Genomic DNA, 72,089 nt, shown 5'->3' with positions numbered 1-72,089 from the left:
GTGGATCTGCTATTTTCTGGTGTATGCTTATCCTTCTGTTTAGTGGGCATACTTTACACAGGGGCAAAGATCTAGCTCCGTGTTTATAAGAGCATTTGAGTACTGCATCTGCATGTTTATTTACACATCTTCATTCGATTTAATGTGACTTTCTTTTTGTTGAATGCAGCGTTTTTCAATGTTATACTGCCATCTAGGGACTTTTGGGAATAGTGTGTGTAATTTATTTTTCTGCTTGTTATCTTTAAATATGGGCTTCAATGTTTTCAAATCGATATGTGACTGCATTTTCAATGCCTTCTGTTTAGTATCAATATGCCTATTTTGAAAAGTTTATTTTTTTTACAGTTTACAGGGATTTATTCCGTTTACAGGTTACGCTGTTTCATCCTGTTCTACAATGCACAATATTCAATTCTATTTTCAAGTTACATGAATGTGTTTTATTTTTATTATCAACGTGCATGCATGTGTGCAGTTTTCCTGTTTTGGGAACGTGCACGTCAATCTATATCGATGTAAATGCATGCATGCAATATTCCATCTTTGGAGATGTGTATCAATTTCTAATTATCAATGTACATGCATACCAATAGTATTCCCAGGTTGAGATTATATCGTGTTGTACTTATCGACGTACTCACGTAATTTTCAAATAGTCACGTTCAAGAGATTATCTAATGTTTCAATGTGTGACTTTCAAGATTTTCAAATAGTCACGTTCATGAGAGTATCTAATGTTTTCAATGTGTGACTTTTAAAGTTTTCAATTTTTTTTGCTGCCTATCAATATTTCAATGTTTGACCTTCAGAGGTTATCGACATGGAGGATTCTCCATTTTCAATGTTTTTGAGGATGTAATTTCCATTACAACCTTTCAATGTTTTAACGTTATTCATTAATCGATTCAACTTATTAATTATTCATGCTGTTGAACAAGGTAGTATGAAAGACCTTTATTTGTTCTTTCCTCTACTTCTGTTTGATATTTCCATCTTTTACTCAATGTCTCACCTTTTCATACTTTCCTTAACTGTGAGTATGTCTCGAGTGATTGTTGGGTAGTTCTATCCATTCTTTTTCTCATTATTTTGTGTTGAGGAGAATAGAAACTCTTACTTTTCTTGTGTTCCACTCTTACTACCTGCATGTTCCATGTTTATGTATTCGTTGGAAAGACAGGGAAGTACAGTTCCTATTTATGTTCTTCTACTCTATCTCACTCCTCTAATCTGGGTATTCTTTCGCTTTTGCTTTGTCTCGTATTTACAGAGTGAGAATGTATCTGATCTATTTTCATTCATATCTTCTCTGTAATTTCTATGCTTCTTGCTATTCATTCCTTCCTGTCACATCTGTCTGGCCAGTGGGTGTGTCAGCTCGTAATGATTGGTACGCTTTTTCTTCTTTTAGTTTCTATGCTATTTTGTTCGTTGTTTTGTTTTGGAAGAAAATGAGGTATGTTATATTCTACCTATTGCATATTCCTTTGCATGCCTTTACCAACTTCATGCATTCAAGTGGAATGCCTCTGCACTGTTATGCACCATAGAATGTTGGGTGATGATTGAAGATAAACCACAGTTATGATGGGGCTGAGCTACCTGCTGGCTGCTCCTGGTGGGTCCTTATTCTTGACTTAATCTTGACAACTTAACATCTCAATAAATCTACTTGAAATACCTCAACTCGGCTGGACTAAGTTACTACAGATTTGTCAACCAAATCAACCATTTCAAAAGAACAATAACAACATTTTTTGGAGAAATAGCAAATAGATAGACAACTATTCCACGGGATCTATCTCATGTGGTATACTACGTTATTCGTATTGCCTGATTTGCGGACCGTTGACTTAGAAAGTTCCTATGTAACTCAATAAACAGACTACTAAAGAGGTTTGCCTAGGCCTGGCACTGCAGGCAGCAGTCCGCAGCACGCGAAGTGACAGACAAAGTCCATCCTGCTTGCAGATCAGTGAATACTCAAACTATCAATCCACCCACCACCACTACTATTTCTTCTTATAGCCATGTGTCTAAAGGAAGGACTGGACTTCAGTCTGTTGGGGCTGATTTAGAAGTCCCTTGCGGCTCATTTTCCTCCATTGTTGCGTGACTTTTGTGACGCAGCGGCAGAACAAAAGACTCGCCATGGTGTTGGTGCGGCGTATATATTAAAAAAAAAAATATGGGCGATGCATCATGTTGTAAAGCCCTGCGCCATCAGGGGGCGTTCCGGCGCAAGGGAGGGCGTACCTGCGCAGGGACAAATCCTAAAAGTGGCTGAGGGAAATCTACAAGATGTCAATCAGTCACTTTTAAGACAATGATGCATGAGTCAAACCCTGCGCGCTTGAAGCCGACGTACGGCTTGATGCAGCATTGGGGAGATAGGGTACCCCAGAGCATTGCTGGAGCTGCGCCATCGTTGGCACGCAACTCCAGCAATGCGCCGCCTTTACGGCACAGATGCGTAAGGCTTCTGTGATGTTTTGGGCCAATGGGTGGTGGTGGCATGGCACACAATTACTGCCGCATCCGTGCTACTTTGCAGGGATGCGCCGGTAATTGAAAATATGACCCTTAGTGTCTAGCATTACGCAGTTCTTATCTTTACACTACACTCATACATAATTTCTCAGGCCAATGAAATGAACACAATTTACAAAACAAATAAGCATAGTAGCAAGCAAGGCTACTGAGAAGGAGAGCAGTGCACCTGAAATGCATAGAAGATTTTGAAATATAATTTACCTACAATGTAATCGGCAGCATTATTGCTCTTGGTAAAGAACAAAGATTTGCAAATAACAGAGCCGGATAAAACAGAGTAGTGATGAATAGCTACTACTACTCACCAAGCCCGGGGACCTCTACGCCGAGCGCGTCCAGCAAGTCCCGTTCCCGGTCCATGACATCGGTCCAGCGGTGGGTGGCCTGGTTATATGTGCGCCGGACCCCAGAGAGCTTATACATGGCCCGGCACACCTTCTCCCACCGCTTCCGGCGCTCCCGGATGCCATAGCCAGTTGCGATCTTGCCGCCTCCCAGGATCGTCTTGGGGAGGCGGCGCTGGACGTGGAAGATGAGCGCGGCCACCTCCTCCGCGCTGAAGATCTCCCGTGGCACCACTTGCTCCCCCCTCAAACGCCCGCACGGGAGCCGGGCACGGGGTGCGGGACCCTTCCCCTTCTCAGGGTGCTTCCCGGCTCCCTTTACCATGGTCTGGGCAGAAATAAACTTAAATGATAAAGAAGAAATAGAATAGTGAAGAAGAAAAGAAAAGAGTTTAAAAAAGTAGTTTAAAAGTAACTAAAAGTAGCAGAAAACACAAAAATATACAGCTAGAAAAATAGAGGGATAGATAATAAGTAAAATAGATTAAATAAACTTCAAACAAGCAAAGGATGGCAGAGATTCAGAGAGGATACAGAAAGCATGCCCAGAACCATAGCAATGAATGAGAAACAAGATGGCCGCGCCCGTTCTTGACCGCGTGGGTAAGTTCGCGCGAGATTTTCCTCGCGAGCACGCGCGAAATTGTACTAGCGAGCAGCACAGTTTGCGAGATTACACATAGCGGCCGGAAACTGAATTACGTCGCGCAAACAAGATGGCCGCGCCCGTGTACGACCGCTAGGGTAACTTGGCAAATATATAGCTACAAGCGCCTCGCGAACACGCGCAAAAGCACGCGAACATACACGTCGCAAAAAAAATTTAGTGTATTCGCAAGCATTCGCGGCTTCCGAAATCGATCTCGCACGGATTCGCGCCCCAAAAAACGCGCGAAATTGCAGAAAAAACGATTTTTGCTAAACTGAAAGCAATGAGCAGGTGCAAAAGTTCAAACTTAACATTTGTAACATTCACTGTAGTGCTTCCTGAGGGGCCCCTCCAGAGTTTGCAACTATTCTATGACCCTGCTATGACCCAAACAGCAGGCTCATAGAATAGCTACAAGTAGACCATAAAGGTCCTGTGAAAAAAAAATTCACTGCAACAGAAAGCAATTTAGAGATAAGGAAGGAAGCAGGTGCCAGCCAGACTGGAACTTTCTAAATAACTGACACATTAATCAACCCCAAATTAATTCATGGCAGTTGAAGTAGGGGAGGTGTGCTTGCTTTTTTCACCCCCCATAAACTACAGTGATAAACAAACCTAAAGGGTGGCAGTGACGATGTACCAGAGGGTGGCATGGGTGTCCCAGAGGGTGGCAGTGGTGAAACAGAGGGTGCTGTGAACCTGTGAGATAAACCAGACGTAGAAACAACATAGTTGCGGCCGTTGCGTGCCGAAAAGTAAGTTCGCAATTGCGAAATTGTCCCAAAATCGGCGCGAACGCTCGCCAACACAAAAAACGGGAAAATCCGCAAATCCGCCAGAGTTCGCGTATCTTCGCGGATTGCGAATCCGTAAATCCGCAATTTCGCGTACGCGAGATCCGCTAGATCCGCCCATGCTTACCGAAAATATCAGGTATCAGATCGCTTTACAAGAGCACCAGTTTCGTTACAGATAGACACATTCAAGCAGCTACCTATGTTATGCCATCTATTAATGTAATAACTGCACTTTCACAATTGTTTTATTAACCTTCCTGCTTTCTCAAATTTGCTTGAAAATGCACGATTTTTCTTTTTTTTCAAAATTTTCTTGGGGGGGATAACCCCCCCAAACCTCCCTTTTGGGGTTCGGGCGCGCTCGCTGCGCTCGCACGCTACGGTGCTGTATGCTAATTAGTTTGCGCCTCACCACTTTAAAATCTCACCCACCGCCCCTGTGAATATTACATGGGCAAATACACATATGTCACAAAATTAGAAGATTGCCTTTTAGAAAAGAACATGCACGGCTTTTTGGCTATAGACATTGGTGTATCAAGTGTATGAAATCCATGCTAATATGTGCATGCTTTAAAGATGATGCGAAACACAGGTTATTATACAAATGGAACAAGGTATAGGGGCGTAACAAGGGCCTAGGAGCCTCCGTGGTGCGGGGGGTCTCACGCTTCACCAAGCAATGGAGGCTCCTAAGACCTCTGCGTGCGATTGCTTGAAAAAGTACCACTCATGGAAGCCTGTTTTTAATAGTATCGTAGCCAGTGTCTCATGGCCCTTGGTCCAAGGAATTGCTGTTGTAATTATGAAATATAGCAATAAAAATGGTTCACTGGGCCCCGGTGCTACTGCACCTGCTGCAAAAATGAAAGTTATTCCCCTTGATTTCCACGAGCTGAAAGTAGAAATCTATCTATCTATCTATCTATCTATCTATCATATATATATATATATATATATATATATATATATCACCTACTGGCGGTCGCCAGTAGGTAGATATAGTTAGGACCTAGTTTCCATAGGAAATCCACAACATTCTATTTGAATAACTTTGGCACCGGTTGATGAATCTTCGCGAATTTCTCAAAGAAGATGGCCCGCTCCGCTCCGCTCCTTCCCTTAAAGTTTTGGGGGGATTTGTCAAGTGGGGCTGAGAAAAAAGGGGGGGTCCCATAACATGTTTTCCCCATGTTATTTTCCATAGGACGTTTAGACACGGCTACAGACCGAACGGCTGAATGGAATTACAAGAAATTTGGCAAAATGGTAGAGTCTGATTCGCAGATCACACGTTTGCTTAAATGGTGTAAATCCCTCCAGTAGTACCTGAGAAAATCAAAAGAGGAAAAAATATATATATATACGAGTACAGTACGCGTACCCCGCGATTTAAAAAAAAAAATGTGGGGCCTTGGGGGTCCTGGTGGGACCCCCTGAGCAGGCCTAGGGGGTCAGGGTGCTTCTACCCTGCCCCCTTTTTGAGTTCTACACATTTGTTTTTCTGCTTTCTTGTGCCTCAGTCTACCGAGGCACAAGACGGCTGCCAACAATTTCTGTTTTGAAGTGTTGACAGACAGTGGCAGCCAATCAGCACGAGCTGCATGCTCATTGGCTTTCAACACTTCAAACCAGGAAGTGTTGGCAGCCATCTTGTGCTCGGTAGACCGAGGCACAAGAAATCAGAAAAACAAACGTGTAGAACACAAAAAGGGGGCAGGGTAGAAACACCCTGACCCCCTAGGCCTGCCCAGGTGGTCCCACAAGGACCCCCAAGGCCCCAAAAATGTTTTTTAAAAACCCAGTCTTTTTTTTTTTTAAATTACCCCCCGGGGGGACCAAATCGCGGGGGCATAGTGATAAAGAAGTGTGGGGGGGCCTCAATCCCTCCCCACACTGCCCCGGGGACCGCTGTCCCCCGGGGCAAAGCAACGCAGCCCCCTGGCACATACTGGAGGCTCCTGGTGGGCTAGTTGGCCCCCAGGGACCCCCAGTATGTCATTTGAGATGTCATCAGTGATGTCACTGACCATGTCATGAATGATGTAATATGTGACATCGTCAGCAGTGGATTGCGGGCGCGCGAGATATAGTTGGTACAACTAACTATATCGGAGGAATTTCAATGGTTTTGTATGAGTGAAATGTCCAGCTAAATATAACACCCCCAAAACTACAGTTTTTTCAGTGAATTTCTAAGGTTTTTTAAATGCTAATTCCTAACTATATCAGGCCTGAAACCTATGTTTATTTTCAGTGAATATATATATATATATGACTTGCAACATTATTGCTTTAATATTGTTACTTTGCAACCTATGTGACTTTAACAAACACCACAGGAGCTGAACGGGTCACTGGTCCCAGGATCCTCGGATTGGGTTTCAAGCTACTTCTAGAACCTACAATGTTATCTGTGACCTCCTAGGGAAAAGCATTGGGTTGTCAGAGATGGGCTTGTACCCAATAGCTCCATTCCCCAGAGACGTTTTAAGGCTTGGGCAAAGTGGGCAATTGTCCGTGTCCCCAGGAGAAAGTGAACTTTCTCTCTAGCTCACTTCTGTGCATTTTGTTTCTTAATCTTTAACATTGAATTTAATATTGGTAGGCAACATTGGATGTGGATTGGCAAAAATGGGTAATACAATTCAAAGCTGTTCCAAACAGGGGCCCCAAAATATTTTTTGCCCAGGGCCTCCAAAATCCTTGGGATGATGCTGTTTCCCTCTGCTTCACAAGGCTGCACAAGAGCTGGGAAACCAGAGTGCCACAGAAGGTCTCTGTGATGGTTTGCCTGGGTTCATGGCGCTGGACTGGCAGAGTACTACATTGCCAATGAAAACTGATACAGTGGGCAGCCACATTATGATGCTAACTGCACACAAAAAGTTTTCTTAAAGATACACACATTAGATCCTTCAGTTAGCCCTGAAACTTACCTAGAACTGCGAGAACCACAGTGGACATTCATTTTAAGAATTCATTTTAAAGAGCATAATCAAATGCACCTGTTGCCAATCTGACATTAACTATGGATGGTGCTGCAGTTTAATCTCCCATTTCAGCATCAGCACCTGAGGCTTAGAGCTGTAAAGTGACCCCCTATGTCATATATAGCCGGTTCTCACTTTTTAGCCTTCATAACTGCATTGTGGGACTTGTACTTTGGTTTTCACTTTCTAGAAATGGGAGTGTGAAATTAGAAATCATTGTTTTCGTTGTGTATTTGAGCAGCCCTATACTCTGTGAGCAAGAGATGTGCCAGCTGTTGACCATGCTGTCTGGATTATGTGAGGGCTTGCTGTTAGGTCTGAGCACTGACATTTTAGGGGGGGTGGTCCTGTTCGAGTGCAGTGGATTTGCAGAAGCAGGCTCCCAAGGCCTCTGTGAAACTGCCACTCCCACAAAACCTTGACAGCACTTGGATTAATCACTTAAATGATAGTAGCCTAAGTTATGATGTTCGGGTCTCTTGCTTAGGGTGGAATTCTAGAAGAGAAACAACAGATTATCTCCACTATACCAAACCACAACCATCCCTTCCCCTGTGTATTACCTATGGATACCTGTCCTCTTTCCTCTCCTGGGACTTCTCACGAGCTCACTTTCAAGAACTCTTGCCCAGAAGTGGTTTTAGAACACTTCACAAAACACAACCATAGAATATTTTACCCAAATTGTTATTAACTTGTTTTCTTCTTTAAGTTCTAAATTCAATTGTTCACAATAAGTCATTAAAGAGCCTTTTATTCAATGTCCAACATTAGTTTCTTTTCTTTTACCAGGAGTCCCTGGACTCAGCCAGTGTGAGCCCTTTTAATGAAATCCATGGACGGTAAGTACATCTTCTCTACTGAGCAGCGCGTGCGCGCGGTAAAGACTTTCCTCCAGTGCAGGTGTCTTTTGTCAACTTGTTCTTAAAGCTGTACTCTTTTTCTTGTCTTGCAGGTGCGGAAGTTGCAGAGCTCCTTGGAAGACAGATAGACATCGTTGAGCACCAGGTGGAGAATCAGAGGCTTGAAGATTACCGGCGCGCGGAATAGAACAGGGAGGGAGGATAATTCATCTGAGCACAGGTAAGTATAACAAGCATGAATCGCTGGGTGGGTGCGGCTTATATAACTGGGCTGCCCAAAATAGCTGCCGTGCTCGCAAGATTTGGAAATATTGAAAGAACATGGGGGCATATGTATGAAAGTTTGGTTTTGCGATTCTCAAATATTCGATTTTTAGAGATTCGCTATTTGAGAATCGCAAAACGAGATGTATGTAGGATTTGCAAAAAGATTTGCAAATCCTACATATTCCTTAATTGCGAATCGCAAAGTGTGATTCGCAATTAAGGAAACCCTCCCCATTCATTCCTATGGGCCTAGAGGCCCATAGGAATGAATGGGAAGACATTATCAATTTGCGATTAGCAATTTGAGAAAATTGCAAATTGAGAATGCAATTTCAAGGTTGCAAGGGTGTCAAAAGGACACCCTTTTGCACCCCTGAAATAAGCATGGGTGCACATGTGGCGCACATACATGCCCTAAGGGCATGTGTGTGCTCCACATTGCGCTTTGGAAATGCAAAAAAAATCATTTTTCAAAGAAATCGCAAATTACCACCAACTTGAAGTTGGTGGTAATTTGCGGTTCTTTAAAGCCAAATTGCACTTTTTCGGTGCTTCTTACATTGCATTTAAGGAATCTCAATTTGCGATTCCTTAAACGCTATTGCAAAATAGGGAATCACAATTTTTGATATTCCTTATTTTGTGAGTCAGTTTCTCATGAATACATACCACTGAGCCCAATTGCGATGGCAAACGCCGAAATTCTGCGAATTTCGGCGTTTGCGATTTGGAATGATACATATGGCCCATGGTCTCTGGTGGTTTCCAGAACAGCTAGGCAGGCTTGGTAAGGTTTTCTGGGCGCCGATGGCACTTCCAATGATACTTGCTTACTGTAGAGCTAATTTTATGAGCGAGGCTGGTACAGATTTTGCTTATATGAAGGAGGCTTGCTCTGGTCCTGCGTCCTGTGGCTGCATCTGCTGAGCTCTATGATGGTTAGTTGGATAACTCTTTGCATGTTTCGTTTATTTTCTGATAACTTGCAATGCTCTTCCACCAATGCCTATTTTTTATTTATTTATTGTGAGGGAGGCTTGCTTTGCTCCTTGCTTTACGTGCTGCGTCTGTTTTGTAATCAAGTCATAAGTAATACAAAAAACAGTGGGGGACTAACCAAGTTAGGCAGTATGCAAATGACATCATGGGGTGTGACATCACAATGCGTGACATCACAGCACATGACATAGCACAAGGCATCACAGGACGTGGCATCGCAACCCATGACCTCACAAGAAGTGACATAAGATCTTAAGACCTCACACATAAGTTTAGTTAGTTGTGCTAGAATAGTGATGCAACCCCAATGCAAAATCTGGACCGATGACCTCACAAGAAGTGACATAAGATCTTAAGACCTCACACATAAGTTTAGTTAGTTGTGCTAGAATAGTGATGCAACCCCAACGCAAAATCTGGACCTCAACTTTTACATTTCTGTGTTTTAAACCCTGCCACAAACAAATTGGCAACAAGGAGAAATATGTCAGTAAATCTGTTCTGCTTAATTGGTTGCAAAGTCTGCATTTTAAAGTATCTTATGGGGTTGAGGCACCTGCTGTAGAGATCTTTGTATGGCCAGTAAATCTCTGGGGATAATAATAATGGTAAAATAACTATTTGCTGGGGAGGTCTGTGTTTTGTCTAGTCCCAATTTTGATTTAAAGTAATATAGAGGGTTAATATGTCTCCTGCAAGATTTCTATTTTTTGTAAATGGGAAAGTGGGTTACTGCTTTTAACACAAAGACCCTATTGTTACTTGCAGTTCCTAATTTGTAACCCTTCTAATAAAGAACAGTAAGCTACCAAGGACACCTTGGAACCCTCACTGTCTTATGTAACATACCCTGTACGTTGATTTACACATATTGATTATCAATGTATAATGTGTACGTGTGATGTAAAGTGCTCTGACACCCTTCAGTGGGATGAGTAGTGTTATAAAAGAAACAAAATAAAATAGTGGTATTTAAATTGTTATTGCTGTAAATACTGGGGTGATCAACACACCTGACATTCTAACAATGCATGCATATCTCATATACAGGGACTGAACAAAATCAAAAGCATGCCTCTCTTAAGCATTTAGGTATGAGTCTCCTCATAGCTCCCAGCCAGGATACGCCAGCAAAAAGAGGCCCGGTGGCTCCTTAACGTCAGCCTTTTTTTAAGGGCCTAGATGGAATCTGATAAGCCCCCACCTCGCCTGCACATATCTTACCACCGGCGGCAGATCATACTCCCACCTCGCAGCTAAGATGTGGAACACCCTACCCATCAGCCTACGGCAGACCAAAAACCTCCTAACCTTCAGGAGACTCCTCAAGACTTGGCTCTTCGAACAGTAGCAGTGTCCCCCCCCCCGCGCCTTGAGACCCTCACGGGTATGTAGTGCTCTTTACAAATGCTATGATTGATTGATTGATTGATTGATTGATTGATTGATTGCTCCGAACGAAAGCATACAACACACAGGCACTGCTTTAAGTATCTGGGTGTCTGAAAAGTACTCCAGGACAAGTTTAGCATATTTCTGTGGGGCCCAACCTAGACGGCGTCCACCCTGTGAAAAGATGGGTAGACGCCATCAACCTGTGTGTACCCTCGACTTGTGCCCTGTTTGTAATGAAGGTCTTCACTTCTCATTGCTTCCCATACAATGTCTGTTTTGTGAGGGAAGTTTGCACTGAACAATTATGAATTATGATAATTTACAATGAGGCTTGCCTTCTGGTTTTCTTTCTTGCATTTCTCAGCTTCTAGCTTCTTGATGTTCTGGTTTCTTATGTGGCGTTTTGTGACAGTGTTGGTTCTTGAACTGGTAGTGTGGTCTTGAAAGGGGAATCACAATGACGATCTATGATAGTGGTGGGATGTTACCTGGCCCTGTGACCTTCACTTTGTGGGTATGACCACGAGACCCACAAAAACAAGAATGATGGAACACCGGAGCAATATACCCTGTAAAACGCAGCACCACCAAAATGTGTGCCCATTTCTGTGACTCCAATCACACACCAGAAGATCTGAGATGGACGATCTTGGAGCCAGGTCTTGTGGCTCAGTGGACTAATGCATCCATTGCAGGGGCCTGTGTTTGACCTCGTGGTCACAGGTTCAAATCACTGTGGGTCCACTCAGCCTTTCATCCATCTGAGGTCGATAAAATGGCTACCATTGAGTTTGGTAACAATAAACATCTGTTATTCAGCGCAAAGAGATCTATGGGTGAACGTGCGCTTTACAAATACACATGTTATGTTATGACATCTAAGGAGCAACATTACATTCTTCAAGAGAGAGAAACTATGAATTTTATGCCTCTCCACGAATACAAAAGGTCTAAATTATGACATTCTGTTGTGCGAGGTGTGATTACTTACTTGTGATTTAACTGTGCTACATTAATTACACCTGTGATGGAGGAAAAAGCTACTGCCCATCATTATCTATTGTTCAGGGTCACACTCTGGCCGAATATTGACGGGTTTTCCCTCCTCACACTCACTGTGAGACTCGTTGTTCAGTCATACCTAGATTAACCCTGGGCAAAGCTCTACGCTACGCTCGCGTAGTTTGCGAATTTTGCGCTACTTCACACTACGCGAATTGCACGTAGCACAGTGCAAACACGCGTAGCATAGCGTAGCGGTCATTTTATGTTTGCTCGTGGTCCTCAACGTCAAGTTGGCGACTGCGAGCAAGCAAAATTACATCTTGGCGAGACTTTTTCCTTGTTCGCGATCAGCAACATCAAGTTGCCGATCGCGAGCGTGGAAAATAAACCTCCCGGCGAGATTCTCAACGCGGGGAGGTCAGGTTTCTCATTGCGAATGGTCGCGTATGCTTGCGACCGCTCGCGATGAGAAACTACCAGTCTGCGTTGAGAAAGCTGCCGCTCGAGTAAAAATCTACTCGAGCGGCAGTAAAAGACAGCTTGCACTGTGCAAGATGCCGTTTTCAATGATTGCACAGTGCGGACAAGCATCCGGCACTGTGCAATTATCCCGAACAGCGCACTACTCAGTTCGCGTAGTGCTACGCGTAGCTCGCTTAGTGCGAAGTGCTCTTCGCGTAGCTACGCCCAAGCTTAACCTAGACCCTAATTGAGATATGTCCCTTTCTTACACCCCAAATTTATGTGGAAAAAGCATGACAATAGGATCAGCCCTGTGACTTTCATGTCTCATCATCATACTCTGAGCTACTTACGACCATCAATACTATGATAATATGATGAGACTTGTCACTTTCCCTGCTCACCGTTCTACTCTGAGCAATATATGGCCCCAGTATCCATCACCTGCAAGTGTTTCCACAAATCAGGTTACCGCTCTGTAGTATATTTCCCCGTGTTTGAACACCTCGCAGCAGCTCCAACAGGCCATTAGTTGTTGTAGACGCTGCCCTGAAAAGTAATGGTGTTGGCTCTACAATTAACTACTGCTCCAGAGCGCATGTCTTCACACCTGTATCACCTCACACTAGCTGGCCCCACATGGACTGTTGTTCTGTGAAAAAGTACAATGCAACCGAGATAGAAGGAATTCGTTTTTTTTAGCCTAGAAGTGATGGTAGTTCGAGTTACACGTTATTCTTCCTTTATTTTTTAAGGAATTTTCACTTGAATCCACACATGCCTCACAAAAGAATTCCTTGAAGACCCTTTTATTAAGGGCTGCATTGATTTATATTTTTGTGAGGCCAGGCACACACAATGTAAGCCCCTCAACCCCAACTTTGTAAATTACAATTTGGTATGCCCTGCTGTCACCAAAGCATTTGCATTATGAGACTCCTGGCTATATCTCCGGTATGAGTTGCATGTTTTGAGGTACTTGAACACAGTGGGTTCAGGGTGATTGTATGAGGGGAGCCCTTTTATTGTACCCCACACTGCCCCCTAATAATTTGTTACACCACTGGCAGAGCAGCAGCAAGATCAACTTACTTGGGACCCTCGATTTTTCCCTTGACCTCTTCCTTCACAAGTTCCAACAAGAGTAACTTTTATATGAAGTAGCTTAGCAGACATAATCTTTCTATATTTAGATATAAATGTTATAAAAAATAAACATTGTGTAATAGTGTCATTCTAACCATCAAATTTCTTGGGAATTGTCTTCAGATGTACTGGTCTCGTGGGAAAACATCCTTTACAACGCGGTGTTTACAACGCGGGGCCTTCACGACGCAGCCATCAGAACGCAAGCCATTACTACGACTTGCGCTGGATGGCGCTCTTGCTCAAGGAATAGTTTCATTTTCTATTCCAACACCTTCCCTTCCGGTGCGTGGGCTGGAGTTGGAATAGAAAATTAAAATAATCCACAATCCAGCGCGCTCCAACGCAAGTCGTTGTAACGACTTGCGTTGTGATTTCTGCATTGTAATGGTAGCGCGGTGTAAACACCGCGTCGTAATGACATACATCCATCTCGTGCCATTACCTTTATACTTTTTTCCTACAGGAACCAGTAAATAGATGTATTTTACTTCCAACTGGTGCCGTTCACACACTTTCACACCTTGACGACCTTACGGCATTTCATTTCTTACAGTCCTTCACGTTTGCAGTTATAGAAAAAACCTTGATCTCCCTATCCGGTTGAGGACACTATATGCACCCCTTCCTGTATCCTAGATTCCTTCCCTAAGAAGTACCAACATAGAACCTAGAAAGTGCACAGAATAAATTCATAATGCAGCAGTGTAATGCACTGAGTCACACCAAGCCCATCATAAATGGGCATGGCCACTTGCCTCTGCCTGCTGGTACCCTTGCCTTGGCTAATTTGCTACACCGTGATCCCAGAACAAATGTACCTCCTTGAGTAAACATTCTTCAACCCCCATTGACTATTATTACTACTACCTTAACCCTCGGTACATGGTTCAACATGGCACTGAGATGAATGAGCTAATTCTGTAAAACACTGTCAATGCTCTAATGATCACTGAACGCTGTCTTAGTAAACATCTTGAATTCTCCTTAGTTTTCTCTTACTCCTGGGCATAAAGTCTTAGTAGAAAGACATAGTGAAGGGTTTTGAATCTGGGGAAGTTGCAATCAATTTAGTGAACAATCTTACTTTATCGCCCACCTGCCCGCTGTTTACTTGCTACAAATCTGAATGATTCACTTGATTATTTAGCCCCAACCACTGTTTCATTCCTCTGTTCTAGAAATGTTTTTTTACCTAATAATGGCATGTGTCAACATGCTCTAAAATCTTAACTCTTTCTAGCCACATTCTTTTTGTTGTTGTTCTGGTGTGACCATTTTCTGGTCAATTTTACTTTCCAGTTAAAATTGTTACAGGGCTGCTTCAACTACCTCCATTATTACAGGATCAAGAATAATTCTTGAGTCAACTCCACTCAACCTTTGCAGTCGCTGCTAGGGCATTTTATTACTATTTATTGCCTAGAGAACGTAAGTCTTTTTTACAGCCTATTAATCATTTTCTCAATGGTGCTGTTCCCATATGCAAGTCCCAGATTTGAACTCATGATACCCCTTAGTGCAGTCTTGAGCTTCCTGTCTTGTAGGACCGTAATCGGGTTAATATCATTGACCCAAAGATAAAGTGAGTTATTGCAGGCTTATACTTGTACGCTGGCCAGTACCACAACTATGCTATTGACACATTAGTAACAAGTGCAGTAACTACTGATGGTCTCTTCTACCTCTTCCTGAAGCCTCTGCCCCTCAGCTGTAGATCCTATTAAGTCACTTTGAAACAGCTTTGGTTGGTTCTTTAGGGATACAATTTCTAAGAGAAGGCCTATATTACACAAAACTGATGAAGCAGTCTTTGTAATTGCATTAACTGTTGATGTAACCCATTTATTGTGCAACAATAGGATATTTGTTCAGTTTCATTATTAGATCATTACAGGGACCTTCCATACTCCTCCTTCTCTCTGAAACTGACCGATTCTGTTTTGAACTCAGTCTAAGCAAACACAAGGAGATGATGGACGGAGCACTGAAACTTTTCAGACACTCACCCCCAGTCACAGATCTGAGTTGAATCCATCTCCGTTCTTTAGCTCACTTTACCACCCTAGTTCAAACCCAGCCATATGCAAATTAGTCTTGAGCCTGTTCCTCATGGGAACAGTCCAGCCGAAACTGCCAAGCCAGGTCTTCCCTGGACTGGAAACAAGCATCCTGGTACCGATTTGAGAGTAATATCCCTCATCAGCCAGGCTAGCTTGATTCCAGTGGCAAAGTGAACAAGGGACCCACGTCTGGCATACCCTGCCAACTTAGGGCGAACAAGCAAACACAAGAAGGTGATGGACAGAGTGCTGAAACCTTTCAGACACTCACCCCCAGTCACAGATCTGAGTTGAATCCATCATCTTTCTTTGGCTCACTTCGCCACCCCAGTTCAGACCCAGCCATATGCAAATCAGTCCTGACCATGTTCCTCATTGGAACAGTCCAGGCCGAACTAACAAGCTAGTCTAAGCCTATATGTTGGAAGACCATGCTGACATATTATCTCTCCTAGTTCAATCTATTATCCTAAAATTCTGTGAGAGATTTGTTCTAATGTTTTGAGGACAGTTTTGCCACCCGGTAAATGAGAAAAATCTACCTTGGGTCCTGCATATATTTATAATTTCAGAGCTATTGCAGCACTTCTGGCCGTATTCAAAACTTCTTTGCACCAATCTAATCTGAGTTCAGTCTAGTTTCAGTATTGAAACTGCTCTGCTGGAGTTTTGGGATCTGGCTCATAAATTAATTGACAAGGCCCATAAAGCATTTGCGATTCTATCCAGCCTTTCTCACTTCCACTGACACTGTGGATCACTTGGTGTTACTTGATTAGCTGTCCTTAGTGCCAAATGACTCATGAGTAACTCTGGCCTTGTGCCAGTCCTGTCTCTGGCAGCATTTTCTTGGATGCTAACGTCACCCTTGAACCTAAAATTGGCACCTTAGTTAAAGTTATAGTTTGTTCTTGACACTGCTACTGCTTTAACCTAGCGCTTGAATTACTGCAATTTGCTCTCTTCCAGACCTTCTCCATGTCTAGTTCACCACCTCAAGTTGGCATGGAAGGCAGCAGTCGGGCTTGTGATCAAAGTCAGGAAGATTGATCATTTGTCCCACTCGTGAAAGGTTCTATACTGACTCTGCTACCAGGGGGGCAATTGCCTTCACTATAGGTCTTACTTACCTTTTTTAGTGCTCTTCCCCTATGGGTTCCATATAGGTTCATAGAGGCTTCTTTCAGCTGTTTCTTTCTATTCCTTTCTTTAGACTCAGTTCCAAATTTGGAAGTTATTTCGTTGTCCGGGCTCCTTGGATCCATAGAAACTACATCGCAGAACCATTTTGTTATAGATTGTGGTTTCCCATAGTCTGTGGTGTGCTGTTGGTTGTTATGTGTGCCACGCATTGACATCTGGTGAATGTATAAGGCACTAAGCAAGAAAGTACAATTATGTAGGACACTCATTGACAATTTGTCTCTAGGAACCATTGTGCTATATTGTCTGATGCGGAACTTCCAGTACAGGGTGGTGATCTCCCACAATTTCATTATGGACACTGTTTGCAGTTTTCCATTTTCATTAAACTCCACCCATCCTAAACCCTTTCTACCCCTCACTGTGCCTGTGCTGCCCACACATCCCTGACCCTTAAACTCCACCCATTCTTTAGCTCTAAAAACCCTTTCTATCCCTAAACCCCACTTGTCTATGAACCTGAAAACCCCATCACCACCCCAAAACTCCAACCATCCCTGAACCCTAAAAACCGCCCCACCACCCCTAAACACCACCCATCCTGGACCTATTATCACCCCTCACCGACCCTAAACAACGCCCATACTAGATCCCTAAAAATATCTCACCACAAATAAACAGCAACCATCCCAGACTCCTACTAATCTCTTACCTCCCCAAAATTGTATCTGCGGCGGGGGGATTGGACGTAGAGTTTGGAATTGATGGATGCAGGCTGGGATGGAAGTGGAGACTGAGACAGAATTCAGTTGGAGAGATGTAGAGCAAGGAGGAAGGTTGCATGGTTATCGCAGCACTTATGGCCGTATTCAAAACTTTCTTGCACCATGCACCAATCCAATCTGAGTCCAGCCTAGTTTCAGTATTGAAACTGCTCTGCTGGAGTTTTGGGATCTGGCTCATAAATTAATTGACAAGGCCCACAAAGCATTTGCGATTCTATCCAGCCTTTCTCACTTCCACTGACACTGTGGATCACTTGGTGTAACTTGATTAGCTGTCCTTAGTGTCAAATGACTCATGAGTAACTCTGGCCTTGTGCCAGTCCTGTCTCTGGCAGCATTTTCTTGGATGCTAACGTCACCCTTGAACCTAAAATTGGCACCTTAGTTAAAGGTATTGTTTGTTCTTGACACTGCTACTGCTTTAAGCTAGCTCTTGAATTACTGCAATTTGCTCTCTTCCAGACCTTCTCCATGTCTAGTTCACCACCTCAAGTTGGCATGGAAGGCAGCAGTCGGGAATGTGATCAAAGTCAGGAAGATTGATCATTAGTCCCACTCGTGAAAGGTTCTATACTGACTCCATGTTCGGAATTCAGAGGGATTTAAATTCTGCTACCAGGGGGGCAATTGCCTTCACTATAGGTCTTGCTTATATTTTTTAGTGCTCTTCCCCTATGGGTTCCATCTAGGCTCATAGAGGCTTCATTCAGCAGCTTCTTTCTGTTCCTTTCTTTAGACTCAGTTCCAAATTTGGAAGTTATTTCGCTGTCCGGGCTCCTTGGATCCATAGAAACTACATCGCAGAACCATTTTGTTCTAGATTGTGGTTTCCCATAGTCTGTGGTGTGCTGTTGGTTGTTCTGTGTGCCACACATTGAAATCTGGTGAATGTATAAGGCACTAAGCAAGAAAGTACAATTATGTAGGACACTCATTGACAATTTGTCTCTAGGCACCATTGTGCTATATTGTCTGATGCGGAAATTCCAGGACAGGGTGATGATCTCCCACAATTTCATTATGGACACTGTTTGCAGTTTTCCATTTTCATTAAACTCCACCCATCCTAAACCCTTTCTACCCCTCACTGTGCCTGTGCTGCCCACACATCCCTGACCCTTAAACTCCACCCATTCTTTAGCTCTAAAAACCCTTTCTATCCCTAAACCCCACTTGTCTATGAACCTGAAAACCCCATCACCACCCCAAAACTCCAACCATCCCTGAACCCTAAAAACCGCCTCACCACCCCTAAACACCACCCATCCTGGACCTATTATCACCCCTCACCAACCCTAAACAACACCCAAACAACATCCATCTCAGACTCCTACTAATCTCTTAGCACCCCAAAATTTCATCTGCGGCGGGGGTGTTGGACGTAGAGTTTGGACTTGATGGATTCAGGCTGGGATGGAAGTGGAGACTGAGACAGAATTCAGTTGGAGAGATGTAGAGCAAGGAGGAAGGTTGCATGGTTGGAAGGAATAGGACAGGGTTTGTAGAAATTGTGGTTGAATAGATGGGTGTAGGTTTCAAGGCAAGGGTGACAGATAAAGATTATTTTGTATGAGGGGTGTATGGTTTTAGATGAGATGGAGGTAGCTGGTAAATTTGGGGATGGGGTGGAGGGACAAAACAGACGGAGAATGTTTTTTTAGGGGGTTGGCTAAGTTTAAATGGAGTGTAGACATGAACAGAAAAGGTTGAAGCTATCGATGAGAAGTTAAATGGGGTAAAGCGGTTAGGGTGTTTGGCTGTAGCTTAGAAGCGAATGGAAAATGAACGGATGGAGGTGTAAATAGGAGGATGGATTGGAGGCAGTCAAAAAATCAGAGAGAACATAGTTCCACGTTGTTCAGTGATTTTCTTTTATTTGTGCACAAACTCTGGTTTTCCATGTCCATAATGATAACAAGCACCGAAGGCCTGAGTCGGCGGGCCTATTTCTACTTCTTACCCCTCTCAGCAACACACCTGAAGTCAAACAGTCAAAGAATGTCCTGACCAGATTACACCAGCAGTAGAGATTGTCAGATGAGACTGTACCAGACTGGACAATTAGAGACATCTAATTGCCCGCTCCGTGAGAGAACGAGAGCTGTGGTAAGATCTGGAGCGTGAGGAGTGAGTGATCACAGATACAGCAAAGAAAACACACTAGTATAGGTCTTTGGACCCCATATTACCCAATTAAAGATTTTAACTCTCTGTGTGTCCCAGAGAGCAGACAGATTTTAAGCAGTTGGCATTGGTGAGATCTGTCCTATTGCTTCAATACATTATTTTCATGCAAAAAGCTTGGAAGACATCTGTAAACCTGCAGCCGACTGAATGTTAAAATCAGTTCCAAGTTTGGGAAGGTGCCATGTCCAGAAAAATATGGGTACGCCATACTTTTATTTTCCAAAGACTGAAGGAAAGCATGAAAGAACAGACACAGAAATTGCATATTCAGCCTACAATCACTAAATAAATTCTGAAAATTGAAGATTTCGCTATTGCAGTGTTAGTGACTAGGTTTCAACCTCTACAGGAGGACTTCCATCAAAAAGCATGTCTTCAAAATTCTGAATGTCCTCAGTGACTGAGAGTGCTGCGCTCTGATGCTTGCATGAAGTGTACAGAGAATATCCTGAGCTATCAGCGTGTGTTATGTTTATGTGGCAGCTCAGAACTGGACGTAGGACAAGACGACATCACCGTCAATCTCTATTGTGTCGATGCGTTGAAACTCCCTGAAGCGGTGGTCAAAGTTGAAGAGGTGCTGTCCATTCACGTACACCTTGAATCGGTAGTTGCCACAACGTACAGAGATCTGAAAAAAGAATGGAAAGTTCTCTGAGTTTAACTGAAGCAGCTTCTTAAGACCACTTATTTAACATGCTCTGCCTATGCTAATTCTCCTATTGGTAGGCCTAATAGACTTGGAGATCCGTCTCATACTTCCCATTAGACTTTGTCTTTAGTAACTCTTCAACCCCCTTAACTAGCCGACAGACCGCCTAACCCTCAGCACTGAGTGAAGGGTGACATCACAATCCTATTCCTATAATATTACAACCTTTGGGCCCATTACATAGAAGGACCATCCAGTGATCTACTCCAGAACCTCAGGTCAATGAATTGGATAAAAAGAGATGCAGATCTTTCAGACTTCATATAATCATACAATATTCTTCTTCACTCATCTTTAGTGCTACATTCAAAAGATGAAGCAAATCCTCCCCTTTCCAAACCATCTGAACCCATGGTGTACAGAATAGATAAAGTTATTTTTAATCTGTTCAACAAACCCCAAGAATAGGGACAGACTAATTCCTTTACCATAATATTACCAATTTTAAGGGTTCCAGAAAAGTATTTAATCTCTACGGCATCATTTTTATTCACACCAAGCCCGTGGCAGAAGTGTGTCCTGGGGACATGTCTGTCCATTCCATACTTTCAGCCTGATTAGAGTGGACTGTCTGCTCTATTAGCTGTGAATTCCTATATTGGTTAAAGTTTGCCACCTATATTAGCTATCAATTTACTACCTCCCTACCAACCACAAATCCTCAATGGAAAAAAGCCATGCACAGTGCACACCCACTATGCGTTGACACACCCCATCTGCCAAGCTGTGTCTTCCTACTATCCCTCATTTTTTTGCACTGTTGTTTTTGGTCAGCAGTTTTTACCTCCTCAATCCAATCATATTGTTATGTCATGTTTTTGTTAAGTTATGTTATAGGGAACTTCTAGAGCGCACGTTCACCAAAAGGTCTCATGGCGCTAGAGGTAGGGCAGAGATGTGGCTCAGTCGTAAGCTTGTCTGAAGAGCCATTTTGCTTTGCAAAGTTCTGAATTGCTCATAGCAGGTTGCTGCTCTTATGTTGCCCGGAAAAGAGTTCCAAGATATTCTATCATTCCTAGGCTGGCCCACAGTCTAGTTGAAACACTGTGTTCAGGAATGGCTTCCACACTGTGACAATTCAGCTGCTTTACTTGATTTGATCTGTAGGGGTCACTGTGAGACAAACCATTTCTACCTACCCTGTCAAGAGGTACTTAGAGTGTTGACCAGCAGATGTCACTTTAGCTAATATTTAGCACTGTAGTTTTTCTAAAGATTACAGATAATACTGCCTATATTATCCCAGCTAAGAGGGAGAACTTTGTCACCATTCCACGTGGAGCATGATCACAAAGTACTGCAACATTATGGTTTTCTATTTTTTTTATACTGTACCAAGCATCCATGTTTTATACTTACATCAAAGTACTGTCCCGCTGAGAAGGGGTTAAAGGAGCACTCTCGCTCCTCGTTTCCCCAACCTCCATTCAGGAAACTGTTTCTCACCACGCAGTTCTCATTAATTCGTGGGTTGATGTGCAGGACAATGTCCTTGGAGTATCCCACCAGGAAGTTTACGGCAAACCTGAAAAATAGTCGATATATCAAGCGGAATATCAATATCTCAGCAAGAACATTACAATTCCAAGTGACCTGTAATCCACTAGATTACAGAAGGCATACATTGCTAACAGAGGGTTTTGAGGAATTTTCGACAATTTGTGAAGCCTGAATAGGGGCCTTTGAACTGGGCAATATCGTAACTTGTGTGCATCACTCCCATCACTATCAGGATGTGGAAAAACATCCCCGTATCCATCAGGACCGCCTCAACGCTGCTCCAATTTAGGAAAAGGAGGAAGACCTACCTCTTTAAAGAAAAATATGTCCCAATATATTAACAGTCCACAAACCAGCTACCTTCCCTATCACGTTTTACCTTTAGGATTGTCAGTGACTCTCAACAGGGCTCCACTGCCTTTTGGTCTAGTTTGTCCTATAGAAATACCACATAGCATGTACCACATTCCATACCACTATCTATAATACTGGTAACAAAAAACATATTTTTGTGGAATTCTTGTGCACATTAAAGTAGAGATAAAGTTCCTAGCAATCCTAAGGATGCAAATATGTTTATTTGCGTGCTTGTGTGGCTCAGGTATGTATATATGTATATATATATATATGTATATATATATATATATATATATATATATATATATATATATATATATAGATAGATGATGATAGTCTTCGTCGACAAGGTTCACACAGATCTCTTATATTGCGATTCCTTAATATCGATTTTTAAGAAATCGCTATTTAGGAGTCGCAATTCCTTATGCATGTAGAAATTAGAAAATAAACAGCGGTTCCTACATATTCCCTAATAGCTATTTGGGAATGCATTCCCATTCATTCCTATGGGCCTGGAGGCTTATAGGAATGAATGGGAAAGCATTTGAATTTGCGATTACCACATAGGTAATCGTAAAATGCAATTGCAAGGGTGCTAGGGAGCCTAAGGCCCCCCTGATGCACCCACAAAAATGGCAAGTGTGCACATGTGGCGCACACACATGCCCTAAGGGCATGTGTATGCGCCACATGGCACTTTAAAAAAGGCAACTTTGTGCATTGTTCTAAGGATTTGTAAATTAACATCAATTTGAAGTTGATGGTAATTTGCGAATCTTTATTCCAAAGTTGCATTTTTAAAATGCTTTGGGCACATGCATCAAGCTTTTTATTGGTCGCAAATGGGCCGATTTGCATCAAACCAAAATGAATTCACAAAACAGGTAATCGCATTTTTGTGATTACCTGTTTTGCGAAGGCATTTAGGGAATCACAATTTGCGATTCCCTAAATGCAATGCAAGAAACATTTAAAAATGTGACTTTGCATTAAGGATTCGCTAATTACCATCAACTTCAAGTTGATGGTAACTTGCAAATCTTTAGAAAAAAACACAAAATTGCATTTTTTAAATTGCCGTGTCGCGCACACACACGCCCTCAAGGCATGTCTGTGTGCCACATGTGCACACTAGCCTGTTTGGAGGTGCATCAGGGGTGCCTTAGGCCCCCTAGCACCCTTGAAATAGCATTCACAATTTGCGATGACCTTTTTGGTAATCGCAAATTGTGAATGCTTTCCCATGTAGGAATCACAATTTTTTTTTAATTCCTACATTCGTAAGGAATTGCGACTCCTAAATGGCGATTCCTTAAAAATCGCTATAAAAGAATCGCAATTCCTTATCTTGATGCATGTGCCCCTTTATGCATTGCATTTAGGGAATCACAAATTGTTATTCCTTAAATGCATTCACAAAATAGGTAATCGTAAAAATTACGCTTACCTATTTTGCGAATGCAGTTAGGTTTGATGCATCGGAAATGGCTTTTTACCAGTCGCAAACGGGTCGACCGATGGGTGGATCATGGCGTGGCCTGCCTTGAGGGTTAGTGAGCGGCCATTAACTCATGAGTTTGTGGCCATTTACACACTCCTCACTGAACATTTCCCATTCTTGCACATAGGTGGAGATCTTTTGTTGCAGAGGTATGCCGTAAATCCAGGAAGAGAAGGGGAACAGAACACTTCCAGACTTCGTGAGGGTGTGAGCGAAAGGGGTTCTCCACAGGGATTTTGTTTCTTGTGTTGAATTTTTAAGTGCAGTTGTACAGGGGGGGCTCTATTTCTCCAGTGTTAAATATCAGTGTACAGATGTGCTCTGGGGAGATAGCAAAGTTCAGAAATGGCATTTCCAGGACTACACCTGGCTACTTGAGCCTGGCCAGTTTTCCAGGCTTATTATTGCCAGTGTTTATAAATTCAACAAAGGAGTAAATCTCCACCCAGTGGTAGGAATACATCTACTGGTGCAGAATCGGTCTGCTACATGTACAGCAGTTTATTCATTTAAACAGTGAAAATGGTTCATCAGCGGGAGTTGTGGGGGGGGGGGGGTTGGGCAGAGGGATTTGGTTTGGCTTATGTCTTCTAGAAGATCCATGCCTTAATGTGCTGGAATGCTACGTTTTCCCGCATACGTTGGGTTGTTGAGTGTCCCGCTGCTGCTGAGAGACCTATCAACATGACACATCTTAACCATGAGACGCGGGAACAAATTTACAAAGAGTTTGCAGGGTTTAGGTGCTATGCAGGAAGAGAAAGTTAGGACTTCGAAAATGTTGTACATTGAATGATAGAAAAATCCTTGTGAATCAAGCCCTCTGATTTGTTTGTTGTTTAAGGATGTCTGCAGTCATGGTGGGATGATAAAAAGCTGCTTATGTATCAAGGCAGGCTCATTTAATAAAAACCAAAAAGTCCTTTCAGGTGATGTGGACACCACTCAAAGGCTAGACTTAATGAAAGCTCCTGTGATCTGGTTCCCTGAGGCTTCTCACTTATACTCCTGTTTGTTAGAAGAACTCTTGAAGACATTATGGGAAAGGCTGAATACATACTAGCTCGGACAGGCTTTAGAAAAAGCACTGATGATGCACAGACATTTTTTATTTTCTTTCAATGGTTTTTGCCAATGTAGGATTTTGCAGCTTTAACATCAGCTTACTTGAGTCGCAGGATCATTTTACGTCTTTTTTGCAATGATGTATGAAAGCTCTTGTGCAAGTGGGCGACATATTACTTTAATATTTGGTATACTGAGGCGTATGGGTTTCATGCAACAGATGCGGGGGTCAGAAGAGGGAGGGCTCGTAAGCCTAGTGGTTTCTGTACCTGGTAGCACCCTGAGGAATGAACCCTCGCACCACAACAGTCCGCTTTGAGGTCATCCCACCAGAAATATTGCCTCTGTATGGGATTGCCTGCAAGATAAAAAAAATTAAAAAGTTATATGTCAGCTGGCACTGCCAGGGAGATATTTCATAGAAGCATGTTGGATGTGGAGAGGAACACATAGTTCATTGCATTATGTGCTTAATTTAAAGCTGATTGTGTGCTGAGACACGACCAGGTCTCATCTAGGAATGCTTGAGTCATCAGTAGGGGGACCGATATGGTTCTCGACTGATAATGCCTGAGGAGATGGTGGTGGAAGGAGTACTATTTAGGACTCTGCTAGCAATGCCTGGGGGGAAACTGATGAAAAGATTCACACGTGGTGCTCAACTACAAATATCTTGATGTGATAGTGAACACAGTAGCTGTCCAGATACCTACACAACAAGAAAGGCAGAACTGGTATATAACAGACACACAGAGAAAAGGGTGGAAAACTTTGACAAACAGGCGAACATATACACATACAGATACAGCCACTAAGAGATGATGAATAAGTATGTGTGTGAAGACAGGGCTTAGATAGCTCTCCTAAGAGAGATGCAACATTTTTAGTGGTAAATAAATGTTGCGCTTTAGGGTAGACTTGAGATACATGAAGCGGCAAACTAGCCTAGGCCAGTCTTGTTTCGAGGGCTGAGGGGTCTGCCGCCTGTTTGTAGTCTCACGCTTTCATTTGTAGAGGTGTAATTCCAAGTGTGACACATGGCAGAAACTTGATGAGTGACCACCTGCTCAGAATTATGCTTTAGTGACTTGTTGTGGGGGCAAAGGAGAAATCTAGATCTGTGAGTAGTAAAGAAACACTTGTTCATGAAGTTGGCACCACACAAAAAAGAGCAAGGCTTGGGGGATGATTGGGAAAAGTGGTCTTTTTCTCCCTCCCTCTTTTACACAGAAGAAACATGCAGAGTGGGATGCTGATAACTGATCTTACCGGATTGTAGATAGGCCCACCCATCACCTGTAAGATAAATGAAAGAGAACATTAGGAGAATAGTGAGAGTACTCAGCGGTTTTACAAGACTCAGCTGATACAACCCTCCTGTAACTTAGGGCACCTTACTGAGAGTTGGCGACAGTCTGAGATACATGATGAGTGAGCCTTCATGTAGAGTGGGTGAGTACCTGGTACTAAAACTGAATGAGCATATGCCAGCCTAGGGAGAGTTGGGGGCTCTTGGACTAATAAAGGTTTGGCAGCTGGCCCGCCATTGTGGGTTGGTGGCTTTGTGAGACTAGCAAACACTGGACAAACAGCCCGCCATCGAGGGTTAGCAGTGAGGTGGGCTAACAAAGACTGGACAGATGGATGTCCAAATAGAGTAGGTGACTACCTGAACCCAATAACGACTGGGATGATTTCTGTTGATGAACAGGTAGTGACTATTAGGACTAATCATAAAAGGGCAATGGCTCTCCATGGAGAATGAATGACTATGTGAAAATGGCAAAGACTGGGCTGTTTTCTTGCCATGAAGAGCTAGTAACCATGGGATTACTAAAGATAGGGCCGATGGGTCTCTTTGGATAGTTAGGTACTATTTGAGGCTAACAAATCCTGGGCAAATGTTCCTCTCTGTAGAATAGGTGACTATCTGTGACTAACAAATACTGGGCGAAGGGCTCTCCATGAAGAGATCAACAAAGACGTTGCAAAATAACCTGATTTTGTAGTAGTGAATGCATGCCATTACCAACCAGTGAGGGAATGTCCCTCTATGAAAATGTAGCCACTATAAAGTACTAACAAAAAGTGGGCAATTGTTATCCCATCTATGGTCACTGACTACATGGAACCAAGAAAGACTGATCAACTGGCCCCCATGTAGAGTTTGCGAATTCCTGGGACTAACAAAGATTGAGCCCATTGCCCAGCGTGGAGTGTAATGATGCTGTGGCCTACAAATCCAGGATTGGAGAATGACTATAGGGAACATGATGAAGGTGACAATATGCAGAGATAACTGGCAGCTGTCCATTCTGAAAATGTGGATACGCGTAGCCAAGGCCCACAGAAATTTTTGATTAAGACTGAATGTTTTAGCAAAACGTCAAACATATGGTACATGCATAGGATCTATAAACCAGAAAGGGCTTTTCCAATTTAGGAACTCATTGGATCTGATTTAAACATTGAGGCTATTCACGCAGATGCCAACAAATGAACAATGAGAGTCGAGGAGATTGTTACATTTAAAGCCGCTCTGGGAAGTCCACAGGGTACTTGATTTCTATGAACAGAAGCCTTTGGAGACAGATCTGTCAGTCGGTACAATTCCCAGGAAATGGATTGGATGGGCAGTCCTGCCCGTTTCTGGCAATTTTTTGCTCCCAACAAAACTCTAAAAATGTTATAGGTTTAGATGTATTTGAAAAATGAAAACATACCTTCACAAATCACACCTTCTTTTTATGTAGCCAAAATACAGTTGGTTACCGCTTTTGTGGCAGGCAGCGCAGCAGGCAATGAGAGTAATTGTTGCCTTGGTGGGCACCAGTAGATACCATTGGCAAAGCTTTGTTACTGTTAACTAGAAAATTGACTTTAGATCACTTCACTTCATGAAAGCATATATGGAATAGTTGTACGTTGTATAGGGATCAGGAAAAATTAAGGTAGGGCCTATAAGCTGTTCAGATTTAGGTAAGTAACCATACAAGCTGGTTGATTTAGCGTGGGTGTTATGTGTGAAAAGACCTAACAGAACCAACAACAGATGAGGTTTATGGGTTGTATCTGTAATTCTAGGTAGCTGTCTAAAAATGCAGTGGGATCAAGTTATTTATACCTATATGTGTAAGTGTGTGTATGTATGTGTGTGTATATACATACACATTCACATATATGTATAAATGACATAATATATATATATGTGTGTGTGTGTGTGTGTGTGTGTATATGTATATATATACATCATAGTTCTTTAATAATATAAATAGATTACTTTTGTTTGGCATTCACATAATGGTTGTGGTGTAGGTAGTTAGTCATCCAGGCCTGTACTTGTTATATATTGAATTATCCTATGGGACAGAAGTTGGCTGACACTTGGCAAAAGCGAGTAGTTGGATAGTACAGAATAGTACTCTTTGCGTGCTAGTTGGTGGTTTCATGTTGATAGGCAGCTGATACTTTACTTACAGGCAGATTTCCAGGTTGGTATCCAGGCATGCCCATTCCTCCCTAGGAAAAAAGAGCATAATGACAATGTAATCCCACATAAGCTCTGTATATAATTTTTTTTATAACACACTTTATTGATTTTGCTTTTAAACCATCACATCCATGAATACATTTCACATTGCTTTTGTAAGTATGCATAATAATTTACATTTATTTGTGTCAGTACTTGACAGTTGATGTTACACATTTGGCTTGCATATCTTAAACCTTGCATTCACATTTCTAAATTTGGCGTCAGATAACAATTTGGTATCGAAATACATTACACATGTGTTAAATTAACAACTCAACCATCCCTCCCTCCACCCCCCTTTTCTCCTGGCTCTGTTCGGCTTACGCGCTAATATGCTATTTTGTCTCGGTCACCTTTATGCTACCTGTGTAGTGTTATTGTATTGACTCTATGGCTGCTGCTCTGGTCTGTACTTGCGCTGAGATTGGCTGCTTGGTGATATAGCTATGTACACCTTCTTCTATCCAAGGGCTGTGGGAAGGGATCAATAGCTAGAGCTTTGAGGGCCACTAACATTAGATTCCACTCCATAGAGATCTGATTTTTCCGCATGCCACGGGCGTCTTCCCGCCTGATGGCCGCATTTTCTGCTCCGCCCCAGCGCACCATTTCACGTGCCAATTGTGGACTGTTGGGGGCTTCTGTGATTTTCATCTCATTGTTATGGAGCGCTTAGCTAGCAGTAAAGCTAGGTCTGGAAAGCGGAGTTGTACCTTATGTGACTTGAAGCGTCTATGAAGCCCCAATATGCATCTTCTGACTACTACGTTTATTTGGAGATTGCTCACCATTTCCATGCTGTGTGTTACTTCCCCCCAATATACATTAAGACTCAGGCAGGACTATAACGTGTGGACATTGTCGGCTCCTGCTACTTTGCATCAAGGGCAATAGTGCAAGCGGTGTGGTGTAAGGTAGGCCCTATGTAAAATCTGTATTGTATAAATCTAAATGTTGCATTCCTCAACACTTTCTTGGGATATTTTATGATACCAGCCCACTCCTTGTCAGAGAATTCCTTCTCTATGTCTCTTGACCAGTTGTTGCACAGTTCGGTAAGGAATATCTCAGTGTGTGCTCTGGTTCCTCTATATAACCATTTTATTAGATGGCGCCCTTCTCCCATCAAGTACATTGCCTGCACTAATTCATGTGTTGGGGGCTCTTCCCTAGTGGGAGCCCAGTACTTCTTCAAATACAGGAGTATGGCGGCTTGTGTCATATATAGATTTCCTAGAACACCTTTCTCCTGAGTGAGATTCTCATGGTCCATCAGTGTGTTATTGTTAAAGAGTGCGCCTACCGTTTCCACCCCTCCTTCGGACCAGGTGAAGATGGTACGTCTAGTGATCTGCCCATTTGGTGTTGAAGGGGATGTTATTGGCATATGGGAGGCACTGGCTCGTGTATTGTAGTGCTTTTTTCCAGTATGCAAGAGCGATGCATAATAGTGCCGGTGCATCTCGAGGGATCTTGCTCCGTGGCAGGAGTAGTGTGTGTAAGGCACCTCAGTGGATGTCTTGCGCTGTGTATCCTATTTCTTGTAGGTTGCGACCAGTAATCCAGCAGGACAGCCACTGGAGTTGGCTCACATAACAATATGCACGGAGGTCTGGTGCTCCCAGCCCACCCCTACTGGACCCTAATTGCAACTTATTGAGTACCACCCGCCTTTCACCATTGCCCATGATCAATTCCGATAGTATTGTGTCAAGTGTTTTAAAGAGGGGGTTAGGCACCAGCACTGGCAGATTAGTGAAGAAGTATAGGAGCCATGGAAGAACCACTATTTTGTATATGGCTATGCGGCCTATCACGGAAAGTGGTAGCGCGGTCCAGAAGACCACTTGGGGGCGGATCGCTCTAATCGCTCTTGTCCGGGTACCCTCTATTAAGTCTTGTTGTGACCTATACATTTGGATTCCTAGGTACTTGAATGTGTGCAATACTACTGTTAGGGTGTATTGCCCAAATCTAGTCGTGTCTGGGCGGTCACCTGCGCGAAAAAAGAAGGTGTGTGACTTTGTCTCATTTATGGCGAGCCCTGATATGCACTCAAATTGTGAAAATACACTCGGTATCGGGTCCAATGTGTTGCTCAGATCGCAGGCATATTTTATTAAGTCGTCCGCAAAAGCTGATATCACGTGTGTGGAGCTGCCTTGTTGGATTCCCTTTTGTCCCACCTCTTTTCTAAGATTAATGGCTAAGGGTTCCAGGGCTAACACAAATAATAGAGGTGACAGGGGGCAGCCTTGTTGTGTGCCTCTGCCAACTGAGTATGTGCGGGATATACGGCTCCCGGTGCAGACTCTAGCCGTGGAGCCCGCATAGAAGAGTATATTCTGGTGATATGCCAAATTTCTCAATGGCCTTGAACATATAGTCCCACTTTACTGTATCAAATGCTTGGCGTAGATCAAGTGTGACACATCCTGCATTTGTATACTCTATTGGGGTAGCGTCCATTACGTGGTATAGTCTCCTGATGTTCAGTGACGTGCTGCGTGCTGGCACAATACCGCACTGGTCTATGTAGACTAATTTGCTCAGGTATGGGAGTAGCCGGGGTGCCAAAACTTTACTCAGTATCTTGTATTCATCAACTCTGTACATAATCTCAATACTTCCCTAACTGACATATTACCTCATTATTCCTATATAGCATGAACCAGTGTCCCACACTTGAATGTCTGCTATGTAAAGGGATGTCCCTAAATTATTGTTCTGTTGACTTTCTTCATAGAATTGCTTTAACATAGTGTAAGGACAAACTTACTTGTATGGTTTGGAAAGCGGTGCCACATTGCTTCTACTCTACATTATCTGTCCTGTGAGTTCCATCAGTGAACTCAACAATCTCTACATCCACCAGAGGTGCTCCATGATTTTGATGACATTCAGCAGCAAAGACTTCTAAGTATATACTCATAATCAAGCGTGGCAACAGCTGCCTGATGCCAGGTGATGTGTAACCAGTTGATTCTAAGACAAAGAGCACAGGCTATTTATAATAACCCTGGTGAGGTGTGTGAGGTGGGGGCAAGAGGGGGCCTACTACCCCAACCCCTGTCTAATAGATGCACATCACTCTAAAGCAACCCTGTTGCCCACAGAATATGCAATGTATATTTATTTGAGTGGGTGTGCAGGGGTAATGTATTACCCAAATGTGCTGTGACCCAGCAAGAGTGCGTGGAGTGAGAGGTGCACAGAAGGGCAGTTCTCCCATAGATTACCTTGCCCTTCCCTGGCCATATGCATCACGTACAGTGGATGCTTCGCATAGCGCCTTGATAGATCACTAAGACCAGGTCAGCTCTTACAGCTTTTACCAATATGACATCCAGATAAGCTTTGTTGAGTTGCCAAGGTTAGAACTTTCTGCATCTGAAAGACGTCTCTATGCTGTTGTGAAGGAGAATGTTGGGTCGGAAGTCAGGAACTTCAAGAAGTCTTCAAAGTGGAAGTCTACCTTCAAAGATGTTTCTCTGGCCCTTTCATGTGCAAAATAACCTTTTCAAGCTTTAGTTCACCAGGGCATGTTGAAAAACGTCCACCGGGCATGAAAGAATGGATAGACCGGTAACTAGGATGAATAAGGCGTCATCCTTGGAGGAATCTTTGTCACTGGCAGAGGAAAGCAGTGCATCCATCGTCTTGGATCATCATGGGATGAAAGCCGGAGACAAAGTCAACGTCGCCACCGCCCTTGAAGCTGCTGACAAGATACAACAACAGCCGGCACTCCCAATTTGTGTAAATCCTTATGTTTAACATTAGGAAGCACCATAAGTGCAGTCTGTGCAATACTACACTTTTAATCGATTCCTGTATTTTGTTAAGTCATTAATGGTGAATATCATCTGCAGGCTGAAAAAGTAACTTGGTCATTGAGGTGTAATTTGGTTCTGAGGGTCCTCCAAGTACCTGCTTTCCCTAGATGCTATTTCTCTTCCCACTGTACTAATGAAGGCCGGTTTCTAGAAGCTTGAGACTTAAGCTGGATGATCATAGTGAACGATGAATGGCTAAAAGAAATGCTGGTGCATGGTCGACTTAGTCAAATGCATTGGAAATCCATAAATGCCAATAAAGCTTATACTTTTTAACTTTTCTGCTCTGTGGTTGTCTTCTCTTCACTGTAAAGTGATTGTTGTTGATGGTAATGTTTCTGTGAATGGGTTTGATTGTGCCTGCTTGGTTGCTTTGCAATTGTCTCTGAATGGATTGCCATCAACTCACTGTTCTTTGATTGAGCAGGTCAAAGGGAGTGTTTTTTTGCATATATGTGTGTAATCAGTGCTTTTTTTCTTGCTCATTGACTCCAATTGGTTGTTCTCTCTATTGCTTCTGTGTGGTTACCCTGTGATTGTGTTTATTATGATTCACTGCCTTTCCAAGGCTGCTCTTGTCTTGCACTGGCTGCCCTGTGTGTTACTTGAGGTTAGGTTGGTCTGATAGCCCACCTTGCCTCCCCCACGTTTTTCCCTATGATACTTACTGGCATCCCTCCAGGCATTCCCCCGGGCATTCCCCCGGGCATCCCTCCGGGCATTCCTCCGGGATAGTACTGAGGAGGCTGTCCCATCCCCTAAAATAGACAATAAAAAATAGTATGCAACCACATCCACCCTACTATGCATTTCATTATAATACTTGCATCCACCATCCTTCCCTTTCATTGATTCTGCCAGTCCCACTTTCATATGACACGGTTACACCCACATAAATATAAAATACACAATCCGATCTCCTTCTATAAGCACTGCTTTTAAGAAAAAAGGGACCGAATATGCCTGAAATGCCTTTTTTAGAGAATGGAGCACCATTTGTACCCTCTCTGCTGCTCTCTCTAGCCCAAGCCCCCTTTCACAAACGTACCTTCATCTATGCAGTGCCCTCTCCATTCCATGCCCATTTCTCTTCATTTATTCCATCACCCTGTGCTCCCCTTCCTGCCATCCACCATTCTCTGTTGCATGCCCCCTTACCTGCCTCTTACCCTTTTAATCTCTAGCCCTTTGCCCACCCCCTTTATCCCATGCCCCTTTTCTGCACTGCCTTCTTTCGACACTGGTTCTGCTTTTCCACCACTCACTTCTCAATCCCATGCTTTCCTTCCCTCCCTTACCACTCTGAGTCATAAGTCCCCTTTCCCACCATTCACCCCTATAGATCCCACACCCCTTTCCCATTACTCACCACGCCCATTCCACCCATGTTGCCTTGGAATCCTCCTCCAATGAAGTTGATGGACTGGATGGTGACATCTCCATCCACTTGCAAGCACTCTACACGTTCCAGTGGAATCCTGTGCCGGAACTCATAGAAGGGTGCCCCATTCACGTTCACCTATGACAGCAGATAAAATGCTTAGGTGACCAAGGGATAAATGTAATTGTAATTGCATTCTTAGCGCTTCCTGCCACTGATGAGGAGTCAAAGCGCTTTTTCAGCGAGTAGCACGCTACTCGGGAACCCAAAACGAATTAGTGGTCAATCAGTATAGGGAAATATAAGATTAATTTGAGCGCTAGACATCTGAGTTTGTTATTTGTATTGAAAAAGGATAGTGGAGGGATAGAAGAGGGAAAGGTTTGCATTTACATCATGCTTGCTACCCCTGATGAGGTGTTGAAGCACTTTTTGGCTTGTAGCAATCTACTCCGGAACCCAAAAAGGATTAGTGGTGATTTAGTATAGGGAAATTTTAAATTATTTGAGCAGTGGACATGCTATTCTGATATTTGAATTGAAAAACAATAGCAGAGTGATAGGAGAGGGAAGGGTTTGCATTTATATAGCGCTTGCTACCCCTGATGAGGTGTTGAAGCGCTTTTCGGCAGGTAGCATGCTACTCTAGAATACAAACAGGATTAGTGGGGAATTAGTATAGGGAAATATGAAATTAATTTGTTTGGTGGACATGTTAGTTGTTATGTGGATTGAAGCGGCAGCGCCGGGACGCCCCTTAGCTGTGGGCAGCTGTGCGCTTAAAAAATGGAGTTAACATAACATAACAAAAGGATAGTGGTGGGATAGGAAAGGATTTATGACATTTTTGGAGCTCATAGCAGTAGGAGGAGGTTTGGTATGAGTAAAAGGGAGTAGGAGGGGTAAGAGTCAGAGGCAAGGGTTCAGAAAGGCTTGTTTGGGAGATCTGAATAGTAAAAAAGGTATGAGTTGATGCAAGGAGGGGTAGAGGAGGGAAGAGTCTAGAAAAGTTTATTTTGAGGCTCGTAGTAGAATGGGGCTTTGGATGAGTGAGAGAGTGGAGGTAGAGGATATATTGAAAGAGATATAAGGTGAGAAATCAGGTAGTGCAATCGAGGACGACTACTAATCGAGTAGGAGTGGTTAAGCATTTAAGGGTCAGCATACTTGAATGGCACAGGGGTGAAATTATCTTCATGCTACATAAATCTAAGCCTGTGACGGACCTTATCCCAAAGATATCCACGTTCACATAGTCATTGCAAGTATTCTTAAACAAAACCCACCTTGTATATGCTAAGCCAGAACACGAAACTGTGGCACTGGAACTCCAAAAATTCTTAGTTTGTGCAGGTGATGGGCATACCCACTCTTTTGAGGACCAGGACATATTTTTCATCCTCACTCTTTGACCCAGAGTGAGAAAGAGAAAGGCCAAAAAGGGAGAAGGATGCAAGCGGAGAAAGATTGGGAAAAAGTGACAAATAGAGAAAGGGACGATGAAAAAGATCTTGAGAAAAAGAGATAGGAAGTGGAGGATGGTGGAGGAAAGAGGCATTACTTGGATTCAAGACTAGGCCGCCCTGGCATTTGGTAACCCTGACATTTGGCAGCACTGGTGGTAAGCTCCCAAGAAAAGTTGGAAGCACAGATCTCCAAATGCAATTTCCCTCCAACTGTGAGGAACCCATGACAGACATAAGAGACCAGGATTTTGAAGGCCCATGTCAAAGTTACACTAGGTAAAAATTGGTGCAAGCACACTCGGGATCACTTAGTTGTGCCTCAAAAACAGGCATTACCCAGCACAAATGTGCATACTCCCACAGTGACTGCCATTCAGAATAAAAGGTTTTGTAGCACATATAAAGGAATATTGCATTGTTTGTGCCTCCGGTATTGTTCTGCGATCCTTGTAGGGATGTCTTGCTCCCCAGGCATTTGAGCAGAAATAAAAATGGGCAAATGTTATATGATACCTAATACTGACAGTTTTGGTATCAGACAATTAGTTCCATTAATGAAAGCAGGGATTACAGTACAGGCTTCTTTGTCCTAATGTTCACTGGGTGGCTACAAATCCACAGAAGGCTGGAGTGTAATGTCAGGGTGAAGTCTTTTTTGTCAAGCCCCTTACCTGGTAAAACTCATTGTTAATAATGAAGACCAGCTCAAAGTGCTCCCCCTTGCGGAAAGGCATTTCATGCTTTTTCTCTTCTGAACACCAGGACCCGCCCTGGAAGCTGTTGAAGACTATTTTGTCCCGTCCATCGAAGCGCGGGTTGAAGTGGAAGGCAATGTCAGCCCCCTCATATGACCCGCACATGAAATTCACATGAAACCTATAGGAGGTAAGGATAGAGTGTAAACCATCTATTGATCTAATTGTCACAATTTAGAAGTATCCATTTGGACACATATAGTCTCAAAACTATATGGATGTTGAAAAAAGTTACATGATCTGAAGTTCTGTGCATGTGCGGTGCAGAGAAGATGATGCATTTAGGTGAAGTTGTGATAGTCGGGCACCTTGACGACAGGTAGTTTAGGTGAAGATTTTGTGTGGTTGGCAAGTTCTATTGGGATCCCAATTGGGAAATCTGTAGGTTGGAGCATTAGACCTGGTTTAGTGAATGGCTGTTCACCACACATCCTAACAATCAGCACATTAAAGACCGTCTTCGCTACTCAACTTCAACATACTTCTAATATCCCAAAATCAAGGTTTCAATTGATAGTCGAAAGCACTCCCCACTCACATATAGCCTAACTTCCAATGGACCTAGACACAACTACAAATGAACATTCTTAGACATCACATGCTAGACAGAACTATTACACCCTTGTGTCCACAAGACCACACCAAATCCATAGAATTGGGAAAACAGTGCCAATCCAACAGCAGTCATGCACCACACCAAGACACCACACAACCACTCCAAGCTTAAACATTACACGTCATCATGTGCACTCTTACACATCATAATTACTCCCCAGGCTTGTGATGCTTATAGTGAAAGCACCTATTCTCCATCTAGCAATGGACACCGATCACCCAACCCAGGAAAAATGGAAAAGTCCATTGACACGACCACCCATACAAATAATTTCATTTTTTCACTTTATGCCCTGTATATACTGCTTTTTAGATAACTATTGAGCAAACTCTACGAATCACCTACAAGCAAACGCCAACAAATAGACACAATTGTTTGACTGTTCACGCTTTTGTTCGAAATGGTGCCAAGATATGGAATCCATTCTTATGTCATAAGCATGCTTGTGAGATCATGTAACTGCCAATAATAAGACGTAACATACAGCACTGCCTGCAGGTTTGTGACTGCCGTGTGATCCAACATTTGGCAGCACTTGATGCATGTGAAAGTAACCCATAAAATACATTAAAAGATAATATAGGCCCGGCCAGTGTTGACACAAACATTGCGGTGTGGTTGGATATGTGGCAAGAGTTTAGTGTGCCTGATGCAGGTCCTGTGGTCAGGCATGTGGTGAAATTAGTTTGTGCTGACACTGGCATGTAGCATCAATGTTCCATATTAGGCCCAGTGCCAGGCTAGGCCCAAGAGGCAGGAATTTAATGGCAGCTCTCTTATGCCAGATGGCCTGTAAGCAGATCTTTGATGGAAACTCTCCTGTGAAGCTCCGCAAAAAGATATATCATGGTAACCCTCTCCAGATACATGTATATGAGGGCAGCCCTCCTGGCCCAGATGCCATCTAAACATATATGTGATGGCAGTGCCCTTGGCCCAGATACCCTATCAGCGTTAATGTGAAGGCAGCCTTCTTGTGTCATATGGAGGCCCTGTCAGTGGATATGTGATGCCACCCTCTTCTAACACATCCAGGCCCTGTGAACAGAAATATGCTGGCATTGTTCTGTATTACATGTGAACCCATAACCGGACATGCGTGGCAACACTGTGTGCCTTCCACGGCATAAATGGACCTTCTAAGCGGATCTAGAGATGTGGGCTTATGTGCAATTAAAGTAATGCCTTGAAATTTTGCAAAACCCAACATTTCAACTGATTGCATTCAACTCTTTAAACTATTGTATGTAAACACATATAGTGTGAGGTACAAGCATGCAGACCAGGGCAGGCATATCAGTAACCGTGAGCGTGCACACCATAACATGTAAAAAACTGTCACTTGACTCTGACTTCAGCTGGAAACCCATAACCATCCATTCAAGAAGGAACAGAACCCATTGCTAATGCACTGTAATGTTACAGAAATACCCTGGTTTAGTCAACAATAAAAAAACTTAGCCACTGCTTCCATAAAAGCGTTTCGGAATCAGGTGCATTAACCAACTGTGGTTACTTGCGGGTTAATGTACATAGGATAATGTCCCCATGACTGTCAGCTGTAACTAAAGGGATGAGGCTTTAATCATGGGGCTGGTTTGAGATAATCTATGGTCTTTGGCTTGGGCAGATGGCTGAGCCCATTGTGGCCACATGTCTCATTACAGAGCTTCCTGGATTGTTATCAGGTCACCATGACTACTCAATCACATTATAGAACCACAATGTATGGTGACCAACTATGCGTCATACTGTGAGATCTGTATCAGTATTTGGAAATTATGTTCGTAAATGGGTAAACTGTGTATACAACACTTTGTGTACGTCCACACAAGAATTCAAATAAGCCTGATGGCGCAATGTATTCGCATAATGTAAGCACGCACCTGTCTATTCAGGTGTGAGCTGTGGTGTATCACAGATGCATATACATAGTGAGATTGCAAAAGTGTATTTATACATGTGCGCGCACATGGTGTGAGCAGACTTACCGTGGAACATCTGTAGTGAGAATCCGTATTGAAGACTGCACATGCCACCATGGGTGAGTGAGTGGGCAAGAGACTGCCTCTGTCAAAACTAGAGGACTGGTCTCAGTGCTCCTGTACATCAGCCACCCCACATGACTTCTTGGCATCCCACATAAGACCTTACAACTGGCATTGTATGAATGCCAGAACTGGATTCAAAGAGCAATCATGCCTTGCAAGTTGATGGGTCTGTGCTGCTCAATGTTGCTGCCAGTTACCTAGCCAGCATCACATTTTTTTAATATGGGTGCCACCAAAAGTGAGACAGGAAGTAGAGACTCCACATTCATGCACAAAATCTGGTTCAACAAGAAGTGTGGGAAAAAAAGTGTACGTCAAGTGCAAGTTACCTGCTAATATGATGGGGAATTGTGCCCTGGATATAGACGGACATCCCTCCTCGAAGGCCTCCGGAAATCGGGTTCATGAAAGGAATGGGCTAAAATGAAAAAAAAAATAAACATTAGTCGTCACTAAGACCACTGCAAAAAAGTTACCAGATTACTTTACATTACAAAAACCATAATACAAAGGTGCCTGCGTTGGCGCACAGCAGCCCATTGTGCACCGGCGCATTCCTGCCCTTTTCTTTTGCCATAGGGCGGCGCTGCCCTATGGCAAAAACACATAAATGAGGCCCTCAATGTCATGGCAATGTGTAAGACATCAGTTGACACATACAAATCAAAAATGACAGCACTGAAATTTTTTTATCAACAAGTTTGCACAAAATTTCTGATTTTAGGAGAACCACAACCAAATTGTTACATTTTAACAGCCCATGACTATTTTGACACTAAAGTAACCATAATATCAGAGTAAGCAGTATTTGTAGCACTGAAGTAGCCAACACATGTTTAGTGGAATCTTGTCTCCACTCCTTCAGGGCAGTTTTATCCAATTAATGCAGGAAAATCCGTATAATCCATAAAGTCAAAATCCAGATGTAGGCAACCGTGCAGGCAACTGTAGAATTTCCAGATTAAGGTCAATTAACAGGCAAATAGAGAGAGGCTGCGCGTTCCCGCATAAACCCGCCTTCATGAACAGCTATAGTTGCCTGCACTGGTTGCCTATTCTGGATTTTGACTTTATGGATTATACTTATTTTTCCGTATTAATTTGATAAAATTGCCCTGAAGAAGTCAAGACAAGATTCCGCGAAAGATGCGTTTTCTACTTCAGTACTGCAACTACTGGCTAATCTGATGTTATGATTACTTCACTGTGATAATAGTCATGGACTATTATAATGTAACATTTGGTTGTGGATATCCTAAAGTCTGAACTTTTGTGCAAACTTGTTGATAAACAATTTTCAGTGCTGTCATTTTTTATTTGTATTGTCAACTGATGTTTGACACATTGCCATGACATTGATTGTATATATAAACAGCAAAATATAGTAATATCACACCAGCAAAACTTCTCTTTGTGGTCTAATTTTTTTAATGGTATTCTGATGTTAACTCCCCACTACCTTCATTGTATTCAACAAATTTTTTGTCTGCTGGATAAACTGACATTAGTCGGGGAGTGCGCAGGGTCATTTCTCAGTATTTGTCTGTCATTTTAATGTTGATTTCCATCTGCTTTTTAACACTGTTAAATGTTTAAACTGATACACACTTATTTGTTTGTCTAATCATTAGACCATACGAATTTTGCTTTGGTGCAGTAAATCAGCAATACATAGAACACAGTTATATTGTTTTTCACAGTATCGTAATTCCTGGTCCAGCACACCTGAGCCAAACTTGTTGGTTTGACAAAACAAATTCAAATTTAATAAACAATATTGATCTTTGAACAAACAGAGTTTTGCCAAACTATTGACAAGATACTTTAATGATAATCCACTGGAAGCCACTAATGTCCCCAATTGTTCTGAGTAAAATACGTTTGAACAGCAGTATCCTCAGTCAACATTTTCTTAAGAGTAGACATACAGTGAGAGATATTCTATTGTTACTTTGCGGAGGTTGCATCTGGAGTCATTGCATCAGGGGTATTACGTTGGAAGTCATTGTACTTGAGTAACTTTTCCAGTGTTCATTTAACATTGCAGGGTTTACTTCACAGGTAAGTTAGTCTTAAGTATCCTAACCTTAAAAAGAAAAATATGTTTGTGTGTGTGTGTGTATGGGTATATATATATATATATATATATATATATATATATATATATATATATATATATATACACACACTATACACATGCACACATAGATTTATAAATATACACATATTGTTAAAGTTTGGACACTTAAAATATAATAGTAATTTAAATGTAATTTAATTGTTCAGTAAAATATATTTACTATTTTTACATGGTTTTATTCATTTTTTAAACAAATGACTGTCATTATTAGAGTATTTTCTCCTGAGGGGGTCGCAATAATTGACCAATGTCCAAGGAATGAACCTTGTCATTATTGCACCAATAAAAGTGAATTACACAGCAGCAAATAGAAACTAGTGTCCAACATGTAACGCAAATTATCCAGTTAGGGAAAGTTGAGATGTGATGGTCCGGGATTGTGCCTGGGAGGACTCAGTTTCGCCTTTTTTAGGAATTTGCTGACATTGCACAGCAGTCTAGGATACCGTTAAAAGAAAATGTATCCATTCATACCACTTTATTCCACATTTCCTTGGTCAACAGCCACTCTCAGACATCCTTAAACCACAGCTTTATCGAGGGACCTCTAGGATGTATACAGTGTATCATTATTCTACGTTTTGCTAGTAACCGCACCAGTGATGTGAACCTATATCCGATTTTACTTTTTTGTTTGTTTGGGATTGAGGCCCAGTATGCAGTGTTTCAAAGAGCGGTTGACCCTCAGTGATGGTATTGTCACCCAGACGGATCATCAACCCCCCCCCCCCACCTATCGCCAGCACCTTGAGACCCTCACGGGTAAGTAGCCGCGCTGTACAAACCACTGATTAATTGATTGATTTTGTGGTCAAAGCTTCTGCCATCAGGCCCCAATTCTCAATAATTACTGGGCATCAACAAGTCATGCAGAGAGAGTTTGCTGCAGCCTGTCTGCATCTAGGACAATCCAACGTTTGTGTTGTATATATCTTGCTAAGTATATATGGGGTTAGGTAGGCACGATGCATGATTTTAAATTGTAGCAGCGGAATCTAACATTGCTTGAAGCCCCCTTATGATACCCTAGCCCTCCGTCCCATTCTAAGTCAGTGACAGTCACCAGTATCGTGTTAACATTTAGCAAGTATTGTCAGTGGGTCATGTATCCTATCTTGCAGCATCGCCTTGTATATGTAGGAGAAAGGTCTGCCCCAATCTTGAAGTCCTACAAGGGCATTCAGCATGCGTGATTCGGATGGTTGCTCCAGAAAGCCAATTCAGCATCTGTGCACCGCTGCAGTCAGTTTAGCAAATGTCAGAAATTGACCTGGGCCAATCCTGAATTTGTTCCTGGGTTCCTTAAACGTGAGTACCATCTCACCCTGATAGAGGTCCCTCTGTATCCAACCTGCTGTTTCCTCTACCCTATTCAAACTGCAGAAACACAGATGGGTCCACAACTCCCTCGCAGACACAAAAGGGACACCACTCACTACATAGTTGCAAAAGTATTCCCAGACCTGAGACATTAAGATGTAGCACTGTCTGAGACTGATGCCTCCAGGTCCAGTGCACCACATCCAACTATCTTGGGGGTACCAGCCCACCAGAATTGTCCTGTCCCTGTTGAGGGTCTCCACAATCCACAGCACGAGTCGCTGCCGCTGGGAAGTTATGTAGTAGTACTCAGAATCTGGAAGTGACAAGCAGTCCTCTTCATTCGAGGGTTTAAGTGTACTTAGGGCATGGTTTAGATTTTGGCAGACAGGTTACTCCGTCACAACGGTGACAGATATCCCATCTGCCAAAATATAAAGCCCATAGGATATTACGGGATTTACATTTGGGCGGACGGGATATCCTTCACCCTTGTGACAGATTGACCTGTCTGACGAATCGAAATCAGGCCCTTACTTTAATGATAGGGTGTGCTCCATCCCACAGTAATTTATTAATTTAGTATTAAGTAATTCAATGTAGTTAATAAATAAGTAATTCGTTTATTGATTTAAATTTTAATAAATACTAAAGGAACTAGCATTTTTTAGAGTTTAGGGATGGGTGGTGAATAAAGGTAGTAAGGTGTTTTTAGAGTTCAGGGATGGATAGTGTAGAAGAATAGCAAGGAGAATTGAGGACTTAGGTATGGGTATTGTATAAGGGTAGCATGAAGTTTGTAGGGCTTCAGGAAGGGTAAGGAATAAGGGCAGTAACTGTTGTAGGGCTCAGACAAAGGTAGCGGACAGGGCTAGTAGAGTTCATGGATGTATAGTCTATTGGGTAGTAAGGAGCCTTAGGGTTCAGGATCAGTAGTGCTTTTATTGTTCTAGGTTGGAAAGTGTATAAGGATAGGAATTCGTTTTTAGGGTTCAGTCGTGGGAAGTAAAGGGCTTTTAGAGTATAGGGTTGAGTAGTGTATAGGGGTACTAAGGTGTTTTAGGGTTCATGGATGGGTAGTGTATAGGGGGAGTAAGGTGTTTTTTCGGGATCAGAGTTGAAAATTTAAAATTAAATTATATACATGTAAATAAAGTAATTTCCTTTTTATAAAATATTACATTTAATTATTTATAATAATTTATTTCTAGTGTAATTACTTTATAGATGGTCTTAATATATTTCTTTAAACTAAACAAATCCAATAAATTCTAGACAGAAGCAATACTTGCAAGTATAATACTCCAAATGTTAAGTACTGCAGTTTAATTGTATTCCTGATGTAATCAGCAGGATGTTACGACCCCCAATGCAATCAATGGCGAAGTAACAACTGACATTCACACTGAGATAACCATGCTATTTTGACTGGACCCACTGATCTGGTTAAGAGTTGCTGGCAAAACGAGTTCCTTAATTCCATCCTCCTCACTCCAAATAACTGACTAATATCCAGCACTCAAATTACTTTCATATTTCACTATACTAATTCACCACTAAGCCTTTATGGGGTTATGGAGTAGCGTAATACTTGCCGAAAACGCGCTTCAACACCCCATCAGGAGTAACGTGCTATATAAATACAAACCTTTTTTCCCTCTTCTATCCTTCCTATATCCTTCTGAATCCAAATAACTGACTAACCTATCCACCACTCAAATAACTTTCACATTTCACTATACTAATTCAACACTAATCCTTTATGGGTCCGGAGTAGCGCGCTACTTGCCGAAAAAGTGCTTTGACGCCTCGTCAGGGGTAGTAAACGCTATATAAATGAAATTACAATACAATATAATACCATTCTCCTCAATATGTTTATGCTTCAGTCTTCAACAAGTTCATTGTGTGATTGATTTAACCCCTTGGCCGCTGGGGTAATTCCCCCACTGTTCTGGGGGGCGGGGGGGCGAACAGCGCCCCGGTGCTTGTGATGAGCTCAGCTCGTCATGAGCCACGGTGGCCTTGTGCTCATGACGAGCTGAGCTCGTCACAGCCACACCCGTTTCTTTGGAAAGCTCAGCACAGTGGGGGAATTAGCCCCGCGTGCGAGAGTTGGAGCCGTTATGACGAGCTCAGCTCGTCATGAGCATGGGAGGGGTTAATAGATATAGGTCTTAGAAGGATAACGTGATGACTAGAGGTAAAGGGGGTTGTGATCAAAGGAACAATCTGGGAGATTACTGCAAAATAATCCTGAGGAGGTGATAGGAGGTCGAATCAACGGGATGCTGAAAAATGCAACTCGTGCCCAATATAAAAGATGGATGCCGTGCGTGGGAAAGGTTTTTAATGTTATTTGCAGAGGTGCCACAGGCACTGGAAGGTCAATTTATAATGTGAAAAGTCTGAAATTAGAAACATCTCTCATGGTCGCCATGTTGTCAGCACCAACTGAATATATGAAACAAAGACAAACTACAGATATTTTTTTTTGCAACGAGATTGGGCATAAATGCATAAAAGAGTTGCGAATTGTGCCCCCGCTGTGCACCAAAAACCAGAAGAGAATTTAATCGACTTGAACAGTGTGCTCTTCCATGGCATCACAAATCCCACAAGTTTGTAGAGTTGAAAGTAGGGATGGGCGAGCCACTGAAAGCTTGAGTCTGAATCCTGTCTCTGAGTCAGCTCGAGGGCCTATTGGAATCTCAAGCCTATAAGGAGCAGAGCTTTCTTGTGGCTTCTGCCTGCCTCCCTCCCTTTACCCAGGATATGCCAATAGGGTCAGAGCTGCATAATGCGGAAGTGGGGATCCAGGTGCGAGTCTCGGCGTTGGCTCAACACCCTGTGATTCTGGGCAAATCCCTTAATCTCCCCATGCATATAAACAATCGTGTAACCTTGTGTAATGTGGCTGGTGCTTGTGTAAAGCGCCCGGCCATCTTTGGTCGAGTTCACTCTGTATTTAAAAACTTGAAGTAAGGGGTAAAAACAAACCCTTAACATAAGGAAAGGGAAACATATGCATTTTCTGCTGATTTGCACGAAAAGAAACAAGAAAACCTGGCTAAATCGTGGGTTCCCCACTTATTAAATAGTGTGATCTCAGGCAAATAAGTGAAAAGTGACAAAAAAAGTGACGAAAAAAGTGACGCACCGGCGGCGTAAAAGGCACGCACGGCCTCATAAATGAGGCCCCAGCAGCGTAAAAAATGTGCCTTGTTGCACCATATCTACAAAGTGACGCATCTAGGTAGATGCGTCACTTTGTAAACCCTTGCGCTACATTATACCTACGCCAGGTATAATGTATGCAAGGGGGGCGTATTGACGCAAGGAAGGGTCGTAGAAGTGACGCAGTGAAATCTATGAGATTTCACTGCGTCACTTTTAGGATGCCGTTGCGTCAAAATCTTGCGCCTGCCTCACAGCAGGCGTGCGACTGACGCAGGCCCTTTCACATGGGCCTGGCCCCTTGCGTCACTTTTGTGACACACTCCAGCAATGCGTCACTTTTGCGCCCTACAGATACATCAGAAATACTGACGTATCTGTAACTCCTTGCGACATGATGCGTCAGACATTAAATATGACGCATCAGGATTGTCGCAAGGCGTGCACAGTGAAAAGTGACGCATCGCTGTTTTCACGCAGCGATGCGTCACTTTTCATAAATGAGGCCCCTAGTTCGGCGCTCTCTGTTAATTTGTCAGCTCGCCCACCTCTAGTTGAAAGAAATGTACAGCTTTCCCAGAGTATGTAACTATAGTGAACAGAACATGTGTATGTTCTCCTCAGTTAGTTTTTTAGACTGCAAAATACACATCACCTGGAGCAGGAAAGCAGAAAGTTTCCGATACGACACCTAGTGTTTGAAAAAGCAGTTTTCTGTGCAGAGCACTTTATATTATTTGATGTGGAAGCATAATCGTAGTCTGTATATTGAACTGGTCTTCAAATTTTAAAGACGAATTACTATTTTAAGAAGAGGCCTTCTTCACAGCCCCCAATTTCTTCACTGTATGTACCACCAGAACAACAAGCAAGAATATCGACTACAAAAATATATTCAGGGCCACTGGAATTATGTGGCAGGGGAGCACCAAATAATGTGGCAGAGTTGACTAAATTATGCGGCAACAAAAGTCAAATAATGTGGCATAATGCTGCATATTTTGATACTATTAGTTATATTGACATTTTTACACATAGTAATACCGTCTGGGCAAAGATTTCACCTCATTATTATCAGTTTAACAACTAAACGCATAAATAAGCAAATAAAAGATGACTAGTCAACTGTTGTGAAGGGCCTTCCATTGCACGCAAACACATGTTGCTGCATTTTTAATAACTTTTAGTCTGCCCGAGCTATACATATTTTTTTCTTAAACTCCACAGATTATGCCGCAGATGATGGATTATGTGGAAAATGCGACAAATATATAACTATTTGAAAAAAGACGCTCCCACAGAATTGCATAATTCCAGTAGCTCTGAATACAGTGACGGTACTATAAGTATAGAGAAGGTGTTAGTGCATATAGGTAAGTACAGATTTACTATATTTTTTAACTACAAATCGATGTACCTTAATGATACGAATATCATCATAATTCTTAAGTGTGGAGTTAAGTATAGTACATCTTTTCTTATCTATATACTTACCTTCACAATATTTTGGAAGTCGATATTCTGGCTACAGTATTTTTGTAGCACATTATTTTTGCGCTTGATATGTTGACATACAACTGTCTTCTATGGCTTGCGTTCCATTAGCAGGTATTCAGGGGCTTATTTATGAACCCTTGCGTCACTTTTACCCCGCTGGTGCGTCACTTTTTGTGACGCACCAGCAAGGTAAAAAATGTGCCATGGTGCGTCATATTTACAAAGTGACGCATCTAGGTAGATGCGTCACTTTGTAAACCCCTGCGCCACATTATACCTGCGCCAGGTATAATGTATGCAAAGGGGCGTATTGACGCAAGGAAGGATCGTAGAAGTGACGCAATGAAATCTATGTGATTTCACTGCATCACTTTTAGGACGCCGTTGCGTCAAAATCTTGCACCTGCCTCACAGCAGGCGTAAGACTGACGCAGGCCCTTTCACATGGGGCTTGCCCCATGTGAAAGGACGCATTGCTGGAGTTGCGTCACTTTTGTGACACACTCCAGCAATGCGTCACTTTTGCGCTTACAGATACGTCAGAAATACTGACGTATCTGTTACTCCTTGCGACATGATGCGTCATATATTAAATATGACGCATCAGGAATGTCGCAAGGAGTGCGCACTGAGAAGTGACGCATCGGTGCTTTCACGCAGCGATGCGTCATTTCTCATAAATGAGGCCCTCAGTATTTTTCTAAGGTCATTACCTCTCATAACCTTTAAAAGCCTGACTCCCAAACATTGTTCACACCTACGTGAATTTGTAGGGAGTTTTATTTTAGCTAAGGGTTGCATAGCGACGCCAAAAGGGAAGCTAAATCATTCCTAATGAGCAAATTCCTCTCTTAACTCGGCACCTGCCTCTTCGAATGTGGCCCCTCTAGCACAGCAGCTATTTCACTGACTTGCAAGGCACTGTTCCAGTCCACTACTTCAAACTTCTCTCTACACTCCCCTTAATGTCACCTTCGCCTCTAGGACTTATTCGTACTCAAACTTGTTCCCACTTTACCGAACAATTCATCTCTAGTACCATCTCTGTTACCTGCCGAAATGTGTTAATGTTTTTGATATTATCTCTGCTTTGTTTTACAATTGTTTCTAACCGCATGCGCACTAGCGGTTTTCCCGCTGCGCGCTGCGATTTACAAAAACCCGCGTTACGTGACGAGCTCAGCTCGTCATCAGCGTAGCGCAGGTTACGCCCATGACGAGCTGAGCTCGTCATCAGCCCCGAAGGGGTTATACAGACTCTGCTTTTTTGTAAAGTGCTCTGATACCCTAATCTGGGTCTTGTTTGCACTATAGAAAACTTTGAAAATAAATAAATATTACTTCAAAAGTCCAGGAGCGCAGCGCAAAATTGGGCAGTTCCTTGGACCTATTAGTAAGCAACTCCTATAGTGTCCTATTTTAACATTCGTAAATGACACAATGTTGGAAACCCACCGTTAAGAAAGGTTTCCCCGTCATAGATTTAGCACTGGGAAAGGGTGCAATAAAGGGGAGGAAGGATAAAATATGTTTGCGACATTCGTACATTTTTTGCAGGTAATTTTCCACCTGAACTCACAAGTAAAACTACTTTAATGAAAGACGGAAGTAATTGCCTTTCCAAGAGGAGAACGTTAAAGGAACATATCCACATTTTATGCAGGTGTAGGCAAAGTGGTTTCTCCATGAGAAAAAAAAAGATTGTGCTTGAGTGGGGAAAATATGAAAGTGTTTTGCTCAAATGTACACTTCCACCTGATTTGCTAGCAATTGTCCACCAAGGGTATAGTTTGCCCGGTATGCGTCATCCCGGAAACCTATGACGTGTGTATATTTCCAGGAGTATTACTGGGATTTATTGCGTAGCCCCAAAAAGTTGGAAATGCACTCTAACTACAGCAGGAAACCTACTAGAGTCAATGTCTTTCTTCTTTAAGCCCTGCTTTGTAATGAATAGGTTGTTTCATTGGTGTTTAGCAGTAATCTTTTTTCTCTTTTTCCACTGCTTCTCCTTCTGCTCCCTGAATTCTTTTGGGCTCTCTGGATTGGACAGGATTATGCGCTGTGGGGCACCAACTGAGATGTATTATTTGTGGGATGTGTTTTAGTATAGTGTCTCCCTCACAGCTTTGGAGCGATTGCTCTCAGTACCATCCTACTGTGATGTGTTATAAATGTAATATAGATCTAAGAAGAACAGAATACTGGGTAGTTCTCAAGTTTAGGTGGAGAACAGCTCCTGTAGAGAGCACCCTACAACACAAGCTACACTCTGAATTTGCTCACCTCAAATGTCTGTTTTTCTAGCAAACTTTTTAAGCATAGAATCAGCACAGTGCCACCCACACCAAGCTAAAAAGGTACAGTTATTTGCCATTTCTACAGCAAAGTTTTTAGCATAGGATTAGCACAGTGGCATCCACTTGGATCTGTAAAATGAAAAAAGCCATTTACCACTCCAGGCACAGTATTGCAGTTTAGGATTGGTAAAATACCATGCAAGCCAACCTGGAATGAATAAAAGCAACCAGTGGCACGTTTTTCGCTATCATTATAGCTCTTCAGAGAGGTTTAGCTTTGTCCAGACTCAAGGGAGCACCCAGTATAAGTCAAAACAATACCATTTCAGGATTAGAGTGCTACATAAATTATGCAAAAAAAAAAGCAGAGAACTCTGGGCAGTTCCCAAGTTTAGGTGGAGAGCACCCTACCACACCAGTGACACTCTGAATCCAGCGCTGGGAGGCCTCAGGGTAGCCATGCGCTATATAAATTCAAATTAATTCATTCATTCAATTTGTTCACCAGAATGTCTGTGAATTTGCTCCCGTCAAATGTCTGATACTGCACAGTTCTCCCTATGCCCACTGTGGGTATCAACCAAGAGTGGTCTGTGGCTTATGTTCAATCGTGCTTCTCCTGTTACCATGTAACTCTCTATTTAAACCTTTTTACAGCAGGCAAATATTAGCTTTTCAGCAGATATGGATAAATACAAAAAATGAAAGGGTTACAGTGGGAAATAAAAAGAAGCCGACTGGTATTGTCGACAGGGCCGGCGCTACTTCAAGGCATTATTAGGCAGACCCCAGTTGATCAAAAAAAGTAGGCACCAGACTGGCACGAAAGCGTCAAATATGAGCCATTGCTAGGTGAGGACACAACAAATGCTCTTAGGTGTAACAGATCCGCTGCTCTTAGGCTTGATGTATTCTAGATAATAGTCAATAACGTTGTGTTCATGAAAACCAAAGAACGGGGCATATTATCAAGAAACGGCGTTAAAATTATCACCGCTTTAGCGGCAGAAAACTGCTGCTAAAGCGGAGATAATGGGCTTGATAATATGCTCTTGAGAATTCCAATAGGCGTTCATGTTTTGGTGTGAACATGGGCTTCTATTGGAATTCTCCAGGGCATATTATCAAGTCCATTATCACCCCTTTAGCTGCAGTTTTCTGCCACTAAGCCGGCAATAATTTTAAGACCGTTCTTGATAATATGCCCCAACGTCTTTTGAAGGTGCGACGTTAAAATACATTGAGAGCTCTTGTACGATTAGAAGTGAGCCTTAAACAACGTGCCAGCGTTGCTATTGGTTCACAATTGGCATGTCTCCCAATAACTCTGCGCAAAAGACGGTACATAAGGACATAAGCCGACTTGGTGGTTAGAGGGAAGGGCGTTTTGAAGGTTAGAATTGGTTGAGTTGAGACTGGGACACAAACAAACATGGAGATCAGATGACTAGGACAAATATAATAATTTATGGAGCATTCTTGGCAACGGCTGGTGTTTATTTCTCAACTGTCTATTTATTGTGTAAACTACTATTCTGAAAAAAAGAGCAATTAACCAGGGGAACAAGAAATGGTGAGGTCAAGGGGTTAACCACAAATATCAAACACGTTCTGCAACTACTTTTCTTTAGACTTGCAGCTAATTATTAACTAATAGGGTAAATCACTCAAGGGACTCTTGCGAAGACTTTCAATATTTAAAAAAGTTTTTGTGTGAACTAAGACTGCTAGTATAAAGAGTACTTACATCGCTAAATAAATTAGTGTGGAGCTTTTTGTCAAATATACATTCAAAGGTTGTTGAATACTTAAAAATATGATGCACTATATTTTACAATTCTAATGTAGGTTACAGTTTCTGAAGCTAAATGTTTTCCCATTTTTTTATAAAGAGCTTTAATCATTACAAAATTGTTTTATTCTTTCTCAATTGATCACTACCAGGTCCATCTTGGAGCCAGGAACCACTCTGGGAATATTTTACATTTAAATTAATAATAAAACAACATTTTTGTTTTGTAGATCTGGTCATGACTTGCTGGAAAAAATTGCGAAAGGGCGGGGAGAAGGGGAGGAGACGCGGGGCAGGCGCAACGGGTCGTAACAAAGCCAAACTTTAGAAGCAACAGGTTCTTTGGTACTCACTGGGTTGTATATGGGCTGGTATCCCGGGGCGGGCATGAACGACATCTTTGCTGCCTGACTTGTTTGGCGTCTCTCGCTGGAATACAAAGACCCGTCTGCACAGAGAGATTGTCAGGGGAGGGCCAGCCTTTTATATGCTGGCAGAGGTGGAGCTCTGCTTTGGTCAGGTGCACATTTTACCTCTGACCTGCATGAGCTGACTAAGGTGCTGAGACACACCCCCTTAGTCTCCTGCACGTTGAATGAAATGCTCATAATTCAGCTTTCTGCTCTTTGGCTTCACCCTACTTACATTCTACCAGCGTTGAGCTGTCCTTCATTAATACGCAGGTCTTAGGTGATCACCTTCAAAGTTATGAAGAACGCAGAAACTGTTCTCAAACTTTGGTTGTTCTCAAACTTTGGTGTCTCCTCTTCATCTGCTGACCCAGTGGACCATGGTTGGGGGTTCTGCTCATCTTTTCAAGGGAAAAGATGCAGCTTGAAAGCCTCTTACACAGCTCTAAATGGACAAATCTTCCAGCTGTAGAATGTCGTTATCATTTCTCCCACAATGTGGTTGATAACCACGGGCTCTTCTTCAGATATTACCACCATCCATGGGGCACAACTAAGCTGTTTTCCCCAGCATTCATAAAAGTGGCCATTCAGGTTAGAAAGTCTGTTTTTGGAGCCTCTTGACTGGTTCACTTGTAAAAAACATTTTAAGTGGAAATGATTGTGTCAGGAAGGAGGTGACATCTCTTCTCCACCACCATCCTACTCCCTATGATGCAGAACCATCCACAACTCTGCCACATGATCCCTTGCCTTGTCCGTCTTCTCTTTAATTTTTGCTACCTCCAGCCTGAAGACGTTCTTTTACAGTGTCCATTCTTCCATGCAGCTTGTGATTCTCTATATTCCAGATATTTAATATTCATGTTCAGTAAACACTATAAGAGGCTGTAAATCAGTCTCCTAGCAGTTAAGATATCTTGCTTTGAGCTGTCGCTGTAGAGTTCAGAACATAACTTGCGGATTACAAATTCTGATCCTAGGAGGACCGATCAAGGTCGATAAAGTGTGCCACACTGCGAAGCGTAAACCTGTGACTTAAAAGCCAAGAGGCTATTTGTGGTGCGCTACATTAATGGTTAACATATGTTATAGGATGATCTGCTAAACAGACCCCTCAGATTTGCATGGATAGACCAAGAGGTTCCTGAACAACTTGAGGTGCCCAACAGATGAGCTGTCGCGACCCCTGGCAGCTGAGCCTTATTCACATGATTGGGCATTGCCAGTCATCGATTGCTATTTCCATAGAATGTTCCAGCTTGGCCGTTTGAGAGCCTTTGTGTGGCCATTGCTTGTTGAGAAGGGCGGGGTTTGGGAGAGTCAGTGCACAGAATACCAGAGAACAGAGAGCAAACAGTTTAGATGTGGCAAACACAAAGTTATCGCTGGGATCGCCTGCTCAGCATTGGCACAGGGTGCGCCTTACAACGGTATCAGCAACTTTTGCAAACAAGGCCCAGGAGTGAAAGGCGGAGGTGGAAGGTGGCGTTCACTGGGAAATGCAAGGATTTTTGCAGGTGTGGCCAGCACTTCAGTTAGTCACTTTTTGAGATTTCCTAGGCCAGAAAGGCCAACAAAACTGAATTCTAAACCAAGTAGATAACAACTTCCATAGGTTTAAATATGTTTAAAATAGGAGGCTCTTGAGTATTCCTAACTTGTTAAGGCTCAGTTTATTTATCTTTGCGGTGTCTCCTTGAGTTCCCCCTTCGTTCCTCTTGCATAGATTCAGATTTTTGCAAATCCGTCTGTCGTCATTTTCTTTACAGTTACACACAAATTGTGCAGGAGGATTCCGAATGGTATCACCTAACAATATATTGACTTCCATTATATTTTGTGGGGGTCATTTGCTAGCAGAACTTTATACATGGATTCCAGAAAAACTGGGACTTATTTTCCTAAGAAGTTAACTGTCATATTGGTACCCTTGAAGAGCCAGTGAACATGTGTGGTCAAGAATCTTGGCTCGGGATGGGTTAAGACATGACATGGATCATTCTTAGGTGAGTTGTATTTTGGAGGGAGGAGGAGGAGGGAGAGAGAGAGAGCGCGCATAGGCTTGGACTTCAAAAACCATACATTAAAGAATAAATACGGAACACTTTTTTTCTTAATGTAAAGCTTTCGCATTTATAGTACAATAAACGCACATGAAAACAACGCCGACCTTTTGATAAACAATTCTTACAATAAGAAAGGTACCACGATTTTTTTGTAAAAAGTCAGCAACTGGTAAACATAAAATAAAACTAGATTTGAAAAAAAGAACAATTAACAAATCCCGTTTTTCTTCTCAGCCTCACTTATTTTAAAACAGATCCAACCTGTTTTGCACCCGAATTGCCTGTACATTTAGCAACAATGGCAGTGCCTTGCGAGACCGTCTGAGCTCATATACCATAAATATCGACGTCATAAACTTAACGCAAAAATCTTGGACTATTGAGCAAATTATCAACCTATGGAGAATTCATTACTTCAATTGAAAAGTATTTTTTCCCCGTGGAGAAACCTTGGGCCTCATTTATGAGCACTTGCGTCACTTTTACGCCTAAAAGTGACGCACCAGTGGAGTAAAAAATGTGCCTTGTTGTACCACATTTACAAAGTGACGCATCTAAGCAGATGCGTCACTTTGTAAACCCCTGCGCTACATTATACCTGCATCAGGTATAATGTATGCAGAGGGGGTGTTCCACCGCAAAAAGCCTAGCAGAAGTGACGCAGTGAAATCTATGAGATTTCACTGCGTCACTTTTAGGACGCTGTTGCGTCAAAATCTTGGCCTGCCTCACAGCAGGCGTAAGACTGATGCAAGCCTTTTGACTTGGGGCTTTCCCCATGTGAAAGGACGCATTGCTGGAGTTGCGTCACTTTTGTGACACACTCTAGCAATGCGTGACTTTTGCGCTTACAGATACATCAGAAATACTGACGTATCTGTAACTCCTTGCGACATGATGCGTCATACTGTAAATATGACGCATCATTGGTGTCGCAAGGAGGGCGCAATGAAAAGTGACGCATCGCTGTTTTCACGCAGCGATGCGTCACTTTTCATAAATGAGGCCCCTGATGCCTTACACCCCCACTAAATCTGGGCAGTGTCTCAGCATTCCCATCTCCACCATGGAAAGGGATTGCGTCAGCACTGTGCTGGAGTAAAAAATCGGACCCTTTTTCAGGCTGGAAAGGGAAATCTGAGGAGGCTGTGTATGCATCAAATATAGTTGTTTATGGTAATTCCCAAATTTCCAGGGCTAATCATGGCTTATGCCTGCCATGAATCCAGTTGTGAATTCCTGGAAGACGCAAAATAAAGTAAATTCGCTCATGAATGTTCATTGACGACCAAATTTACGTTTGTTAATCGGCCCCTCCGCATTTGTACCTGGGGTCCCATTATGAGATGGCCATGAATAAGACTGACCTCACCCGCTGCAGCCTCCTTCCTGGCGTTACACATACTGGGTGCATGGATAATTCCATGGGATGGTGGAAATGCCCTCTAATTATGAGTGGCACTTCAAGAATCACTTCAGAAAAGGGTGATTGCTGCAAGAGAATCAAAATACAACTCCTGATTCCCATTGTAATTTCCCAGAGATCTTGAAATCCCAATGGGGCTGGTAATGCTGGTTACAGGCCTCATTGAAATTACAGGGCCCCAATCAAATGCCTTCTGCTCATCCTTTAGTCTTTGTGGGCTTGATTCAGAAACTGCATTTTGAAGTACTAAAAGTAGTGCTACAGGAGTACTACTCACGTACCACAAAAAGTAATTCACCAGCCTATGGCCAGAGACCGCCACATGCATATCCCCTATATTTTCTGTGCGGAGGCTCTCCATCAAGGTGGCACATGTCTCTGCAAACATGGGTATATGTTTTAGTAGTAAATATGACTTGGGCTGATGGGAGTGGTTGGAAAATGGAGAATAGCTTCCACTAAATGTATGGGGTTTATGAAAATTGAAGGAGAGCTTTAGGGAGGAACATGTAAAAATAAAAATCCATTCACAAAAGAGAAAGTTCATTGTAATTTACTAATTACACTTCCAAAGTTACTGTATATATCTATATATATAACTCTATATATAGATATGTGTGTGTACGTGTATATATGTAGTAGGTAGTTATAGTTAGGACCTAGTTTCCATAGGAAAAGCGTTTTTTGTTTTCCCAATAACTTTGGAGCGGGTAGACGAATCTTCGCGAAATTTTCAAAACTAGTGGCCCACTCTGATCAGCTCCTGTCTTGAAAGTTTCGGGGTGATTCGCCAAGCGGGGGCCGAGAAAAAAGGGGGTCCCAAAACACGTTTTCCCCATGTTATTTTCCTTTTTTTTTTTTTTTTTAAATTTATTATCATCGTTGGGTCAAATGATAAAACATAAAATACATTCATAGCTTTGAGACAAAGTTTACTAAGCCATCTTTGACCTTACTGTATGATTATAGCAGATAGGTGGGTAATAATAGGTTCCAAAACGAAACAGAAGGGACAGAAATAAATAGCAAAACCGATTATTCATCTAAATACTCTTTAAGTATACCCCAAGTCAATATACCTATTCGTTTTTTCCTAATTCCCTTCAAGGCATACAAATTCCATTCTAACTCATATATATTAAACATTTTCCTTCTCCAAAATTCAAACGATGGTGCTTCTGGTTGTAACCATTCAGTGGCTATACATAATGTAGCGATTGACATAGCCATAAACAAAAAGTTCTTATATTTACAAAGATTCGGGTTATCATTGACAATTTTACCTCCCCCCATCAACATAAGTGCCGGGGTTATTTTAAGCGGATAATGGATAATCATAGCTAAAAAACTTTCCACATTTGATATGAAGGATGATAGTTTCGAGCATTTATAAAAAACATGTATGTCATCTGCATCTACCCCCCCCACATCGAAAGCATTTTCCGTCATACTTAGGCCCCCATGATGACATACGTTTAGGAGTATAATATAATCTGAAAATTGTCTTGTATATTTGAGCTTTCAAGTTAGCTGACATACATATATCCTTTGCCATTATGATATAATCCACAACATTTAAATCAATTTCCTCTAGTTGGTTCTGCCAGTAAACATTATATTTATTCAGATCATCAGTCTTGTAGTTCATCAGCAATCGATAAAGCGTACCAATTTTTTTTTTTGATTGAACAGCCTCTATTAACTTATTAGGACTGAGTCTATTTAACTTCTTTAAACAGAAATCTCTAATTTGGAGATATTTAAAAAACGATAGTTGAGATATGTGGAATTTGCTAGATATATTAGAGAAAGAGTTAAAGTTTCCTCCAGTATCATATAAATCTCCGATTTTACTTATACCTTTCCTACCCCATTCCTTTATTACGTTATCCCAAAATGTTGATGGTAATAATTTATCCACAGAAAAGGGAGTATAATATATGATTCTTTCTAACTTCAGTATCCTAACAACCCTTCTACATACTTTAAAACCAGATATAAGCACCTTGAATCGAGTGTGTTTGTAGTAATGCCCCTCCAATTCTTTTAACAGACATCCCTTCGCATGTTACCCTAAAAGTAAATAAAATATCGATGGGGATTCTGCCGGGTCCTCAATTTGTTCTCCCGTCAACAAAATTCTCATTCTCTGTAAAAAGCAAACATAGTAATAGAACACAAAATCCGGAATCCCACGCCCTCCTCTCTCTATGGGCAGAGTTAACCATTTCATTGCTCGTCTTGTTTTACCCGGTGCCCAAAAAAATGTTGTACATAAACTTTGTAATTTATATATGTGGCTTAAGGGTATCTCCAGGGGAATACTGCGATAAAGATATAAAATTTTTGCTAGTACATTCATCTTAATGATGTTACCTCTCCCTATAATGGATAATTGAAGTCTCTCCCACCTATCTAGAGATTGCTTAATTTGTAGCATTGTTTGATCCCAATTGGCCTTAACTATCTCATGTGTATGGGATTTTATTATTATACCTAAGTATGTCACTTCCTGAGTGATCCTGTGATCGTTAAACTGGACAGAATCCGAACAGAGCACCTGTGTTTTCCCTGCATTTAGTTTATAACCGGAGCTATTTCCGAAATCAACTGCCAATCGTTCAATCTCTATCAAAGCGAGTCTTGGGTCTGTAGTGGTAATGGCGATGTCGTCCGCGTATGCAAATACTGAGTGGGGTATGGATGAAACTATGAAAGGTTTAATATTTATTGATTGTGATAATTTTAATAAGAGTGGATTAATAAATAGCGCAAAAAGAAGTGGGGAGCAGGGGCACCCCTGACGAGTACCTCTTGTAATGTTTACCTTTTCCGATTTTCTACCAATGGCTACGATTCTTGCGTTAGGTGAGTGATATAGTATTTTTATTGCTTTCAAAAAGTGTTTGCCAAATCCCATTCTTTGCATCACTGCCCATAAGTATGCCCACTCTACTCGGTCAAACGCTTTCTCGGCGTCTAATAATATCAGCGCTAGGTCTCTTTTTTCAGTTTCTGCAATGTCGATCAAAGTTATCACTTTATTAATGTGGGATATAGTCCCTCTATTAGGTATAAACCCATGCTGACTCAGTGATACTAATGGTGTTATAACGTTAGAGATTCGGTTTGCTAACATCTTTGAATAGATTTTACTGTCACAATTTAACAAAGATATAGGTCTATACGAAGCCGGCTGATCAGGTGGCTTCCCTTTTTTAGGAAATATTGCAATTAAAGCATCCTCCCAGGACTGTGGAGCTCTCCCTAATTGTGCCGTTCTGAAAATCTCTAGCATAAAGTATTTTAAGGGCTTAAAAAACATTTATATACTTCCCCTGGAATATAGTCGGGTCCGGCAGCTTTCCCATTCGGTATATTCTTTACCACTTTTTCCAATTCCTCCATCGAAAAAGGTTGGTCTAAAAATTCCTTCTCGACATCAGTTAATTTATTAACTATAGCTTCATGCAGAAAAGTTTCAGAAAGGGGATTAGATTGACTTGTATATAATTCAGTATAGAATTGATGTAGTATTTCCAAAATTTCCTCTGGGTTTTCAGTTATTACCCCATTCTTATCTTGCATTTTCCTGATTTGACGAGCGGAATCCTTCATTTTTAATTTTAAAGCCAGTGCCCTTCCTATAGATTCTCCATATTCATGAATGTGTCTTCTATATGTTAGGTATTTCTTAGCTATTTCCTCACACCAAGCTCCTGTAATGTTAGCACGACATTTTGCTATAATCCCTTCACTTTCATGTATTTTAGTCTCATTATCTCTCTTCTCTATTTCTTTTATCAAGTTTTCTTCCGCTGTGCTCAGTTGATCATACATTTCCTGCATCCTCCCCTTTTGTATATTTTGATTATAAAGTCCAAAGCTTACCGCCTCTCCTCTAAAGCCTGCTTTCCAAGTATCCCATATTATTTCAATTTTTGTAGAACCGATATTATTCTGTAAAAACTCTACTGTCCATTTATTAATATGTTCTCTGTATTGTGCATCCAAGCATAATTTTCTATCAAACGAGAAGCTCCACTTTGGTCGTATTTCCCCCATTTTAGCAATCTTAATTATTAATGGAGAATGATCCGATGTTACTCTGGGGTATAGTTGAATTTCCTTAGGAAACTTTAGACAAAGCTACAGCCCGAACTGCTGAACGGAATTACACCAAATTTGGCAAAAAAGGTAGCCCTTGGTTCAGAAAGAGTCCTTTGTGTTAAATGGTGTAAATCCGTTCAGTAGTTCCTGAGAAATTAGAAAAAGAAAAAGTTTCAATATCTATGGCCGCTGTGGGCTCGTGAACCCTCCCGACCACAAGCTTCATTCTAATTGACTGCCAACACTCCAAATCAGGAAGTGTTGGCAGCCATCCGAATCACAAGAAAACAGTAGAAGAAAGATTAAAAAAGAAGAAAAGGAGGCTGGGTAGAAACATCCTGACCCCCTGGGTATGCTCAGGTGGTCCCACAAGGACCTCCAGGGCCAAAAAAGCATTTTTTTAAATAATTTCAGCAGAATTTGCCCTGGGTTCGCAAATCCCACCAAAATTATTTTAAAAAATGAGGCCCCCCGGTAGGCCAGGTCCCGGGCTGATTGTCCAATTAATAATAGCGGGGGCCGTGGGGGCCCGAAGCCCCGGGGACCACCACCTCCCCCGGGCTATGCTGATTGTTTGTGGGGAGCACGGCCCCGGGGACCGCCACCTCCCCGGGGCCCAGTTTTTTACAATTTGTTTAAAGAAGTGTGGGGGGGTCAAGAGCCCCCCCACATGCCCCGGGGACCACCACCTGCTCCCCTGGGCTTTCTAAATGAAGGAAGGGGGGCCACGTGGCCCCCTCCAGGAGCCCATGATGGCCCTGGGGTTCACCACCCCCCAGGGCCGGCTCTTGCAGTGTCCCGGGTTGCCCACCCCCGGGGACACTGTTTGCTATGACAGGGCAGGAGCCATGTGGCTCCCGTCCAGACATAGCAAACTCTGCTTTGGAATTTGGAAGCAAGAGCAGGAAGCGGGTAGCCAGCGGGACCGTGGGGGCATTGGGGCTCCCTACGGTCCCCAGTGGAGTGGCCAGGCCCCGGGGGATGGGGTCCCCGGGGCTAGAAGTGGCCATGTAGGAAATATAAAAAAAAAGGAAAGCCCGGCCCCAGTGAATGGGGTCCCCAGGGCCTAAATGGCCTGAGGAGGGGGGCCACGTGTCCCCCTTTTTAATTAAACAAAATAGGGGACAGGCCCTGGGGGATGGGATGGGGTCCTCAGGGCCTAAAAAATAGGAAAGAAAGGGGGGCCACACAGCAACCTTCTAAAAAAGAAAAGAAAAGAAAAAAACTGCATTGTGTCAGAGGCCCCGCCCCCTCAGTGCATCAGTCTGCAAACGCGGCGCATTGTAAGTTGGGGAATTAATTTCCCTTGAATACTGGGGTCCCTGGGGGCCAACTAGCCCACCAGGTACCTCCAGTTTACGCTGCAGAGCTGTGTTACAGAGAGGTGGTCCAAGCCCACGCCCCTTTTTACACCTCTCTGCAACACAGCTCTGCAGCGTAAACTGGAGGTACCTGGTGGGCTAGTTGGACCTCAGGATTCAAAGGGACTTAATCCCCCAACTTATAACACGTCACAGCGCGTGTTTGCACAGTGGTGAAGGGAGGGGGCGGGCCTGATGTGACATGTGTGCAAACACGTCCTGTGGCCTGTTTTAAGTTGGGGGATTAAGTCCCCTTGAATCCTGAGGGTCCCTGGGGGCCAACTAGCCCACCAGGTACCTCCAGTAAGCGCAACAGAGTTGTATTGCAAAGAGGTGTAAAAAGGGGTGTGGCCTCAGACCACCTCTCTGCAACGCAGCCCTGTGGCGCTTACTGGAGGTTCCTGGTGGGTTAGTTCTCCCCCAGGGACCCCCAAGATTCAAGGGGACTTAATCCCCTAACTTAAAACACGCCACGGGTCACGTTTGGACACTTGTCACAACAGGCTCTGCCCCCTCCCTGCACCACAGTGCAAACGCGCCCCATGGCGCATTTTAAGTTGGGGGATTAATTCCCTTTCAATCCTGAGGGTCCCTAGGAGCCAACTAGCCCATCAGGTACCTCCAGTAAGCGCCACAGAGCTGCGTTGCAGAGAGGTGTTCTGATCCCATTCCCCTTTTTACACCTCTCTGCAACGCAGCTCTGTGGCGCTTACTGGAGGTACCTGGTGGGCTAGTTGGCCCCCAGGGACCCTCAGGACATGAGTCCCTTGCTCACTTTGCCACTGGATTCAAGCAAGTCTGGATGAAAACAGCTGTAATGCCAGAAACCGGTCCTAGGAAGCTTGAATCCGGTCCAGGGAAGGCATGGCTTGGCAGTTCGGGCTGGACTGTTCCGATGAGGCACAGGGTCAGACTGATTTGCATATGGCCATGTCCGAACTGGGGTGGCAGAGTGGGCTAAAGAACGGTGATGGATAAAACCCAGATCTGTTGACTGGGTGTGAGTGTTTGATTGGTTCAGATGCTCCGTCCATCACCACCCCCTTTTGTACCGCTTTGTTTGCCATAAGTTGGCAGGGTATGCTCAGACGTGAGTCCCTTGCTCCCTTTGCCACTGGATTCAAGCAAGCCAGGCTGAAGACGGCTGATAGCCAGAAACCAGTCCTAGGATGCTTGATTCCGGTCCAGGGAAGACATGGCTTCGCAGTTCGGGCTGGACTGTTCCCATGAGGCACAGGGTCAAGGCTAATTTGCTTATGGCTATGTCTGAACTGGGGTGGTGTGGAGTGAAAATAAACGATGGATTTAGGCCCAGATCTCTGTACTGGGGTGAATGTATGACATTGTTCTGCATTCTGTCCATCAATTGTTGTTTTTGCATTTGCCCCATATTTACAAGCACACAAAAAGTCACACTGCGTGGCTTTTCCTGTCCTTATAAATACGGCCCTTTACATGCAGCACTCCATGGGTGCTACTGTGGGTGTTCCCACGAAACACCTATGGAACCTGACACATTCCCAGATTTATGAGAAATTGTAAGCCTGGGAATGCCTCAGAATGCTATGCCTAGACACTGACACATAGAGGAAATCACTTCTCGTGATTAATTTTGTGAAAGAAGGTGTCCCGCACCATGGTGCAAGGGTGCCTACGTATGTGATGTCAAAAATAAGTGGCAGTGCCCACCACCTGTCAGCATGAGCTCGGTTGTGTTAGCCATACGTATACTCAGCTGGGCAATGGGCAAGCGAACAATTCTAGAAGAGGTGCAAGCTATATGGTACAGACCACCCAGATAAACTATCAAACACCGAGAATGTTAACCCAGTTTCTTGAGGATGTCACAATCAACCAACATATGAACATACGCTTCACAATGCAGAGAGCACATCTTCATACGCCCCATTCACTCCACTCTGCAATGGAAACCTCCGAACTGTTTGGAAAGTGACCTCAGGAACACAGAAACCAATGGAGTGCCATACCAGTGGCAGTAAATGCCCTATTAAGATAACAAGAACATAACCCTAAATTGGTGTCCACAGAACTCTTAGTCGACGTCTTTTAGCTTGAGCCAAAACCTCTTGGAAACAAAACAAACATACACTTACATACCAAAGGACCATCACACATCACTACTTCATTCCATTTATAATGAAGCTCCTCCCTGTGTATTGGTAACCTTTCCCAATCTGCACTCTTGTCCTGTTATCCTGCCAATCCTTCAATATAAAGAAAACTCCAGAATCTGCAAGTAGTTTCTTCATTTCAGCACAGGGAAGCCCATAAAACTGGCCCAAAGCTTGGGTCCTCCACTTTCAATGGACTTCATTGGCAGAAGAATGATCACTGTGGGAAATCACCAGCAAGCACCTGTTCCACAAAATAAATTCCACAATTTTGTTTTCGAAATTCTGAAATGTGGCGACGATACAAATGCCGCAGTGGTTCCCTCTGCAAGCGTTAATACACCATCTCAAAAGTGAGCCCGTACCAAGGAACCTGTGAAAACTTGCCAGTGACCGAGAGGCCAGTAGAGCAGACTCCTGATGATGTCATTTTGGAACTGACATGTGCCTCAGCAGCAGAGCGGCCTGACATTATGCAGCCTTTCCCCTGGGGAGGTCGTCTAGCAGGGTGCACAGCATAATTGTTACGAGGCCTGTGGCACCAAAAGATTGGAAGAGCTTCACAGCCTATGGTGAAGAGTTGGGGAGACAGCCTGGCATCACTGGCAAGAGAGTGGGCTTGGATCCTGAGGTCAAATGAGGTTCTAGCATGCCCATGCTGTGGTGGAGCATTGAGGGATGAGCAGTGATGCCACAATGAGGGGCGGGACGATCAACCCCTGACCGCAGAGCACAGTGGGGAGCTAAGCAGTTTCAACACCACTGAAGAGGGTCCCCAGCCAAGACACAGAGTGACTGTAGGTCATTAGTGTAACGGCGAAACCCTGACCCTGGGGACTTTATAGCAGTGGTGCTGGATTGGGGAGTTATCACAAAGAAGATGTGGAGGCCCCCTCCTCCTAGGGCAAGAAGGTATCACCCTGTAGTCAGTGGAAAGTGGAGGAAGCGATGTAGGAGGCTCAGGAACTGGTTGCCAGTGGTCAGTTGACTTGCCATCCTACCAGTTACAAGAATGTCCTAATGTTTTGGTGATTCCCATCGCCCACCCCAGTACCTTTGATGTGGAGAGCCTGCCATAATTGTGCGTAAAAGCAAAAAGAAGGCAAATAAAAAGTACACACTGGTTCAGGTACAAGGAAGGACAGGCAACAGATAGCCAGTTGAAATTGAGGGCAGGACAGAACCTTAAGCTGCCTGTGAGTAGGACCCACTTACAGGAGCTTAAAGAAGAGAAACCTTCACTGCAACCAGAGCTACAATAGACCATGAAAAGTGTGTATTAAGAGGTTGATGATCTGTGGCAGAGGGTGCACTCAATGGAGGAGGTCCTGGACGACCAATCCTTGGAGAAAGGGGAAATGCACAACAGTGTTAGTGCTGCAGGACCACAAAGCAAATGAGAAGCAAAAATACCAGGGAAAACACTCATTGAGAAACAATATAAGTATTAAGGGGGTCCCAAGAGGTTTAGAGGGGGTGATAAATAGGCCTATATACAGAGAATATTTAGGACCTAGACTTATCTTCTCCCATGGAAGTAGATAAATGCACAGTGTCCTCAACTGGCCCACAAACACACAAGTCCCGGACATTTTAATGTGGGGCATAACTTTTAGCTCAAGGATAAGTTATGGGTGACACCAGAGAGAAAAAAGGATTCCTGCTTGAGCAGGGGCAAATATTCTGCTATCTAACAAGTTATCAGCCATACCCTTGATAAGAAAAGAGCTTGCATACATATAACTGATTTTCAGCGTGACAACAAGACTCACTATAGTTGGGGCCATCTCCTCTTCCTCATCTTCTACAGGAAGGCCCAAACAATTGCATGGAAGTCAGTCAAGCTGAAATATCAGAAAATTATATTCTGAAACCTTAGAAGGATGCAGCATCAAAGGCTTCTACATTAAGTGTGAAGTGGTGGAGATTTCTCCAGAGGAGCAGTGTCAGACCTGATGAAGATGGAGGAAGACTGGAAACCAGCAATACAGCAACTCCAGAGAATTGGAGGAGGGTGAGAGGGGGGCATAGTCTCATGAAGATGGAGTTATAAGCATCTCTCGGAGATCCCGGCATCGTGCCGCCATCCAGTGCCATCCTTCAAGTTAATCCTGTTCCCTGTGCGCCTAACACAAGCAGGTCACAAATAATTTACCACCAGCTGGCTGAACACTGACGAATGGGGCCACTAAACGTACGCTGGCCTGATATTCTCTCTGTGGCAGACCACAAGCAGCCAAACAAAATGGTGGCCGCTGTAGCGCGAACACAGCTGCTTAGAGCCCGAGCCGCCCCGTCATTACCAGAGATCTTGGGGGCCCACGCAGAGCCCATGGCGGGTCAACAGTGAGAGGTAGCAAACTGGGTGTCCACTGCGACTGCCAGCGACAGCAGAGTGCTGTGGCCTCAGGTGAGGAGTGGTGGCAAAAGACAGCAGAGAGCAGAAGAGGCTGCCAGGGGCGTTGAGGAACAAAGTGGGCACCTGGTGGCACAGCGCCGGATCCTGGGAGACTGTGGTGGTGCACTGGTACAGCATCACACAAAGAGCACCCAGAAAACAGTGCACAGTGAGTGTGGTGTGCATGGACTTCAGCACAGTATTAATGCCCTTGTACCAGTGAATACTATCTACAGTACTGTGATGGAGAGAGCACTGCAGATGGGGTGCAAGCTGACCTAACTGACTTACAAGGGCAAGAATCTTGCACTTGTCCCTGGAACATTGGAGGAAGTGTGCAAGGGGATCACTGGCCACTGTCACATGACTTCAGGGGATGATACCTTGCTGAGTGGGTGCCTGGTTGAGAGAGACTGACTCCGTGGTGCTCCCCAAGTGAAAACTACTGTGCCGGGCAGAGATGGGTGGACTATTATAAGTGGCACTACTTCCATTTCAGAAACAGTGTGGATGGCCAAGGGCAAAAATGAGAGAACCTCTAAATGGAAAGCGCAATATGGTGATAAACTAAAGGCACCTCCTTTGCTCATGGAAGATGGAAAACTGAGCACCGCCCTTCTCAAATGCTGGATGATGTGCACCCCACTTAACTATATCCCCATGGCCATCAAAGTCAATAGAGAGGCTTTGGAACGCAAAATGTGCATAGTAATGGATGATATTGTCCTGATCTGTGAAAACCAGCACAACTTGGTGGAGAGGGTTCAAAAACAAATAGAGGACCCAGACTGAACCGAGACCTGAAACGTGTGCTCTGAAAGAAAACCTGAAAGGAAAAAAGGGGAGAGTCCGAGCACTAGACCGCAGAGCTGACGACTCAGAAGTTGGAGCACATATAAATAATATCCAGATCATTGGGTTACCGGAACCTGTAGAGGGCACACACCTAATCACTTTTCTGGAAACCTGGCTTAGAACCTCAGTTACTCCTCAGGGCCTCTCCCCGTTTTTCGCACATCAGCAGGCGCATAGGGTCCCGGTGAAACCACCCGCACCAGGGGTGCCCCCCAGGGCAGGGTTGGCAAAGCTACTACACTATAGATATAGAGATCAGATTCTGTATGAGCCACAGGAGAGGGGAGAACTTTTGCTGGAAAATTCTAAGATAATTACTTTTTCAGACTTCACAATGCTAGCGCAAAAATAAATAGCCTCCTTCATTGAGGTTAAGAAATGCCTCAGAGAGATGGACATTCAGTATGCAATGATCTTCCCAGCTAAACTCAGGATAATAACCACATCAGGTGCCAGATTCTTCACAGACCCGTCAGAATTATGGGAATGGATATGCGCACATCCCCAAGATGTGAGTAAACCACAGCCAAATCACCAGGAGCCAGAGGAATGCCGACTGGGACTCGGACGTGGTTCTACTAGGCGGGTCTTTCCTGCCAAGGAACAATCTCACAGAGACCAATTGAGTGTGGGGGCAGCAGCCGCAGGGCTATGCTGTTCAGAACAGGATCATCAGACATGAACAGGAGGAGGTGGATTTTCAACACACAGACTCCGAACTGGATTACTTGATGTTGTATTTGACCTTAGGAATGGACAGTCCCAAAGTGACCCCGTATGAACCATGTCATTGAGTCGAGCAACAGCGGGGTAATGTGTACCACAGTGAGGTTATTGCCATGACTGCCTGTGAATTCAATTTTACATCGGGGATAGGGGAGACATGATATATATTTACACTGTAGTGTTGCCTGATTTGGGTTGCGGATAATCACACCCAACAAGTGATTGTGTGAGTAGCACATGAGCTTTTAAGTTGTTGTTTTGTTCTTTTAGATTATTTTGGTTATTACTAGTTTGGATGGGGGGATATTTCCTTGCTATCTTGGGGAGGGGATATGTCCCTGCAGTCCCTTGGCATGCCCACACGATCAAGGGTGTCTTCGTATGATCAGGGCACCTGCAGCACCAGTCATCATAGCAGGGTATTTACATGACCAACACTACATACACAGTACAATGGCAGGGAACTTGGCTAAATACACGATAATATTCTGGAATGTCCACGGGTTAAATAATATGACTAAACAATACAATGTTCAGTCCTTCCTGAAAAGAAGGGGAGTACACATTACATTGTTGCAGGAATCCCATTTAACAGAGAAAGAGAGACTGGCACTATAGAAACACTGGAGGCAACAAATATATTACACCATTTACTTGGTGATTGCACAGGGAGTCTTGATCTGGGTGCATCATGGAGTCCCATTCCCGGTCCTAGATGAACAGATGAATAAAAATGGTGGGTATGTACTGATTATTGGATGACTGGAGGAAAGAGACATAACCATAGTTATGGATCAACCCACATTTCTGGATGACATGTTCACGCTCGTATCTGCCTATATGCTTCATACAGGCCTCTTGGGAGGGGTCTTCAATTGTGTGGGGCACCCTGACATTGATCGGTGGCATCCCCCATTACGGGACTCCCCTATTGGGATACTAGCGATAAAATTAAAAAACTGGCAGTCCCAATTGGGGGGCGGGGGAGACAGTGGACTTGTGGCGGACTATATATACGGATACCCGAGAATATTCTTTCTACTCCATATTGTATCATTTACGTGTCCGCCTTGACACATTTTTATGCACCCCGATATACAAGTAGCAATCAAAGACTCAGAATACCTTGCCAAAACTATCTCAAACAATAACCCCATTCTCATTAAGTTGGACTAGGTGTTGACCCGCACCTCATTGCCCAGTTGGCAATTAAATATCGATGCGCTAGATAATCTGCCTTTCCAGCATACAATAAGGAGGGGATTCACAATTATTTCCTGGACAACGCCAACACTGCCTCACCTCTCCTAGTGGAATGGGAGGCCTTCAAAACAGTGATTAGAGGCCAATGCTTTGCAGAATTGCGGCAGTATGCAGAATACTTTTAAGGGACATTGAATATCAGGAAGCAACGCTTAGAAAAATAGAATAAGAAATGCCTACATATGCTGACCTTCAGGGGACATTATTCACAGAGAAAAATTTGCAGAATATGTTGCGTTCTTACGTTGCTTCAACTATAGGGAGTATATTTTAAAAATGCATACTAAAAGGGACAAGGCAGGGAGAATGCTCGAATGGCTAGCCAACCCAAATAAAAAGTGGTTACTCATTTTAGAATACAAAACGGATCCTGAAGACAAGATCCATAAGCAATCGGAAATAAATGATCTATTAAAGCACTGCTACCTTGAGTTATATGCAGATAAACTACAGGATAGTGCACAAACATGGAGTGATTTCTTGAGTCTCTTAGCATACTCTCACCGGCTGATAGGGAACCCCTTGCTCAGAAACAACCCCTGAGGAAATACGAGGGGTGATCAAAAACATGGCCCGTAGAAAAATACAGGGGTCAGATGGACTCCCAGTGGAGTTCTATGCAAAATATGCTGACAAGTTGGACCCACGCTTGGCACAAGTATATAACACTTCTAAAACAAAAAGCAAATTGTGGAAATCCACTAGGGAGGCGCTAGTGATTACGTTGCTTAAACCTGGATAGCCCTCGCAAGATGTAACAGCTTACAGCCCTTTATCAATGCTAAATGTTGACTATAAAATACTGAGCAGAGTATTGGCCTCTAGACTACTACCTCACATGAAACACCTCATGCACCATGACCAAACTGTTTTTATACCAGATCGCATCACACTTCACATCAGAAGGCTGGTAAACATCATACTTGAGGCACACTTGGTTAATGAGGATGAAGTGGTGAAGTCAATAGACGCTGAAAAAGCATTTGATAGCCTGCACTGGGCACATCTTTATGAGGTAATGCATAGGATGGGACCAGGAGAGGGGTTTACTGGGTGAACCCATCTGCTGTGCACAGCCCCGAACGCAAGGGTCAAGACGGGCAGGATCATATCAGATTCCTACAAAGTGGAACGAGACCGGGCTGCCCACTGTCTTCATTGTTATTCACCTTGGCGGTTGAACCATTGGCATGTAGGGCGAGATTGGGACTACACTATGTAGGGATACTATTGAGAGTAATACCTCACCATATGGCTCTGTATAAGGATGACATGCTACTTTTTCTGAGCTATGTAAATATAGAACCGCCTAAAGTCACCCAATTGCTTAAGAGCTTTGGCGCTATATCGGGATTAGACATGAACTGGCAAAAGACTGTCTCTTCCCACTCAGGTTCTCTCAGTCCGTTGACCCCCTGTACTGGGACTTCTTTAAAATACCTGGGGTCGGAATATACAGACAGGAGCAAGATTTGTTGGACTGGAATGTGAACAGGGCTATCGCTGCCTTCCGGGCAGGAATACCCTTTTGGAACACTCTCCTATTGTCAGCAACAGGATGAGTAGTGATCGCAAAAATGATAGTAGTACAACGGTTACTGTGCTTCTTCTCTGCTACTCTGCTAGTGATAGTGCTTAGGAGCAAATTCAAGGAGCTGGATAGCTTACCCCTTGATTTGATATAGGGCAAAGTGAGGCGTAGGGAGGCGCTGACCAAAATAAATGTAAGTATCTGATGGAGAACTTGCAGCTTCAAATCTAGAAACATATTACCTGGCAGCACAAATGCAGTGGATTGCGAGATGGGTGCATGCCAGAAGCTACAATGATGCCCCTGCTGAACAGGACGCACCAAACCTCGAGTGGCTAATGCAAGTGATTTTAACGCCAAAACAGGTGTAAAAAGGGCAGCATGAGTTGATGCATGTTGCAAAACACTGTTGGCTGAGATGCTTACAAAAGACTAGGGCACACCACCCTTATTCCCCAGGTGTACTACTACACTTTATGGTGGCCCTCCTGTGGTCCAAAGTACAGGGTGGACTAACAGAATGGGTAAGGCTAGGAATAAAGAGACTAGGTGACCTCTTTGTAGATGGAAGAATGCGCTCTTTTGACGAGCTTCAACTTGAATATGACATTCCATCGGGTCACTTCCTCTTTTTTGGATGTGTGGTTGCGAGGATACAGCAACACTAGAGGACGAGAGGGATGGAACCCCGCACACACCAGAGCTGTCCTACTGTGGGAAACCACAAGTCATGCCATATATAGCTGGCCCTAGATCCCATAACTTCAAAAAATACTTGTGTAGCAATTGCGAAAAGATGATTTCTGAAACATTTGCCCCAGACATACATTTATGTAAAATCTTCATGGTAAATCCTACTCTGTTCATCTAAATACGCTATATCAGGCTTAGTATTGGTTAAAGCAAAACCAAAGGGGATGATGGACGGAGTGTTGAACATTGCAAGCACTCACCCCCAGTCAACTGATCTGGGTTTAATCCATCATCATTCTTTAGCTCACTCCGCCACACCAGTAGTTCGGACATGGCCATATGCAAATCAGTCTGACCCTGTGCCTCATGGGAACAGTCCAGCCTGAACTGCCAAGCCATGTCTTCCCTGGACCGGAAACAAGCATCCTGGGTCCGGTTTCTGGCTAATCAGCCGTCATCAGCCAGGATAGCTTGAATCCAGTGGCAAAGTGAGCAAGGGACCCACGTCTTAGCCATTCATTAGATAGATTCTCTAAATGAAGAAATTTCTCCTCCTCCATCCACAATTTCATCAGGAGGGCTACTGATTTTCTTTCCTTAAATAATTTAAATCTTCCTCTCTAGACGCGCTTCTGAGCTCGTATTTACTTACAGATGCCCGATTAATCTCACATTCTATTTTTAATTTCTGGCAACATTTGAGAATCCAAGCAAACAGAAGGAGATGATGGACGGAGCACTGAAACTTTTCAGACACTCACCCCCAGTCACAGATCTGAGTTGAATCCATCAGCGTTCTTTAGCTCACTTCGCCGCCCAAGTTCACACCTAGCCTTATGTAAATCAGTCTTGATCCTGTTCCTCATGGGAACAGTCCAGTCCGAACTGCCAAGCCAGGTCTTCCCTGAACTTGAAACAAGCATCTTGGGACCAGTTTCGGGGTAACACCCCTCATCAGCCAGGCTAGCTTAAATCCAGTGGCAAAGTGAGCAAGGGACCCACGTCTGGGCATACCCTGCCATCCTTTTCCCAACCTAGACAACCATACCTATTTTAGGCAATTAGATTTTGCCTTCCCTTATTTCCCTCCCATTGGGGCAAAGGGTTTTTCAATTTGCCTTCTCTATTTTTCATTATATGCGTGGACCTAAGTTGATCACTGTGCAAATCTATTCTTACTTGATTTAGCTGGAGACCACGTGGCATTGCAAGAAGCCCAATCTAGGAAAAATGTTACAATCCAACTCTAGCTGTGAGTAATTTTTAACCCTCGAGATTTTAATTCACTTTTGGCATTGAGCAGAACATCTCTAACCAACACTGAGTATAACAGGATTTTTGTTACTTCTTTGTTTACCAGAAAGCCAACCTGTTTCATATCGCTAGAGAATATTGAATGGAGGTTTAAGCAGACTGAAAATATCTTGAGCAGATGAGATCTATTTAGAGGATTTAATTTCCTGCGCCTTTTCCTCCACGTGCTTTCAGGGACGGGTTCTAAGAATACCCATAAGGAACTTACATCCTTCCCCTGTCCTTCACTATTCCTTTTGGACATGAGAGTACCTACACTCTGGACACCACCAGACTGACTTTCCTTGTCTGAGATAAATGTAACTTCTGAATTATATACGTCAGATCCTTTTTCCCTTCTCCTGGAGCCCACCCTTCTGGGACCTTCTTGATGGGGACCCTTGTCCTCACTCCTCTGTTAACCTTTTTGCTTATGTCACCTATCCTGTGCATGTCCAACCAAATCCACCCCCTGAACCCCTCTCTTTAGCAACCTAGATTTCCCACTGGTATAATCTGAATCTGGACTAACACATCTACCTTTGTCGTGGATGGCACCTGAGATCCCACAATTCTTCACACCGCCATTTCTCATTGTGCCTGAAGTTTTACTCGCCTTAGTAGGATCTTACTTTTCCTAACCCGAAATCTCAGAACCCGGTCCCCCTCTTTTGTTTTCTGCCTCTGTCTTATGCCCTTAAGGCAGAGGTATAACCATAGAAGTAACTGCCCCATTTTTTACTAACATCTGATGCTTGGATATAAATACTGAGGGTAGCATATCAGAGGTTGGGTTTATTACTGGGATATTTGCTATATTGCTCTTGCCAACATCAACACTTATTCCATGACTTTGCAACGCATCCCTACATTCCACAGGTTTTACAAGCTGAGGCATACAGCTATTAATCTGTTTTAATTCTGAAGCAATGGTCTGCTAATAGAGCTTATGAGACTTTCAGAGCATCTGTATTTAAAACTACAGCCTCAAAAATGCCCTGCAAAGTTTCTTTCATTAAAATCACAATGTCCAGCATAGATGAAGAAGAACTTGATCCAATATCAAAACCAGTGGCACGTGAACATTGCTCTCTAAGCCCATCTTACGCGGGCCAACATTTTGGACGCCACGCAGAACGATTTCCGTGCTGGGCACAGCACGGA

At 43.2% G+C, this 72,089-nt stretch overlaps 1 protein-coding gene across 1 annotated transcript; it reads right to left on the bottom strand.

Annotated features, from left to right (window-relative positions):
• Positions 1-19,317: 19,317 nt before the first annotated feature.
• On the bottom strand, positions 19,318-51,167 carry LGALS4 (galectin 4). Its single transcript, XM_078661194.1, has 10 exons — positions 51,012-51,167; positions 38,762-38,850; positions 35,682-35,886; positions 33,533-33,682; positions 32,832-32,921; positions 28,273-28,314; positions 26,065-26,091; positions 25,065-25,153; positions 21,729-21,894; positions 19,318-20,288 (listed from the first exon to the last, which is right to left on the bottom strand). The coding sequence occupies exons 1-10, from the start codon at positions 51,054-51,056 to the stop codon at positions 20,142-20,144; spliced, it is 1,050 nt and encodes a 349-aa protein (XP_078517320.1). The 5' UTR covers positions 51,057-51,167; the 3' UTR covers positions 19,318-20,141.
• Positions 51,168-72,089: the final 20,922 nt, after the last annotated feature.

This window comes from Lissotriton helveticus, chromosome 9 (genome assembly GCF_964261635.1).
Source record: "Lissotriton helveticus chromosome 9, aLisHel1.1, whole genome shotgun sequence".
Taxonomy (NCBI): Eukaryota; Metazoa; Chordata; class Amphibia; order Caudata; family Salamandridae; genus Lissotriton; species Lissotriton helveticus.
Note: the sequence above shows the minus strand (reverse complement) of the source record. Positions and strands in the feature narration are given on the sequence as shown.

Excerpts from the sequence above, each read along its gene's own strand:
- LGALS4 (XM_078661194.1), bottom strand. The coding sequence starts at position 51,056 with ATGTCGTTCATGCCCGCCCCGGGATACCAGCCCATATACAACCCA. Across the intron at positions 35,887-38,761 it reads ATTCCCCATCATATTAGCAG|GTTTCATGTGAATTTCATGT; the intron begins GTAACTTGCACT and ends TACCTCCTATAG. Across the intron at positions 21,895-25,064 it reads ATTCCTCAGGGTGCTACCAG|GTTTGCCGTAAACTTCCTGG; the intron begins GTACAGAAACCA and ends ACTATTTTTCAG.